This window comes from Heterodontus francisci, chromosome 48, assembly GCF_036365525.1.
Source record: "Heterodontus francisci isolate sHetFra1 chromosome 48, sHetFra1.hap1, whole genome shotgun sequence".
Taxonomy (NCBI): Eukaryota; Metazoa; Chordata; class Chondrichthyes; order Heterodontiformes; family Heterodontidae; genus Heterodontus; species Heterodontus francisci.
Window position 1 is genome coordinate 4,140,517 of NC_090418.1, and position 61,075 is coordinate 4,201,591.

Here is a 61,075-nt window from a genome sequence, read left to right on the forward strand (position 1 = left end):
GGATTTATCCACTTTTAAGCCCGCTAAAACCGCTAATACCTCCTCCCTTTCAATGCTAATATGTTCAAGTATATTACAATCCCCCTCCCTGATCTCTACACCTACATCGTCCTTCTCCATAGTGAACACAGATGAAAAGTAATCATTTAAAACCTCACCTACATCCTCCGGCTCCACACACAGATTGCCACTTTGGTCCCTAATGTGCCCTACTCTTTCCCTGGTTATCCTCTTGCCATTAATATATTTATAAACGCCTTGTGATTTTCCTTTATCTTGCCCGCCAGTGTTTTTTCATGCCCCCTCTTCGCTCTCCTAATTACTTTTTTTAAGTAAACCCCTACACTTTCTATACTCCTCTAGGGCCTCTGCTGTTTTCAGTGCTCTGAATCTGCCATAAGCCTCCTTTTTTTCCCTTATCCAATCCTCTATATCCCTTATCAGCGTTCCCTGAACTTGTTGGTCCTACCCTTCACCTTAATGGGAACATGTTGGCCCTGAACTCTCACTATTTCCTCTTTGAATGACTCCCACTGGTCTGATGTAGACTTTCCTACAAGTAGCTCCTCCCAGTCCACTTTGGCCAGATCCTGTTTTATCATATTGAAATTGGCCTTCCCCCAGTTCAGTACTTTTATTTCTGGTCCATCTTTGTCCTTTTCCATAACTATCTTAAATCTTACTGAATTATGGTCACTATCCCCGAAATGCTCCCCCCACTGACACTTCTACCACTTGTCTGGCTTCATTCCCTAGAATTGGGTCCAGTACTTTATGTCAGTCAAGCTTGAGATCCTTCTCAATCTGTTCCCCTACCTTCAAAGGTTTGTTGCGTATACACCCCCAGGTCCCTCTGTTTCTGCATCCCTTTCTAAACTGTTCAAGTGCAACACTTTGGGATGTTTTTCGAGAGGTGTAATCATAAATACAAAAACACTTCTGTGACGTCCATCCAGAAACTGAACATAGTCATTTGACTCGGAGTTGATTGTGTTGAAATATTACTGTATATGTGGTTCTAACCAGAAATTACTCAACTTCACCACTCTCTGCTAGCAGAGAGATTCCAGTAAATCACTTTTGATTTGAATGAAATTCTGGCTCAGGGTAATACAGACGTAGTCAGGACCTGAAAAAGAGCAGGCAAACCACCAAGATCGATTTACGGGAAATCTGTCGTGGGGGGAATGTGCTGTGTGCAGAATGTTGCTTGCATGTCAAAGGATTTAAGGACTTGGTTAACAGCAGGAGAGGCTACTGTCGCCCTGTGCCCACAGACCACAGGTTCTCAGGATTGGTTGGCAGTCTGTGCCCTATTAGCCTATCTTAGCCACAGCACTAAGGAGAGGTGTGGGGGGTGGGTTTCGGCTACAACTGACCTCAGCATCCCTGCTCGAGGGAGGGGAGAGTGCATACCTGGGGTTAGCCCAGGACAGGTAAGGCGAGATTCCTCAGTGCTGGTCTCTCACTCTGATGCCCCAACTATAATTGTAGCATAGTTTGAATTGCTTGCTGCATTTACACAAAGATCAGATGGTGGCTTTAACCAACAGGTCAAATTGGTTTGGTTCACAATTTGCAACAATTAGACGCCCAGGACGCTTGTTGACCCAACTTGCATTTATATAGCGCCTTTAAGGTAGTAAAACATCCCAAGGGGCTTCACAGGAGCGATTATCAAACAGAATCCTAGAGGAGGAGGGAGAGGCGGAGAGGTTTAGGGAGGAAAATCAAGGATGCAAAAGAGGCCAGCATTGGAGGAGGGCACAGATCTTGGAGGGTGGTAGGAGTTTACAGAAATAGGGAGGGGGGTGGGGTGCTGAGGGCATGGAGGGATTTGAACGAGAGGATGAGAATTTGAAGATCAAGGTGTGATTGGAGTGTGAGCTGAGGGTCAGCGAGCATAGAGATAGTGGGTAGCTGTGCTCCTTAGGGTGAAAAGGAGTGATTTGTTTCATTTGTATGTTGGATTGTATTTCATTTGTATGCCACCGGTGGCAGGAGGGTGTAATTACAGTGTGACAAGTTTACATAGGCAGTCTCCATTTTAAATGTGTATATTGGAACTTGCACTGAATAAGTTTGAAACAAAACAGGAAGTGCATGCAGATCCAAGAGAGTTAATGCAGATGAAGAATAACTTTCTATCTCATTTTGTACCATCAAAAACAGAGAAGATAGACCATGTTTTTGGTTTCCTATTTCGTTGTGTTATTCTACAGTTTGGAGTTGAATGAGTGCTACAATTAAGTTAATTTCTCATAAAGACCTCTTTGTTACAGATTTATGGTTGAAAAAAATTGCTTCTGTATAATCTTACTTTTTAATAAATAGAATTTATTGTTTAGCCTGTGCTGGTCTCCCAGGTACTTTTTTCTGCTGATTCAGAGAGATCATTCTGTCCTCATCCCAGTGCATTATCCCAATAGTAAAAAGGTTAATTTTTCACCTGTGTCTGCTATCCCAATGTTCCACTCATAAGATCAAAGCCGGAATTTCCTCGGATCCACTCTGCTGCTGTAACGTCTCCGGGACAAAAGATTTCACCATGGCATTCCAGTGACAGCGGAGTGGGAGGTGCCCCTAGAAAATCCCAGGCCCAAGTCCCAGTGCATCGCAGGTTCAAAACTGCATTGAGCCTCAGTAAACGCATTGAGGGACACCTCACAGCCTCTGAAAGCTTTCCCCTTTGTACCCGGTGAAGGCAGCACATGCAGGAGGGGTGGTGCTGGGAGGGGAGAAAAGAGATATGAAAGCAAAGTCTTTTACTTCCTGTTATAGAGTGAAGCCGGAGGCCTAGCTGTGTGTTTACAAGAAGGGGCCATCTTTCCGATGAGAAGTTAAACTGAGGCCCCTTCTACCCTCTCAGTTGGATGTAAAAGATCCCACGGTGATATATCAGAGGAGCGCGGTGGGAACGGAGTTCTCCCTGGTGTCCTGTGGGGGTGACAACAGTCACTATAGTTCAATGGTACTGCATGAAATGCTTTGGGACGTCCTGAAAGTTTTGATTGAAACACAGGTTTTTCTTAAAGCAATGCCCACATCTCTCTTCTCCCTTTCATCCCCTGCGCCTCTGTTCCAACGTGCGCTCAATCTTGACTATTGGGAGCTTCGCACCTGCGGGTTTGTAGATAGGGCTGGGGTGGCATAGGGAATCTTCCTTCACCCCGAACAGTAACTATTCACTGGAAACAAAGGGGGTGAGATGAGAAGCTCAGGCGCTTTTGAAGTCTTCTTGCATCTGGGCCTGTGAAATGCAGAAGTGAAGTGTGGTGAGTCAGTGAGTGGGATTGAGAGTTGTCAAAACACCCACAAACTTCCTCAGACACTCTTATCTGACACTGTGACTTCCAGTAACTACCAAACACTTCAGATTACTAAACACTTACTGGATGTGGCCACTGCAATATTAGATGACAGAAGGCCATCTTGTATTTCTTATTTTTAAAAAATAATTTTCAGATACAACAGGGGTTTTTTTTATGCTGTTCGTTGGATCCTCAAAACCCCACCAGTCCCCATCTCTGGTGAAGGAGATGCCTCTTGCTGCCGATCAGTTCCAGGAGCTTACACCGAGTGGCTGCACCTGTTGCTCAATCCTGCACGGTGATCTGTGCTGAGTTACTTCACCCCGCCCCCACAAATAAATACTTACATTTCTATAGCACCTTTCACAACCTCAGGATTTACCCGCCGATGAAGTGCAGTCTCTGTTTTAATGAAGGAATCCAATTTGTGCACAGCAAGCTTCCACAAACAGTAATGTGATCAGATAATGTGCTGTTAGTTGAGAGATGAATTATTAGCCAAGGACACCAGGGAGAACTCCCACTCCCCAGCTCAAGATAGCACTTTGGATCTTTTATGTCTGCCTGAAAGGGCAGATAGAGACCAGATATAGTCTCTGGCAGTGCAGCACTCCCTCAGTACTGACTCTCTGACAGTGCAGCACTCCTTCAGGACTGACCCTCCGACAGTGCAGCACTCCTTCAGGACTGACCCTCCGACAGTGCAGCACTCCTTCAGGACTGACCCTCCGACAGTGCAGCACTCCCTCAGTACTGACTCTCTGGCAGTGCAGCACTCCCTCAGTACTGGCTCTCTGACAGTGCAGCACTCCTTCAGGACTGACCCTCCGACAGTGCAGCACTCCCTCAGTACTGACCCTCCGACAGTGCAGCACTCCCTCAGTACTGACCCTCCGACAGTGCAGCACTCCCTCAGTACTGACCCTCCGACAGTGCAGCACTCCTTCAGAACTGACCCTCCGACAGTGCAGCACTCCCTCAGTACTGACCCTCCGACAGTGCAGCACTCCCTCAGTACTGACCCTCCGACAGTGCAGCACTCCCTCAGTTCTGACCCTCCGACAGTGCAGCACTCTCTCAGTACTGACCCTCCGACAGTGCAGCACTCCCTCAGTACTGACCCTCTGACAGTGCAGCACTCCTTCAGAACTGACCCTCCGACAGTGCAGCACTCCCTCAGTACTGACCCTCTGACAGTGCAGCACTCCCTCAGTACTGACACTCCGACAGTGCGGCACTCCCTCAGTACTGACCCTCCGACAGTGCAGCACTCCTTCAGAACTGACCCTCCGACAGTGCAGCACTCCCTCAGTACTGACCCTCCGACAGTGCAGCACTCCCTCAGTACTGACCCTCCGACAGTGCAGCACTCCCTCAGTACTGCCCCTCCGACAGTGCAGCACTCCCTCAGTACTGACCACCCAACACTCCCTCAGTACTGACGCTCCAACAGTGCAGCACTCCAACAGTGTGACAATCCTTAAGTACTGACACTGGGAGTATCTGTCTAGATTTTTGTGCTTAATTCTCTGGCATGTGACTTGAACCCACAACCGTTTGACTGGGAGGCGAGAGTGCTACCCACTGGAGTACAGCCAACACAATCCCAAAGTAACTGTTGAAATGCTGTGACTAGCACTGATGTCTCTGGGAAATTGCGAGGCCAGACAGGCAGCCAAAGTCCTCAGTGCTGATCAGTACTCAATGACTTCTTGCCGGAAAGTGCGCGTGTGTGCGCGTTCAGTTTACCTGACTGCAGTCATTCACAAGAAGGTGTGGTGCTGGACATACCAAGAGTCAACACACTCAGGAGGGGAGGGGAGGCGAGGGGAGGCTGCCTGGGTCACTGCTGTTTGTTATTGCTGTGTGAAGGATAGTTTTTACTGTTTTGAGCCAGGGCTGAATTGTCGCACTGTCTCTCTGGTGTCTCTGTCTCTCTCTCTCTCGCCTCTGAGTCAGAAAATTGTGGATATAAAATACCAGTTCGGCCTTAGCTGGAATACTGTGTCCAATTCTGGGCACCACACCTCAGGAAGGATGTGAAGGTATTCGAGAGGGTGCTGAAAAGATTCACGAGAATGCTTCCAGGGATGTGGAATTTCGGTTACGTGGACGGATTGGAGAAGCTGGGGATGTTCTCTTCGGAGACGGGAAGGTTGAGAGGAGATTTGCTGGAGGTGTTCAAAACCACAAGGGGTCCGGACAGAGCAGATAGAGAGGAACTGTTCCCATTGGTGGAAGGAACGAGAACCAGAGGACACCGATTTGTGATTGGCTAAAGAGGCAACAGAGACAAGGGGGAAAACCTTTTTACACAGCGAGTGGTTAGCGGAATGAGTGTGTGGTGGAGGCAGATTTAATCGAGGCTTTCAAAAGAGAACTGGATAATTATCTGAAGAGAAAACAATTTGCAGGGCTACGGGGAACAGACAGGGATGTGGGACTAGCTGAGATGTTCTTGCAGAGAGTTAGCACAGACACGGCAGGCCGAACGGCCTCCTTCTGTGCTGTGACCGTTCTATGATTCTATTAAAGCCCACTCCAAGGATTTGAGCAGATACTCCGGGCTGACACTCCCACTGCAGCACTGAGGGAGTGCTGCAATATCGGAGCTGCCATCTTTCAGATGCAACCTTAAATCGAGGCCCCGCCGTCCTCTCAGGTGGACAGAAAGGATCCCATGGCACTATTTTGTAGAAGAGTGGGGAGTCGTTCTCCCCCGGTATCCTGGCCAATATTTATTGCTGAACCTACATTACGAAAACTGATTATCGGGTTGTTATCACAGTGCTGCCTCTGGGATCTTGCTCTGCACAAACTGGCTGCTGCCTTTCCAACATTATAACAGTGACTACACTTCAAAAGTACTTTCATTGGCTATAAAGTGCTTTGAGATGTCCTGAGGTTGTCAAAAGGCAGTACAGAGATGCAAGTCCCTCTTTATAAGGCACAGCAGTGGCATATAGTGCAGCTAACAGCTTCTGGGTGCAAATCACAAGTCATTTATTCAGCTAGAACCAAACTCTGCCAAGCAATTGGCCATTGAAAAGGAGGAAGTTTCATCCAGTCACATTCAATCTGAAATTGCATTCAACCAGGAAACCCAGGTCACATGGCAAACTACACGTATCAGTCACAAAATTCACCAACCACAGATAAACTGGCTGCCAGTCAGCACATTGGCCCCATTCTCTCTCCTGAGGAGCTGACCCGAGCTGGTGCACACTTTTGTGGGTATCAGCCATTCTCCGCGACCTCATCCGCACGCCCATGCATTAGGCCTGAAACAACATCAAGAACCAGTAATACAAAAGCAGAAATACTGCGGATGCTGGAAATCTGAAATAAAGTGCTGGAAATACTCAGCCGGTCTGGCAGCATCTGCGGAGAGAGAGAAACAGAGTTAGTGTTTCAGTTCTGATGGAAGGTCACTGACCTGAAACGTTAACTCTGTTTTTCTCTCTCTGCAGATGCTGCCAGACCTGCTGCGCGTTTCCAGCATTTTCGCTTTTTACATCCAAATCAAATTGCATTTAAATATTACAAGGCACTCGAATCTCACAGGAGCAATTAACAAACAGGATTTGACACCGAATCTCATATCATTGATGTTAGGTTTGGGTAGCAAACTGGTAGGTATTATGGAGGAGGGAGAGGTGTAGAGGGTTTTTTTGGAGGGGGGGGGGAATTCCACAGCAGGAGGGAATTCCACAGCAGGAATGCACAAGAGGCCAGAATTGGAGGATCGCAGAGGAGGTTACAGAGGTAGGGAGGCGGTGAGGCCATGGAGGGATTTGAATAGCATTTTAAACTTGGGGTGTTGGTGAGCTGGGAGTCATTGTGGGTCAGCAAGCATAGGGGTGATGGGCTGATTGGGACTTGGTGTGAGTTAGGATACAGTTACAGCAGCAAAGTTCACTAGCCATCAGGACTATTTCCTAACCCAGAGATACTGCACAGTTGCAGCACCAAGTACAGTAGAATGGGCCAACATGCACTCAGAGCAGGATCAAACCCAAAGACCTTGCTGCCTGTGAGGCTGAGCGCCAGCAATTTCCCGTTACAATTCAAGAAAAGTCCCGGAATTTATTGCATCAGAGCTGCGCTGCCGCTCGGCCCGTCCCATTTCCGGGATTGCACCCGCTCGCACCGCCTTCCCACTTCCCTTTTACCGTGAAGCGCAAAATCAACCTCGAAGAAATTCTGAGAATCGGAGGCAAGGGGAGCCCGCCCACTTGGTGACGTCAGCCGCGCGGTGCACGTGACCCCGGCGACCAGCGCGGATCCAACCATTTTCGGAGCCAAAGAGGGGGAGCTAGAAAACTCTAGCGACTTTCATGAAGCATTTGCGAGGAAAGAAACGGGCAGAAGCGACAGTACTCGATCTACATATTGTATAAAATGTGGGAAGTTCAGTACAGTGAGCTGAAGCTCGGGGAAAGCGGGCTGGGAGGTTGTGGCAGGTCAGAGCCCCCCTCCCGGAACCCAGCAATGGGCGGACCCACCTCCCATTCTCAGAACTCGCGGCGGCCGCTTCTTAGAAGCGATTTTCTACGAAGTGTCGACGTGCGTTTTCCAGGAAAAGCCAGCAGGTGATTAAATCCCTTCAGTGGAGAGGGAGAGGGAGAGGGTGAGGGAGAGGGAGTGGGTGAGGGTGAGGGAGTGGGTGAGGGTGAGGGAGAGGGAGAGGGAGAGGGTGAGGGTGAGGGTGAGGGAGAGGGAGAGGGTGAGGGTGTGGGTGAGGGAGAGGGAGAGGGAGTGGGTGAGGGTGAGGGTGAGGGAGTGGGTGAGGGTGAGGGAGTGGGTGAGGGAGTGGGTGAGGGAGTGGGTGAGGGAGAGGGTGTGGGAGTGGGTGAGGGAGAGGGTGAGGGAGAGGAAGAGGAAGAGGGAGAGGGTGAGGGTGAGGGAGAGGGTGAGGGAGAGGGAGTGGGTGAGGGTGAGGGAGTGGGTGAGGGAGAGGGTGAGGGAGAGGGTGAGGGAGAGGGTGAGGGAGAGGGTGAGGAAGAGGGAGAGGGTGTGGGAGTGGGTGAGGGAGAGGGTGAGGGAGAGGGGGGACGCAGGGATGAGGGAACTCCGCTTCACCCGGATACATTGTAGCCGTTTCAGTAACAAAGTGTCAGAGATTGTATCCCCGGGGAGAGAGGGATCGTCAGACTGGAGAGAGAGAGAGAGAGAGGGATCGTCAGACTGGAGAGAGAGAGAGAGAGAGAGAGAGAGGGATCGTCAGACTGGAGAGAGAGAGAGAGAGAGAGAGGGATCGTCAGACTGGAGAGAGAGAGAGAGAGGGATCGTCAGACTGGAGAGAGAGAGAGAGAGGGATCGTCAGACTGGAGAGAGAGAGAGAGAGAGAGAGGGATCGTCAGACTGGAGAGAGAGAGAGAGAGAGAGAGGGATCGTCAGACTGGAGAGAGAGAGAGAGAGAGAGAGAGGGATCGTCAGACTGGAGAGAGAGAGAGAGAGAGAGAGGGATCGTCAGACTGGAGAGAGAGAGAGAGAGAGAGAGAGGGATCGTCAGACTGGAGAGAGAGAGAGAGAGAGAGAGAGGGATCGTCAGACTGGAGAGAGAGAGAGAGAGAGAGAGATCGTCAGACTGGAGAGAGAGAGAGAGAGAGAGAGAGGGATCGTCAGACTGGAGAGAGAGAGAGAGGGATCGTCAGACTGGAGAGAGAGAGAGAGAGAGAGAGAGAGGGATCGTCAGACTGGAGAGAGAGAGAGAGAGAGAGAGAGAGAGGGATCGTCAGACTGGAGAGAGAGAGAGAGGGATCGTCAGACGAGAGAGAGAGGGATCGTCAGACGAGAGAGAGAGGGATCGTCAGACGAGAGAGAGAGGGATCGTCAGACGAGAGAGAGAGGGATCGTCAGACTGGAGAGAGAGAGAGAGAGGGATCGTCAGACTGGAGAGAGAGAGAGAGGGATCGTCAGACGAGAGAGAGAGGGATCGTCAGACGAGAGAGAGAGGGATCGTCAGACGAGAGAGAGAGGGATCGTCAGACGAGAGAGAGAGGGATCGTCAGACGAGAGAGAGAGGGATCGTCAGACGAGAGAGAGAGGGATCGTCAGACGAGAGAGAGAGGGATCGTCAGACGAGAGAGAGAGGGATCGTCAGACGAGAGAGAGAGGGATCGTCAGACGAGAGAGAGAGGGATCGTCAGACGAGAGAGAGAGGGATCGTCAGACGAGAGAGAGAGGGATCGTCAGACGAGAGAGAGAGGGATCGTCAGACTGGAGAGAGAGAGAGAGAGGGATCGTCAGACTGGAGAGAGAGAGAGAGAGGGATCGTCAGACTGGAGAGAGAGAGAGAGAGGGATCGTCAGACTGGAGAGAGAGAGAGAGAGGGATCGTCAGACTGGAGAGAGAGAGAGGGATCGTCAGACTGGAGAGAGAGAGAGGGATCGTCAGACTGGAGAGAGAGAGAGGGATCGTCAGACTGGAGAGAGAGAGAGGGATCGTCAGACTGGAGAGAGAGAGAGGGATCGTCAGACTGGAGAGAGAGAGAGGGATCGTCAGACTGGAGAGAGAGAGAGGGATCGTCAGACTGGAGAGAGAGAGAGGGATCGTCAGACTGGAGAGAGAGAGAGGGATCGTCAGACTGGAGAGAGAGAGAGGGATCGTCAGACTGGAGAGAGAGAGAGGGATCGTCAGACTGGAGTGAGAGAGAGAGAGGGATCGTCAGACTGGAGTGAGAGAGAGAGAGGGATCGTCAGACTGGAGTGAGAGAGAGAGAGGGATCGTCAGACTGGGGTGAGAGAGAGAGAGGGATCGTCAGACTGGAGAGAGAGAGAGAGGGATAGTCAGACTGGAGAGAGGGAGAGAGGGATAGTCAGACTGGAGAGAGGGAGAGAGGGATCGTCAGACTGGAGAGAGGGAGAGAGGGATCGTCAGACTGGAGAGAGGGAGAGAGGGATCGTCAGACTGGAGAGAGGGAGAGAGGGATCGTCAGACTGGAGAGAGGGAGAGAGGGATCGTCAGACTGGAGATAGGGAGAGAGGGATCGTCAGACTGGAGAGAGAGAGAGAGAGTGAGAGAGAGGGATCGTCAGACTGGAGAGTGAGAGAGAGGGATCGTCAGACTGGAGAGAGAGAGAGAGAGGGATCGTCAGACTGGAGAGAGAGAGAGAGAGAGGGATCGTCAGACTGGAGAGAGAGAGAGAGAGGGATCGTCAGACTGGAGAGAGAGAGAGAGAGAGAGGGATCGTCAGACTGGAGAGAGAGAGAGAGAGGGATCGTCAGACTGGAGAGAGAGAGAGAGAGAGAGGGATCGTCAGACTGGAGAGAGAGAGAGGGATCGTCAGACTGGAGAGAGAGAGAGGGATCGTCAGACTGGAGAGAGGGAGGGATCGTCAGACTGGAGAGAGGGAGAGAGGGATCGTCAGACTGGAGAGAGGGATCGTCAGACTGGAGAGAGGGATCGTCAGACTGGAGAGAGGGATCGTCAGACTGGAGAGAGAGAGAGAGAGAGGGATCATCTGACTGGAGAGAGAGGGATCATCTGACTGGAGAGAGAGAGAGAGGGAGAGTGAGAGAGAGAGGGATCGTCAGACTGGAGAGAGAGAGAGAGGGATCATCTGACTGGAGAGAGAGGGAGAGAGAGAGGGATCGTCAGACTGGAGAGAGAGAGAGAGGGATCGTCAGACTGGAGAGAGAGAGAGAGGGATCATCTGACGAGAGAGAGAGAGAGAGAGAGAGGGATTGTCAGACTGGAGAGAGAGAGAGGGATTGTCAGACTGGAGAGAGAGAGAGAGGGAGTAGGGATCATCAGACTGGGGAGAGAGAGAGAGAGGGATCATCTGACGAGCGAGAGAGAGAGAGAGAGAGAGAGAGGGATCATCTGACGAGAGAGAGAGAGAGAGAGGGATCATCTGACTGGAGAGAGAGGGATCGTCAGACTGGAGAGAGAGAGGGATCGTCAGACTGGAGAGAGGGAGCGAGGGATTGTCAGGCTGGAGCGAGGGATTGTCAGACTGGAGCGAGGGATTGTCAGACTGGAGAGAGGGATTGTCAGACTGGAGAGAGAGAGGGATCGTCAGACTGGAGGGAGAGAGAGAGAGAGAGAGAGATCGTCAGACTGGAGAGAGAGAGAGAGAGAGAGGGATCGTCAGACTGGAGAGAGAGAGAGAGAGAGAGAGAGAGAGAGAGAGGGATCGTCAGACTGGAGAGAGAGAGAGAGGGATCATCAGACTGGAGAGAGAGAGAGAGGGATCATCAGACTGGAGAGAGAGAGAGAGGGATCATCAGACTGGAGAAAGAGAGAGGGGGATCATCAGACTGGAGAGAGGAAGAGAGGGATCATCAGACTGGAGAGAGAGAGAGAGGGATCATCAGACTGGAGAAAGAGAGAGAGGGATCATCAGACTGGAGAAAGAGAGAGAGGGATCATCAGACTGGAGAAAGAGAGAGAGGGATCATCAGACTGGAGAAAGAGAGAGGGGGATCATCAGACTGGAGAAAGAGAGAGAGGGATCATCAGACTGGAGAAAGAGAGAGGGGGATCATCAGACTGGAGAGAGGAAGAGAGGGATCATCAGACTGGAGAGAGAGAGAGAGAGGGATCATCAGACTGGAGAGAGAGAGAGAGAGGGATCATTAGACTGGAGAGAGAGAGAGAGAGCGAGGGGGATCGTCAGACTGGAGAGAGAGAGGGGGATCGTCAGACTGGAGAGAGAGAGAGGGATCGTCAGACTGGAGAGAGAGAGAGGGATCGTCAGACTGGAGAGAGAGAGAGAGAGGGATCATCAGACTGGAGAAAGAGAGAGGGGGATCATCAGACTGGAGAGAGGAAGAGAGGGATCATCAGACTGGAGAGAGAGAGAGGGATCATCAGACTGGAGAAAGAGAGAGAGGGATCATCAGACTGGAGAAAGAGAGAGAGGGATCATCAGACTGGAGAAAGAGAGAGAGGGATCATCAGACTGGAGAAAGAGAGAGGGGGATCATCAGACTGGAGAAAGAGAGAGAGGGATCATCAGACTGGAGAAAGAGAGAGGGGGATCATCAGACTGGAGAGAGGAAGAGAGGGATCATCAGACTGGAGAGAGAGAGAGAGAGGGATCATCAGACTGGAGAGAGAGAGAGAGAGGGATCATCAGACTGGAGAGAGAGAGAGAGAGCGAGGGGGATCGTCAGACTGGAGAGAGAGAGGGGGATCGTCAGACTGGAGAGAGAGAGAGGGATCGTCAGACTGGAGAGAGAGAGAGGGATCGTCAGACTGGAGAGAGAGAGGGATCGTCAGACTGGAGAGAGAGAGGGATCATCAGACTGGAGAGAGAGAGAGAGGGGGATCATCAGACTAGAGAGAGAGAGAGGGGGTGAGATCGTCAGACCAGAGGGTGAGAGATGAGGGTGGGGGACAGAGGGTGAGGGGTGACCATCCGTTTGCGGGTCAAGGGAGTGATGGGGGTGATCCATGTAGCTGTGGGGGTTGAGAGTGGGATCTCGGGCCTGACTCTCCTGGTGCTGTGGCCTCGGGGGGGAGGGGGTGGGGGGGAGCGGTTCTGTTTGTTGACTTGGAGAAGTTGTGAGAACTGGTCTGGGCCTGTGAAAATGACTGGAGTTTGCATTTGGTGCTGTTGAGTGGGTTGTGGGAGGGGGTTCTGTTTTGTTGTATGGGCTCTGTGTCTATTGAATTATATTTGCTAATGGTTGTGTGGGGTTGTGTTGGGATGAGCAGACGCTAGATTTATGGAACTGTCTGTCATCGGGTGGATGAGCCAAGCAGTTTTTGATGAAATGCTGTGTGAGTTGGGGTCTCCTGGTGCGTCCTGGTTTTGTGGTGGGGAGTGCTGGGTGCCTGGCCTAACCGGATTGTCCTGTGAGGAGACATTGAGTAGCCGAGCCCTATGTTCTCTGGAGTTTAGAAGAATGAGAGGTGATCTCAGTGAAACATATGGACGGGGTAGATATTGAGAAATGCTTCGCCTGGCTGGAGTGTAGAAGACGGGGTCACAGTCTGAGGACAAGGGGTTGGTCATTTCGGACTGAGATGAGGAGAAATGTCTTCACTCAGAGAGTTCTGAATCTTTGGAATTGTCTATCCCAGGGAGCTGTGGGTGCTCAGTCATTGGGTATATTCAAAATAGAGAAGGACAGATTTTTTGGGCAATAAGGGAATTGAGGTATATGGGGATAGAGCGGGAAGGTGGATTTGAGGTAGATCTGGTTGAATTTTGCAGCATGCTCGAGGGGCTGAATGGCCTCCCCCATTCCTATTTTTTTCTGATCCTATTGGTTCTGCGGGGCTGGGTAATGGGGGGGGGGGGGGGGAGCCCATGTCTGGTTGATCGGGTGAGTGTGCGTCAGTGTGTTAGCTTGGCCGTCTGTCCTTAGCACCGTGCTTCCGGTCAAACTCCCTCGCAGCCCGAGGAGGAGCTCTTTCCTCGGGGTGGGGAGGGGGGGGTGGAGGGTGGTGTTGGGTGGGTTCGCCGATCGAAGGGGAACTCGCCAGTCTGTCTCCCAGACGCAGATTGACAGAGGAGCTTCCGGAGTGAGTCAGAATATATCGAGAAACCTTCAGCCTTGCAATAAAACCTGAAACCAGTTCCGCCAAACAGCGAGGGAGAGAGTTTGGTTGGTTTCAGTTCCTGTTTTGTGAATTTCAAACCATTTTCCTTTTCACCAGAATGATGCGATGGATCATCGCTGTGGATGTTTGGCTGTATTTGCTTCCTTTCTGGAGAGGCTGTGTGTGGCGGGTGGGGGGGGGGGGCGGGGGCGGAGGGGAGGTGGGTTTGAGATGTGAGTTCAAAATTCGCTATTGATTTTTGTTTTTAAGGGGATCTTTGGTTGAGAGTGGTGTGGGGGGGGCTGGGCAGTGCAGTTCACTCAGTGGAACAATTCCGATGGGTGGATCACACCAAGACTGGAAGAGCAGAAGGGGGTCCACTTTATCCCACCGAGGTCATTGGTCCAGAAGTTGACGAAAGATTTGCAGACACCTCACTTCACAGCCAATGAAGTGCATTTTGAGGTTGTCGTGCAGGGAAGCAAGCACAGCAAGATCCCACAAAACAGCAATGAAGTGATGACCAGACAATCTCTCTTGGTTGATGTTGATTGTGGGGGTAAACATTTTCCCCAGGACATGGGGGAGAACGCCTCCCTCCCCCCCCCACCCCCCCCCAGCTCTTCTTCCTAATAGCGGCCGTGGGTTCATTTGCATCCGCCCAAGTGGGCAGACGGGGGACCCCCGCTTTAACGTCTCTCCGTTAGTACTAGCAGCAAGAGTGTCGGCCTGGGTTATGTGACAGATACAATAGCTGGAGCTCTACTGGGAAAATATAACTCAGCACGCTGCCTGTGTGTGTCCTGTCTCCACCCCACTCCCTTTCACTGGTTCTCAGTCTGGGTGGTGGTGGTTTGACTGTAAAATTAGGGGCTGTATTTTCCTGCTCTGACTGGTGTTTGTTTGTGACTCAGGCATATTTACTGAATACTCTTCAGTGTTTACCGGAATCCTGGTCTGTCTTGAGTGAGTGAGTGTGTGTGCTTTTCAGTGACAGATCCTTCTCAACAGATGCCTTTAAAGATTAATGTATGAGTAATCTTAGCTCAACAACGGTAGAATTACTGGAAAGCATGAGGACAGGATGGGCTCAGACGTTCATCGAGGGAGGCAGAGATAGACATGCAGACTGTGGGGGAAGGGGGGTCTTTGCAGTGGTTCACACTCACTTACCTCGTCTCCCTCCCTCCCTCCGTCCCTCACTCTCAAGCCGAGACAGTGCAGCCTAACAATGCGACCTATTTTTGATCTCTTGTTCTTAAAGTAACAAATGTTTAAAACAGTTTGCTTTCTCACACACCGCTGCTGATAATGTTCCCTCACAGGCAGGGAGCAGTGCTGTCCTGTTGTATTGTGCGACAGTCCTGCGATAGTCAAGGTGACTGCATACTAACTGTGTCGTGAAGGCAGGAGTTACGTAGGTTTCTAATCTGTTAATCTCCCCGCCACCCTTTTCTTCCAGTCCCTGTTCTTGTGATGTCTGCACTCGGAGGAAATCAAAACCACAAATATATTTTTTTTAAATATCTAAGTTTAGAAGTCGCTCACCATCTCTTGAATATTTCTGAATGTACGAACGAGGGAATCCTGACTACAACAGGATGTCCCAAAGCACCACACCACCAATGTTTGAAGTGTAGCCACTGTTTTAGTGTAGGAAATGCGGCAGCCAATGCACGCACAGCAAGATCCCACACACAGCAATGTGACAGTGACCAGACCGTCCATTTGCAGGACTCGGTTGAGGAATAAATATTGAGCTGAATACCAGGGAGAATTCGAACACAAACAGAAAATGCTGGAAATACTCAGCAAGTCAGGCAGCATCTGGGGAGAGAGAAGCAGAGTTAACATTCTGATCGCTCGTCAGAGCTGGGAAAAGGCAGAACTCCCCTGCTCTTCTTTGAATAGTGGCCGTGGGATCTTCTGCATTCACCTTAGAGGGCAAACATGGCATCAGTTTAGTGTCTGATCCGAAAGACTGACCCTCCGACAGTGCGGCACTCCCTCAGTACTGACCCTCTGACAGTGCAGTGCCCCTCAGTACTGACCCTCTGACAGTGCGGCACTCCCTCAGTACTGACCCTCTGACAGTGCAGTGCCCCCTCAGTACTGACCCTCTGACAGTGCAGCGTTCCCTCAGTACTGACCCTCCGACAGTGCAGCACTCCCTCAGTACTGACCCTCTGACAGTGCAGCACTCCCTCAGTACTGACCCTCTGACAGTGCAGCGCCCCCTCAGTACTGACCCTCTGACAGTGCAGCGCTCCCTCAGTACTGACCCTCTGACAGTGCGGCGCTCCCTCAGTACTGACCCTCTGACAGTGCGGCGCTCCCTCAGTACTGACCCTCTGACAGTGCAGTGCCCCCTCAGTACTGACCCTCTGACAGTGCAGTGCCCCCTCAGTACTGACTCTCTGACAGTGCAGTGCCCCCTCAGTACTGACCCTCTGACAGTGCAGCGCCCCCTCAGTACTGACCCTCTGACAGTGCAGCGTTCCCTCAGTACTGACCCTCTGACAGTGCAGCGTTCCCTCAGTACTGACCCTCTGACAGTGCAGCACTCCCTCAGTACTGACCCTCTGACAGTGCAGCACTCCCTCAGTACTGACCCTCTGACAGTGCAGCGCCCCCTCAGTACTGACCCTCTGACAGTGCAGCGTTCCCTCAGTACTGACCCTCTGACAGTGCAGCGTTCCCTCAGTACTGACCCTCTGACAGTGCAGCACTCCCTCAGTACTGACCCTCTGACAGTGCAGCACTCCCTCAGTACTAATCTTCCGGCAGTGCAGCACTCCCTCAATACTGACCCTCTGACAGTGCAGCGCCCCCTCAGTACTGACCCTCTGACAGTGCAGTGCTCCCTCAGTACTGACCCTCTGACAGTGCAGCACTCCCTCAGTACTGACCCTCTGACAGTGCAGCACTCCCTCAGTACTGACCCTCTGACAGTGCGGCACTCCCTCAGTACTGACCCTCTGACAGTGCAGCACTCCCTCAGTACTGACCCTCTGACAGTGCAGCACTCCCTCAGTACTGACCCTCTGACAGTGCGGCACTCCCTCAGTACTGACCCTCTGACAGTGCGGCACTCCCTCAGTACTGACCCTCTGACAGTGCAGCACTCCCTCAGTACTGACCCTCTGACAGTGCGGCACTCCCTCAGTACTGACCCTCTGACAGTGCGGCACTCCCTCAGTACTGACCCTCTGACAGTGCAGCACTCCCTCAGTACTGACCCTCTGACAGTGCAGCGTTCCCTCAGTACTGACCCTCTGACAGTGCAGCACTCCCTCAGTACTGACCCTCTGACAGTGCAGCACTCCCTCAGTACTGATCTTCCGGCAGTGCAGCACTCCCTCAATACTGACCCTCTGACAGTGCAGCGCCCCCTCAGTACTGACCCTCTGACAGTGCAGTGCTCCCTCAGTACTGACCCTCTGACAGTGCAGCACTCCCTCAGTACTGACCCTCTGACAGTGCAGCACTCCCTCAGTACTGACCCTCTGACAGTGCGGCACTCCCTCAGTACTGACCCTCTGACAGTGCAGCACTCCCTCAGTACTGACCCTCTGACAGTGCAGCACTCCCTCAGTACTGACCCTCTGACAGTGCGGCACTCCCTCAGTACTGACCCTCTGACAGTGCGGCACTCCCTCAGTACTGACCCTCTGACAGTGCAGCACTCCCTCAGTACTGACCCTCTGACAGTGCAGCACTCCCTCAGTACTGACCCTCTGACAGTGCAGCACTCCCTTGGTACTGACATTGAAGTGTCAGCCCAGGTTATTTTTTTAAACCTCCAGGTTGAATCTCAGGAAGTTCTTCACAAAGTTTGATGAATGAATGGAATAGACTTGCAATAAGAGAGTACTGGAGTTAAATTGGCGAGTCATTTAAAACAGCATGTTGTGTACTGGGAGAGGTGAGGGACTAGATAAAATGTGTTGAATGGCCATCCTGAGCCCGGTATGAAACCTGAGCACGAAATCTAGGTTGACATCCAGTACTGAAGGAGTGCTGCACTGTCAGAGGTGCCGTCTTTTGGATGTGGTGTTAATCCAAGGACCTGCCTTCTCGGGTGAATATAAAATATCCTGTGGCTCTATCTCATAAAAGGCCTGGGACATTCTGTCCGGTGTCCTGTCCAATATTTATCTGTCAAACAACGACACTAGTAGTCATTATTGCATTGCTGTTTGTGGGATCTTGCTGTGCGCAAATTTGGCTGCAGCGTTTCCTACAGTACGATGTCAAAAAATGTACTTCATTGGCTGTAAAGCACTTTGGGACTTCCTGAGGTTGTGATAGGTGCTATAGAAATGCAAGTTCTTATTTTCCATACTTTCTTTTGATATGCTCTTGCCCCTGGGTTCTCCCTCTATGTGTGGAGCAGTACGAGTGTCGAGAGCCTCTCTGGCTGCTGTTAGGACTGGGATGAGCCCTCAGGAAGACAAGCTACCGAGAGAGAGTACCTCTGTGAAAGTGCGGTGGTGTCGAGGGCTGTGAATTGTCTAGGCTGGTCAAAGGGAGACAGTGCAGTTTGAGACTGTATATAACACTCACTCCTGGGCTAAACAGACAGAGGCTGTGAGGACTGACCAACGGCCAGACAGTTTGAGAGGACTAACCCCCAAGTCACATCCCAAAAAAGAAACCCCAGGCAGGAAGTAAACACAACGTGGGCGGTCAGTGGGTCACCTCAGTGAGCGGGCTGGGCCGTGCGCCCTCTGGAGTTAGAGTCCCTGTAACAGCACAGCATTTCCACCTCCTTCATCACACGGACAGAGAGGTGGAAGTCGTCGGGCTATCCACGTAACGCCCGTTAAGCACGTTTCAGGGAATTCTGTCGCGGAAGCCTTTATGCTTTTCTGGCCGTTTTACATGTATTTAAAAGAAAAAGCATTTAGAAAGTTGATCTGTCTGGTGCCTGTCCGAACTGCCCCAACACACTTTACAGGCACGGAGGTAATTTTGAAGCGCAGTCACTGCTGTAATGTCGGAAATGCTGCCGTCGGCAGTGTGCGCACAGCACGATCCCACAAACAGCACTGCGATAACGACCGGGATAATCTATTTTAGTGATGTTGGTTGAGGGATAAATATTGGCCCTAGGGCCCTGGTGGAGAACCCCCCCCCCCCCAATCACACCACCGCATCCTTCGCCTGCTCCTGTGAGGCCAGACAGGCCCCTAGTTATCGTCTTATCCGAGAGTAATTATGCATCCCTGATTCCCCTCCAATCGTGGGCCTAGATTTAAACCCCTGCAGAAGTGGAGTAAATGCAGGAAACTTGCATTCTCTTTCTGTTTTGGGTGGGGGCGGATTTACTCTAATGGGTCAAGTTGGGGTTTTACTGGATGCAACTGGGGGAGGGGCTTCGTAAATGACGGAGGAAATTCTCGCACTCATTGTAAAATAGTTACACTTGAATTTCCTTTGGGAGTGGGGGAGGAGGAGGAAGGTTTGGGGAATTCAGCAGAACTTTACTCTTGTGCTGTATTTCCAGGACGTTCCTGGCTGTCATTGTCTGTACCTTTGGCCCTGCTCTCCCAGTGGCACTGACTCTCCCTGGGGCTATGGGTCCCACACTCCACCCTGCCCTGCGGGATTGAGAGAGATAAACAAATCCTTCAGAACGCTTCTGATGAAGAGTCACTGACCCGGAAGGTTAACTCTGCTTCTCTCTCCACAGATGCTGCCTGACCTGCTGAGTATTTCCAGCACTTCCTGATTTCATTTCAGGTTTCCAGCATCTGCAGTATTTTGCTTTTATTTTCATGTTTTTGTTGGACTGAGTTATTGAGAAGAACCCTTTGCTGAATTCACTGTAAAATTCTGTGGCACTGAAACTCATTATCGGTGCCGTCAGCTGGAGTGTGCCCCCTTCTCCCCCCGCGGGCCCACCACCCCTGCAGTGTTGTCCCCCTGCCCCTCTAAGTGTTCCCCCACCTCCAAGGGTAGCCAGTGAACTTGTGCTCCCCTGTTTCCTGTTATGAAGCCCAGCCCATTAATCCAACCTCAGTGACTCAGCCACTTAACAAAGGACAGTGTGGAAACTGCTGGCAAAGGGCCGACGACTAGCTGATGAGTCGTCACACTGGGGTTTGGTGTGGTTTAGTCTGGGATTCTCCAGAGTGGGGCCATTGGCCATCGTCGTGTGTGTGTGTGTGTGCGTGTGTGTGTGTGTGTGTGTGTGTGTGTGTGTGTGTGTTCAGAGATCTTGTTCCATGATTTTGATAAATAACAAGGCCCCCAGTAGAAACTGACTCATCCCACACACCACAGACAAACAAGACAGACAGACAGAACGTGCAATTCTGCACCACCTTTCCCAACTTCTCAGCACGTCACTGAGCTCACAGCCAATTTTGAAATCTACTCACTGTTGCAAATGGAGGAAACGCGGCAGCCAATTTACGCACAGCAAGATCCCACAATCGGCAGTGTGACAATTCTCAGATAATCTGTTTGTTTTTAGTGATGGTGGTCGAGGGGTCAATGTTGATCAGGACACAGGGAAAACTCTTTTAAAATAGCAGCTGTGAGATCTTTTACACCCGCCTGAGACACCCTTTAACACCGTAGTGCAGGGCTCCCTCTGCCTGCCCGTCAGCCTGGGCTTTTGTGCACAAGTCTCTGGAGTGGGATTTGAACCCACAACCTTCTGACTCGGAGGTGACGCTGCTACCCACTAAGTCATAACTGACATCGAGTCACATGATACAACAATAACTGTGTCAATGATTGATTAATCAGGACAATCGATCTCTATTAATTGAGTTGTCAGCTGTAGCTCAGTGGCTAGCACTCGCTAGGCTCAGAAGATGTTGGGTTTGATTCTCATTGTTATTTATATTAATTGCATTTTAATTGTGGCGGGTGGTGGGTGTTGATTAGGATTCACTTGGGCTCCTATAAATAGGAACAGACTGAAACTGTGGTTGTTGGGTGCGGAGGTGGATGTTTGTAATGTAAGTAAATACTGATAGGAGTGTGTAAAGATGGGCTCCAGTGCTATCCTCCACCACCTGGCTTTCTTGAATATAACGCTGACTCCAAAAATCAAGGCTGACACTCCACTGTAGGACTGAGGTAGTGCTGCACTGTCTGAGGCACCTTCTTTCAGATGGGACCCTCAGCCCAGGGCCCATCTGCCCTCTCAGGTGGAGGTAAAAGATCCGGTTACGGAGAAGAGCCAGGGTAGTTTTCCCCGCGGTCCTGGTCAATATTTATAACTCAACCAACATCGCTCAAAATCTGGTCGTCATCACATTGCTGTTTGTGGGAGCTTGCTGTGCACAAATTGGCTGCCGCGTTTCCTACATTACAACACTTCAGAAGTACTTCATTGGCTGAGGTCAGAAACGGCTCTACGGAAATGCAAGTCTTTTTAGTCTACAACAGACCCAGACAAAAGACGATGAAATCTCCCCAGCGGTGGAGAGCTTTGGGAACCATCAGTCTGGAGTCACCTGTTTATAGGAGTAGGAGGAGGCCATTCGGCCCCTCGAGCCTGCACTGCCATTCAGTTAGATGGTGGCTGTGCCTCCCAAACACGCTACACTTACCGCCTCAAAGTACTCACATCGTGTATCCCAGAATCCCATTCACTGGAGGAAATTACTCGGACTTGTGTTTGAATCAATTGCAAACAGCTTTCACTGCCTTCCCTCGGAAACCTGTGCAATAGTTTGGTCGCTCACCGAAATGCCGTTTCTGCAGATCAGTTTGGAATCTACCTCCCCCACACCTCTCCCTCGAGGGAGGCCGAGTCCTCTGGTTCTGGACGAGGTGACAAATCTCCCTTCTTATGGGCAGGGAGTTACGAATGATTGCACAGCAAGTGGGCAGATACAAACTATAATTTAAAAGGCCAACGGAATGTCGCCTCTATCTCCGGGAAGCTGCAGTACAAAGGGGTAGAAGTTACATTTACTGGTTAGACCCTATTTAGAATAACTGTGTTCAGTACTGAACGCTGCACATTCAGGGTGGGATATATTGGCCCCTGGGGGGGGTGCAGTGTAGATTCACCAGAATGATACCGGGGCGAAAGGGTTAAATTACGAGGACAGGCTTGCACAGACTCGGCTTGGATTCCCTCGAGTGTGGAAGATTAAGGAGGTGATCTAATCGAGGTGTTTAAGATTATCAAAGGATTTGATAGTCTCTCTCGATCTATCCTATTTCCTGTGGTGGGTTGAGGGGGAATTTACGGAAGCCCTTCTTCACAAAGGGGCGGGGAAATCTGGAAAATTCCTCCCCTAAAACGGTGTTGAGTCTGGAGGTCAATTGAAAATTTCTAAACTGGGATTGGTAGATTTTTGTTGGGTGTAAAGGGATTCAGGATTACGAAACCAAGGTGGGCATTTGCAGATGAGACGCAGGTCAGCCATACGTTCATTGAATGGTAGAACTGCCTAGAGGGGCTGAATGGCCTTCTGCAGTTCCTAAAGGAAATTTTACCAGGGAGTGGCTGGTTGAGTGCACGTTCTTTCCCAGCTGGCCAGGAAGGCCTCATCAGTTAGCGCAGGATGGGATCTGCCTGTCAGAGAGAGAGAGTGAGTGACCATAAATGGTGTTGTGCGGGCTCGCAGGCTGGGTATTGTCGGAGTGACGCTCTCACTCAGTCCCACACAGCTGCCTGATCTAAAAGCAAGTGGCGTCACCATATCCTGTGCTCTCCACAATAGCAGGAAGGGCCTGCGACACCATTCATTGCAAGGGGAAACCAAACAGCGATCGTTCGAACCTAAACGGAACCCCCTGCTACACTCACACACTCACACAAAACCAACCAGAGATTCAACCTGTCTGTGTCTCTCCTCGCTCCCATCCCCTAGCAGTTCTTTGCTTGTTACTCCTCTTTTGTCTTGAGTGGGGGGGGGGGTGGGGGGGAAGGGGTGCAATGGGGGCGGTTCAGGTTCCACCGGCACGACCTGTTGACCGGCTGTTCGGCTACGTGTGGCAGCACAGCCCCAGACCAAACCTGCCATCACCTGGTGTGTGTACACGTCTACCAGGGGGGAAACGTTTGCAGGGACGTGGGGGTGTGGAAGTGGGACTAATTGCTCAGCACAGGAACGATGGGCCGAATGGCCACTTTCAGTGCTGCAAGATTCTACGACCAAACGTTGTGCTGCCTCTTCCCAGATTTTTAAAATGTTCTTTCCCGAGTTTGGAGCCGGAATCCTGCTTTGATTGCAGTCAGATTCTTTTCCTGAAAAGCTAAAAATATCGCTTGTCCCTTATCAACACCTGTGTCAGGGGAGGAAATAGGATGTGATTGCACTGACTTCCTGAGTTGGTATTAAGGGACACTTCCTGGCTGGATCCAGGACTTGTCCGTGTGGATTAGCTGGAAGCTGGGAACCTCGGTCAATGACCTATCCAAGCACCATCCTCAGTCACTGCATGGAAACCACCGCAGTTTCAACCTGGCAAAGGAGCTTCTATTGGCTTCGCTACAGCCGAGTCTGGCTCGTGGGTACACTGGGGTGAGTAGTCTGTTTGTGGAGGTGGGGGGGCGTTGGTTAGTGGGTGGCGCCTGGTAATCTCACTGACTTTAGGAACAGAATCTCCCCTCCCTGTGCAGATCCAGTGGCTGAAGATGTGTCCTTTCAGCTGGAATTAGGTTTTCTGTCTTTCAATAACATTGTCTGTTGCTGTGGAGATTACATTCTCTCTTGCAGTCCTGTTTTTTTCAAATTTTCTCAGTACTTCAAAGTTGATGGTCATGAGTACTGAAAACATCTCCCCGTATCAACACGCCCAGGACAGGGACAGCACGGGGTTAGATACAGAGTAAAGCTCCCTCTACACTGTCCCCACCAAACACTCCCAGGACAGGTACAGCACGGGGTTAGATACAGAGTAAAGCTCCCTCTACACTGTCCCCACCAAACACTCCCAGGACAGGTACAGCACGGGGTTAGATACAGAGTAAAGCTCCCTTTAGTAAACTACCTCCTCGTAAATCTTTCCATTTTCGACACCAGCCTTCTTACGGTCTCTCGACTAAGGCACCAGTTGCAGCTGAATTGGGGACAGTCTTGATTCTGTCTGAGCTGGACTGAAAGTGCCTTAAGATCTCTTCAGATATTAAAGGTCATAGCCAGCAGGTTGAAACTGTCAACTGATTAATCCCAGTTGGATTTGAGTCCCGATCCCAGTGGTAAGAGGCGAGAGTATCCAGGGATCAGCTTGTTCTAAGTTCCCCCTCTCTGACCAGGAGACACAAGGCTGCAATGTGGAGCAGGAGCCTTGGCTGTTTCACCAACCTCCTCATCACCTTCTTTCCCCAAGGATGCAGATTTTACAATTTAACAATCACGAGTCTTGCTGTGTGAGCTTGTTTCATTGCTGCTCTGGGATCTAATCACATTTTTCATGCTAGGTTTTCAGTGGGAGCTTGATTGGAGTGTGTTCAGGTTACTGTTATGAAACAGCGGATGGATAAATTTAGCTGAATGCTTTTAATATTCTCAAGGTTCCTTTTGAAGGGCATAACTTCATCCTGTGTGTGATTCTCCATTGGATGGACAGTGGGTACCGCTGTCTCGCCTCTGAGTCAGAGGTTTGTGGGATTAATTCCCACACTAGAGCCCAAAATCCAGGCTGACACTCCCAGTGTAGTACCGAGGGAGCCCTGCACTTTCGGAGGGGCAGTAGTGAGGGAGTGCGGCACTGTTGGAGGGGCAGTACTGAGGGAGTGCGGCACTGTCGTAGGGGCAGTACTGGGAGTGCTGCACTGTCAGAGGGTCAGTACTGAGGGAGTGCGGCACTGTCAGAGGGGCAGTACTGAGGGAGCGCTGCACTGTCGGAGGGTCAGTACTGAGGGAGTGCTGCACTGTCAGAGGGGCAGTACTGAGGGAGTGCGGCACTGTCGTAGGGGCAGTACTGGGAGTGCTGCACTGTCGGAGGGTCAGTACTGAGGGAGCGCTGCTCTGTCAGAGGGGCAGTACTGAGGGAGCGCTGCACTGTCAGAGGGGCAGTACTGAGGGAGCGCTGCACTGTTGGAGGGTCAGTACTGAGGGAGCGCTGCACTGAGGGAGTGCTGCACTGTTGGAGATGCTGTCTCTGAATGAGATGCTAAGCTGAGGCTCCTCTAGGGCGATGTAAACGATCCTGCGGCCACTATTTGAAGAAGAGCTGGGGTGTTCTCCCCGTTGTCCTGGACTAATATTTATTCCCCAACCAACATCATTTAAGAAAACAGTTTGACTGGCCACTTGCTTTGTGAGGCGTTGCCTTTTGCAAAAGGCCTGTGACGTTCACCGATTTGAGTGACTGCAAAAGGAGACTCAAAACATACTTTGGAGCATTCTGAGGAGTGAAAGGCACTTTATCAATCTGCTTTAGACTCCCGATTTTCAGCGCTTGCTGAGGGACATGGCAGTTGTGTTGAGTGTTTGTGCGAAGCTCGCGATTTGGCGTCAGAAACGTGAACTAGTAAATGCCCACCCCCCCCAGAGGGGACAAATGGGGGTAGGGGGCGGGACATATGAATTAGGAGCAGGAGTAGGCCACTCGGCCCTTTGAGCCTGCTCCGCCATTCAATAAGATCATGGCTGAACTGATTACTCCACATTTCCATCTACCCCCGATAACCTTTCACCCCCATTGCTTATCAAGAATCTATCTACCTCTGCCTTAAAAATATTCAAAGACTCGGCTTCCACCGCCTTTTGAGGAAGAGAATTCCAAAGCCTCACGACCCTCTGAGAGAAAAAAATTCTCCTCATTTCTGTCTTAAATGGGTGACCCCTTATTTTTAAACAGTGACCCCTAGTTCTAGATTCTCCCACAAGGGGAAACATCCTTTCCACATCCACCCTGTCAAGACCCCTCAGGATCTTATATGTTTCAATCAAGTCGCCTCTTACTCTTTTAAATTCCAGCGGATACAAGCTTAGCCAGTCCAATCTTTCCTCGTAAGACAACCCACCCATTCCAGGTATTAGTCTCGTAAACCTTCTCTGAAATGCTTCCAGCGCATTTACATCCTTCCTTAAATACGGAGACCAGTACTGTACACAGTACTCCAGATGTGGTCTCACCAATGCCCTGTATAACTGAAGCATAACCTCCCTACTTTGGAATTCAATTCCCCTCCAATAAACGATAACATTCTATTAGCTTTCCTAATTACTTGCTGTACCTGCATACTAACCTTTTGTGATTCATGCACTAGGACACCCAGATCCCTCTGCATCTCAGAGCTCTGCAATCTCTCACCATTTAGATAATATGCTTCTTTTTTTATTCTTCCTGCCAAAGTGGGCAATTTCCCACTTTCCCACATTATACTCCATTTGTCAGGTCTTTGCCCAGCCACTTAATCTGTCTATATCCCTTTGTAGCCTCCTTATGTCCTCTTCACAACTTACTTTCCTACCTATCTTTGTGTCATCAGCAAAGTTAGCAACCATACCTTTGGTCCCTTCAGCTAAGTCATTGATATAAATTATAAAAAGTTGAGGCCCCAGCACTGATCCCTGTGGCACACCACTCGTTGCATCTTGCCAACCAGAAAATGACCCATTTATGCCTACTCTCTGTTTCCTGTTAGCCAGCCAATCTTCTATCCATGCCAATATGTTACCCCCTACACCATGAGCTTTTATTTTCTGCAATAACCTTTGATGTAGCGCCTTATCAAATGCCTTCTGGAAATCTAAGTACTGTACATCCACTGGTTCCCCTTTATCCACAGCACATGTAACTCCCTCAAAGAACTCCAATAAATTGGTTAGACATGATTTCCCTTTCACAAAGCCATGTTGACTCTGCCTGATTACCTTGAATTTTTCTAAATGCCCTGCTATAACGTCTTTAATCATAGCTTCTAACAATTTTCCTAAGACAAATGTTAAACTAACTGGGCTGTAGTTTCCTGCTTTCTGTCTCCCTCCCTTTTTGAATAAAGGAGTTACATTCGTTATTTTCCAATCTAACGGAACCTTTCCCTGAATCTAGGGAATTTTGGAGAATTAAATCGAACGCATCAACTATCTCAGTCGCCACTTCTTTTAACACCCTAGGATGAAGTCCATCGGACCTGGGGACTTGTCAGCCCACAGCTCCAACAATTTGTTCAGTACCACTTCCCTGGTGATTGTAATTTTCTTGAGTTCCTCCCTCCCTTCCATTTCCTGACTTACAGCTAATACTGGGATGTTACTTGCATCCTCAATATTGAAGACCGATGCAAAATATCTGTTCAATTCATCCATTTCCTTATTATCCATTATTAATTCCCCAGACTCACTTTCTATAGGACCAACGTTCACTTTGTTAACTCTTTTTTAAATATCTATAGAAACTCTTACTATCTGTCTTTATATTTCTAGCTAGCTTTCTCTCGTACTCTAATTTTACCTTCCTTATCAATCTTTTAGTCATTCTTTGCTATTTTTTATATTCTGTCCAATCTTCTGACCTGCCTCCCATCTTTATGTAATTATAGGCTTTTTCTTTAAGTTTGATACTGTCTTTAACTGTTTTAGTTAACCATGATGGCGTGTCCCACCCTTGGAATTTTTCTTTCTCGTTGAAATGTATCCTGTGTATTCTGAAATATCCCCTTAAATGTCTTCCACTGCATCTCTATTGACTCATCCCTTAACCTGATTTGCCAGTTCACTTTAGCTAGCTCTGCTTTTATGCCCTCATAATTGTCCTTATTTAAATTTAAAATACTAGTCTTGGACCCACTCTTCTCTCCCTCAAACTGAATGTAAAATTCAATCATATTATGATTGCTGCTACCTAGAGGTGCCTTAACTATGAGGTCATTAATTAATCCTATCTCGTTGCACAATACCAGATCTAGTATAGCCTGCTCTCGGTTTGGCTCCAGAATGTATTATTCCAAGAAATTATCCCGAAAACATTCTATGTACTCTTCATCTCGGCGACCTCTGCCATTTTTTCTTCCTTTATACCCCATCCTACAGTGTGGTTAATGTTAGGTGGCCTATACGCCACTCCCACAAGTGAGTTCTTGTCCTGGTCACTTGGGTCATCCCTCTCCATTGCACTAATATCATCATTAATTAACAGAGCTATCCCTCCACCTTTTCCTAGCTTCCTGTCTTTCCTAAATGCCATGTACCCTTCAATATTCAGGTCCCAATCTATGTTATCCTGCAGCCATGTCTCTGTAATGGCTATCAGATCGTACTTATTTATTTCTATTTGTGCTCTCAGTTCATCTGTTTTGTTTTGAATGCTACGTGCATTCAGATACAGAGCCTTTAGTGTTGTCCTTTTATTATTTTTGCAACCTCTAGCCTTATCTGTTGATTTACTCTTAGATTTGTCCGCCCTTTCCTTCCTGTCACAGTTGGTTTATCATTTCCCATATTAATACCTTTCTCTCTTGCCTTTCTCTCTCAACTCCTTGGTTTACCATATCTTCCCAAATTTGATACGTGCCCTCAGCGGCATACCCTGGTCTGATGCTTCCCAGGTGCGAAAGAGATTATCCATTTTCGATGAATTTCTGATTGCGGGGAAGGATTCGGCTTCTCCTGTATAATTAGGAATATTATTCCCAGAGGATGAAAAATCTACTTTGTGATACACCATCCTCATAATCTGTTTTATTCCCAACTCTAGGTGCCTTTTGGGTTTGCTGATGTCCCTGTGAGTTACTGAAGGGACCTGGATTAGCAGAGGGAACAGGTAAGAGGAAGGAGAATGAATGAATTTCTATAGAATCACAGGATGTCCCAAACCACCTTACAGATATACAAAGTACTGTTTAATGTGCAGTCACTATGCACCAATGCAGCTCAGACAGCACCTTCCAAACCTGCGACCTCGACCACTTAGTAGGACAAGGGCAACAGATGCATGGGAACACCACCACCTGCAAGTTCCCCTCCAAATCACACACCATCCTGACTTGGAACTATATCGCCGTTCCTTCACTGTCGCTGGGTCAAAATCCTGGAACTCCCTTCCTAACAACACTGTGGGTCTACCTACCCCACATGGACTGCAGTGGTTCAAGAAGGCAGCTCACCATCACCTTCTCAAGGGCAATTAGGGATGGGCAATAAATACTGGCCTGGCCAGTGACGCCCACATCCCGAGAATGAATTTTTTAAAAAAGTCACAGTTGTAATTTAGGAAATGCGACAGATAATTTGCACACTGCAAGATCCCACACGTGGCAAATCATAAGATCTCGGTTAATGCTCTCAGTGTGCAATACTGAGGGAGTGCTGCACTGTCGGAGGGTCAGTACTGAGGGAGTGCCGCACTGTCGGAGGGTCAGTACTGAGGGAGTGCCGCACTGTCGGAGGGTCAGTACTGAGGGAGTGCCGCACTGTCGGAGGGTCAGTACTGAGGGAGTGCCGCACTGTCGGAGGGTCAGTACTGAGGGAGTGCCGCACTGTCGGAGGGTCAGTACTGAGGGAGTGCCGCACTGTCGGAGGGTCAGTACTGAGGGAGTGCCGCACTGTCGGAGGGTCAGTACAGAGGGAGTGCCGCACTGTCGGAGGGTCAGTACTGAGGGAGTGCCGCACTGTCGGAGGGTCAGTACTGAGGGAGTGCCGCACTGTCGGAGGGTCAGTACTGAGGGAGTGCCGCACTGTCGGAGGGTCAGTACTGAGGGAGTGCCGCACTGTCGGAGGGTCAGTACTGAGGGAGTGCCGCACTGTCGGAGGGTCAGTACTGAGGGAGTGCCGCACTGTCGGAGGGTCAGTACTGAGGGAGTGCCGCACTGTCGGAGGGTCAGTACTGAGGGAGTGCCGCACTGTCGGAGGGTCAGTACTGAGGGAGTGCCGCACTGTCGGAGGGTCAGTGCTGAGGGAGTGCCGCACTGTCGGAGGGTCAGTGCTGAGGGAGTGCCGCACTGTCGGAGGGTCAGTGCTGAGGGAGTGCCGCACTGTCGGAGGGTCAGTACTGAGGGAGTGCCGCACTGTCGGAGGGTCAGTACTGAGGGAGTGCTGCACTGTCGGAGGGTCAGTACTGAGGGAGTGCCTCACTGTCGGAGGGTCAGTGCTGAGAGAGTGCTGCATTGTCAGAGGGTCAGTACTGAGTTTAGTGCTGCATTGTCGGAGATGTCTTCTTCCGGATGAGACTTTAAACCGAGGCCCCATCTGCCGCCTCAGGTTCGCATAACAGCCGGAGACACCGTCTTCCTTATTTTTCCTTCAACCAACACCTGAAACAGATTATGTGGTTATGATCATGTTGCTGTTTGTGGAATCTTGCTGTGCGCAAGCTGGCTGCTGCATTTCCTACATTACACTTGAAAAAGTACTTCATCGGGACATGTTGAGTTTGTGAAAGGCGCTATAGAAATGCACGTCTTTCTTCCCACTCCCCATGTTCCGTATCCTCTTCCTTGTAACCGGCAGGGAGAATATTCTCAGTGTGTTTTGCAGCTGGTCTCGTCCTTCTTCCTGCCACAGGATCTGTGGAGTGAGTTCCACAGTTCGCAATGATCCCGGTGATTCCTTCATTGTGTTCTTTCCTTTCTGGTAGACCAGGATTGTGTCCGGAGTCTGGATTTCCAGTTAGGATTTTTAAACAAAACGCACGCTGGTCCAGTAACATTCTCCAAGTTGAGCTGTTTGACACTTGAGGCTTCCACATAAAACGTTTCACTTCCATATAAAGTTAAATGTCAGTAGAGAATGTACCAGAATTGCAGTGCAGGGAATTCCTGAAAGTTTCCACACGTTCGGAATGCATTTTGCAAATGAGAAACTGACTGTATGAGGACCACGTTAACAGTAACCCAGTTACACTTTAATTCAGTCACTTAATTGAAATGATCTGAACCCATCAGTTTATTCAAGCACAGGACATGAATTATCAGGAGTAGAATGTGGGAATATCCCCCCCCCCCCCCTCCCCGCCGAGTGGCTGGGTGAGTAATTGCTCCTGTCGTACTGAGCTGTTAGAGGCCAGTCGGAGGAGGCCCATTCAACCCCTCAAGCCTGTTCCGCCATTCAGTTAGACCGCGGCCGATATCTTTTTGCATCCAGCCGTGGAGGGCTGTGATGAAGTTGCTTACGCTGCAGTTAGAGCACAGCGCACAGTTCTGCGCTCCGCACCTCACACAGGATATACTGGCCTTGGAGTGGGTTGCAGCACAAGTTCACCAGAACGGTACAGGGGCTAAAAGGGTTAAATTCCGAGGACAGGTTGCACAGACTAGGCTTGTATTCTCTCAGGTATAGATGATCAAGGGTGATCTGAACGAGGGAGAATCTTTGCAGCACTCGGCTCGTCAAAAAAGCTGTCCAGTTTAGGCCCACACCCCATCTCTTTCCCCATAACCCTGCAAATTAACCCTCTCCAAGGAGTTGATCGGGTCGATAGAGAGAAACTATTTCCTCTGGTGGGGGGAGTCCAGAACAAGGGGGCAGAACCTTCGAATTAGAGCCAGGCCGTTCAGGGGTGATGTCAGGAACCACTTCTCCACACAAAGGGGAGTGGAAATCTGGAACTCTCTCCCCCCAAAAAAAGCTGTTGATGCTGGGGGCCAGTTGGAAATTTCAACACGGCGAGTGTTGGATCTTTGCTGGGTACGGTGGGGTTAAGGGTTACGGAACCAAGGTGGGTAAATGGGGTTAAGATACAGATCAGTCATGATCTCACTGAATGGCGGGACAGGCTCGAGGGGCTGAATGGCCTCCTCCCACTCCTGTGTTGCTACTGAATCTTTTGGGTCTTTCCTGGCCCTTTCCCTCGGGATCTTTCCATCCCCACTGAAGCTCGTTTGGGAGGGCGGGCCGGCGCTTTACCGTGTGATTGTTGTTTGTTGCTGTTTCTTTAACCCACCCCCCCCCCCACCCACCTCACTGTCCTCCTCGTTGACTTTGCTTAGGTGAAGATGGGGTCTAAGCTGGAGAGTTACATCAAGGAGTTCACGCGGCACTCCACTGACATGATGCTCAACCTGAACGAGCTGAGGAAACGAGAAATCCTCACCGACGTCAAGGTCCTTGTGGACGGGGAGGAGTTCAAAGCGCACAAAGCTGTGCTCATCGCTTGCAGGTACGAGCTCGTGGTCAGACTGTGAAACAGACTCCCCAGGACAACACTGGAAGCAGATTGCCCTGATTCATTCAAATGCAATCGAAAACTCTTACACTGAATGATATTTTGGAATACGTTATTTGACAAGTTTAAGAATGACTCGCACCAAGTCCTGTTCACCGCACTGACCTATAGTGGCTCCCAGTCCAGTAACTCCTCGGTTTTGGAATGCTCATCCTCGTTTTCAGATCTCTCCTCGGCATTGTCCCTCCCTATCTCTATATCCTCCAAACGCTCTGCACTCCTCCAGATCTGGCCCCACGTGCATCCTCCAGTACCTTCACCCCACTATCAGCAGCCAGGCCTTCAGGTGTCTACACAAACTCGGGAACTCTCTCCTTAAATCTTTCTGCGTCTCTGCCTCTCTCTCTCTGTCTCCTCCTTTACGATTCCACATAACCAGAATCAAGGTTTTAAATCACCCCTCCTAATATCTCCTGCTATGGATCGGTGTCAATTTTTGTCTTCTAACACTCCTGTGAAGCACTTTGGGATGTTTTCCTGTGTCAAAGGCGCTATATAAATGAAAGTTGTTGTTGAAATAGGTGAATAACTTCTCTTCTCCAGTGGCAGGAGGGTCACTAACCGGAGGACACTGGTTTAAGAAAACTGGCAAAAAAAAAACCAGAGGGAGGGATGAGAATTTTGTTTTCTGCGGTGGGTTGTTGTGATCTGGAACTGGCGCTGCCCGAAAGGGAATTGGATAAAATAATTTGCGGGGGGTGGGGGGGAGGGTCTGGGAAAAGAACAGTGGGTAGTGGGACTAATCGGAGAGCCAGCACAGACACGGTGGGCCGAATGGCCTCAATCTGTGCTGTCTGAATCCGAGCGGAAAACAATTTTGTGCACTGGCTGACTTTGAGAAATGTACCCGGTGATAAACCCTTGCTTTCTCCCTCAGTGGATTTTTCTACTCTATCTTTTCCGACCAAACGAAGAGGCATGTAAGCCAGCTGAAGCTGCCGTGTGGGATTAGTGCAGGTGGATTCCGTCTTCTGCTGGAATTCATGTACACATCCTGTCTTCCGCTCGACACAGGCTCCGTCGCAGAGATACTGACGGCCGCGAGTTACCTACAGATGGACCATGTGGCCGAGACCTGCCGCAGTTTCGCCCATTTCAGGTAAGGTTGGGTGGGGGGGAAACTCTTTCGAACACATTGATTCATTTCCCTCCGTGCTGAGCGTTGGCAGCTGTTGGAGAACTTTCTGGGATCAGCGGTGTCCGAGTTGTGTTCAACTCCTTCCCTCCACCCACCCCCCGATTCCCGCAGTGAGCAGGGGGCAAACTGCCAGCCTGGGGAGACCACCCTGGGACCGCACCTTCCTTCCATCAGACTGCGAGTGGACGCAAACCAGGGGAGGAGCAATTTACCCAGGTTTTGGGGAAATGCCCCATTGGCTGTCACCCTCCTCCCTGACTGCGCAGGAAAGGGGGCCAAAAATCAGCCAGAGCCCCCCACTCCAGAGCACTGGCTAGCAGTTCCCCTGGGAACGATCATGTGATCAGGAACAGACATCACTCATACCCCCTTCGATTGATTACCCAGCTAACACTGGAGTCAGGCACCAGAGGTCAGTCAGCACACTTTGGAAGCTGAAACCCATTAAAAGTCTATCTTCACGGGATGGATGGGGTAGCAGGAAGGAATATCAGGGAGACCCCGAAAGTCTTCTGTTAATACCTTGCGACTGATGCCGTGTCCCTTACGATCATCCCTCCTTTCCAGTTTGTCAGCCATGACTCAATGGGTCAGACGCTCTCGCCATCGGGTCAGATGGTTGTGGGGTCGAGCTCCACGCGAGAGACTTGAGCCCATAATCCAGGCTGGCACGGCAAGTGCAGTACCGAGGGAGCGCCGCGCTGTCGGAGGGTCAGCACTGATGGAGGGTCAGCACTGAGGGAGCGCCGCGCTGTCGGAGGGTCAGCACTGAGGGAGCGCCGCGCTGTCGGAGGGTCAGCACTGAGGGAGCGCCGCGCTGTCGGAGGGTCAGCACTGAGGGAGCGCCGCGCTGTCGGAGGGTCAGCACTGAGGGAGCGCCGCGCTGTCGGAGGGTCAGCACTGAGGGAGCGCCGCGCTGTCGGAGGGTCAGCACTGAGGGAGCGCCGCGCTGTCGGAGGGTCAGCACTGAGGGAGCGCCGCGCTGTCGGAGGGTCAGCACTGAGGGAGCGCCGCGCTGTCGGAGGGTCAGCACTGAGGGAGCGCCGCGCTGTCGGAGGGTCAGCACTGAGGGAGCGCCGCGCTGTCGGAGGGTCAGCACTGAGGGAGCGCCGCGCTGTCGGAGGGTCAGCACTGAGGGAGCGCCGCGCTGTCGGAGGGTCAGCACTGAGGGAGCGCCGCGCTGTCGGAGGGTCAGCACTGAGGGAGTGCTGCGCTGTCGGAAGTTCCGTTTTTCAGATGAGACATTAAACTGAGGACCCATTGGCCCTCTCAGGTGGATGTAAAAGATCTCATGGCCACTATTGGAAGAAGAGCAGGGGGGAGTTCTCCCCGGTGTTCCTGGGGAGCAGGGGGGGGGGGGAGTTCTCCCTGGTGTTCCTGGGGAGCAGTGGGGGGGGGGAGTTCTCCCCTGTGTCCCGGGGAGCAGGGGGGGGGGGGGAGTTCTCCCCTGTGTCCCGGGGAGCAGGGGGGGGGGGGAGTTCTCCCCTGTGTCCCGGGGAGCAGGGGGGGTGGGGGGGGAGTTCTCCCCTGTGTCCCGGGGAGTAGAGGGGGGGAGTTCTCCCCGGTGCCTATTTATCCTCAGCCAACATCAGTAAAATAGATTGGTCATGATCACATTGCTGTTTGTGGGATCTTGCTGTGCGCAATTTGACTTCCGCGTTCCCCACATTATTACAGTGGCTAATTGAGAAGTCTGTCACTGGCTGTGAAGATGTTGTGAATGGCATGTTGTACAAATATTTCTCTCTTTTCTTTCAGTGTTCCGCATGTCCACACCTTCCTGAAGTCTCTGGACTACACACCTGGCAGGCCGCTGGCTTGTTCCCTGAACTCCGACAGTGGTGCTCTCCCCTTCATCCCATCCAGGGCCTTTGTCCCAAACCGGGCTCCGCACCTGCTGACGAGCATGGCAACTGGCGGCTGCAGCTACTTCCGGGAATCTGCCTTCCGATTCCCTGACGGATGCATCGCTCCGCACAAGGCTGCGGGCGAGGCCCAGCAGGAAGGCCCTGCAGCGGTGGGGGCCCCGTGGAGCGACGGCAGGACCGCCTGGTGGGAAGGCCTTGGCGCCTGCGTGGGGAACAGGCCCGTCACCCGCTCGGAGCCCTGGATGTCAAAGGGCGGGAAGCCACCCGAGGAGAGGGCCGAACCCGACAGGCCCGTGGCCTGTGGCCAGAAGAGCAGCAAACCCCCCGTCCTGGCCCCCGACAGCCCCATGCGCTCCGACTGCTGCCCCAATTCCCCCACCGAGTCCCAGAGCGCCGTGCTGGACTGCAGCCGTCCCGCCAAGAAGGCCCCGGCCCCCGGACCCGCCCCCAACCCCAAAGCCTGCAACTGGAAGAAGTACAAGTTCATCGTCCTCAACTCCCTGAGCCAGTCCGTGAAGGAGCAGGGGATCTCAGGCTCCTGCTCCCCTCCCACCCTGTCCTGCTCCCCCGATCCCCTCTACACCCGGAGCGGCAGCAGCAGCAGTGGGGACGAGAGCTCAACCAACATGGAGGAAGAAACAGAGGACGAGGACCCAACTCGGAACAAGGCGGCCAGTCGGTAAGGGAAGAGGAACGGCTGGAGGCCATTCAGCCCCTTGAGCCTGTCCTGTCTTTGTGTGGAGAAGTGCTTCCTGACATCCTAGTCTGTTGTGGGTCGGGCTGTTTCAGCACACTGCCTGTCATTGGCCTCATTGTGCCTGAACTAAGGAGGTGTGATGGAGATCATTGGACAGGACTCTCACTCTTGTTCACTCCCCCATTGGCCCCTGCACAGTTGCGGAAATGCATGCAGCATGGGACGAGGACAGGGATCAGGCCCGTGATGGCTGCTGCAGTTGAATGACTGGGTGAGTGTGGCTGTGCCCGAGAAAGAGTCAGCACCCTTGGAGAAAGGAGGTTCGACAGACAGGAGACAGGGCAGGGGGGAGGGTGCAAAGCTGCAGTTGCCCCACATATCTTGGCGAGGGGCGGGAGTGTTGCCATTGTGGGGGTTCATGCATTGAATAAACAAAGTGAGTATTGACACCATTGTGTCAGCCAATGGGTTAGAGAGGCAGGGCAGGACTTGGAGCAAACAACAAACAGAGTCTATTTAAACAGAGTTTACCTGGCAATGTGCAGTGAGTGGAGGATAGTTATATAATGCAAATTACTGCCCATGATTAGCCTCAGTTACTTGCAGTAGCGCTCTCTCCAACCCGATTAACGGGGGACCCCATGTCGCCTTAAATAACATCCCTCGTTTCTGCTTTGATCCTGCTCAGGTCTTCGGCAGATTCCCGGAATGCACGCGGTTACTCCGTCTGCTCAGTGTGCGAGCTGCAGTTTGAGCACAACTCCGATCTCTGCCACCATATCCAGGTCTCCCATCCCGGGGAAGAAATCCCGGAATACCTTTCGGAATTCTCGGACAGTGGGTCAGGTAAGCATGAAACGAGCGGAGCAGGAATCCCCAGTTGTGGCTCACCCGCCCGGATCCCCTCGGCCGTGGCTCACCCGCCCGGATCCCCTCGGCCGTGGCTCACCCGCCCGGATCCCCTCGGCCGTGGCTCACCCGCCCGGATCCCCTCGGCCGTGGCTCACCCGCCCGGATCCCCTCGGCCGTGGCTCACCCGCCCGGATCCCCTCGGCCGTGGCTCACCCGCCCGGATCCCCTCGGCCGTGGCTCACCCGCCCGGATCCCCTCGGCCGTGGCTCACCCGCCCGGATCCCCTCGGCCGTGGCTCACCCGCCCGGATCCCCTCGGCCGTGGCTCACCCGCCCGGATCCCCTCGGCCGTGGCTCACCCGCCCGGATCCCCTCGGCCGTGGCTCACCCGCCCGGATCCCCTCGGCCGTGGCTCACCCGCCCGGATCCCCTCGGCCGTGGCTCACCCGCCCGGATCCCCTCGGCCGTGGCTCACCCGCCCGGATCCCCTCGGCCGTGGCCCAGTGGGTCGCACGTTGGCCTCTGAGTCAGAAGGTTGTGGGTTCAAGACCGACTCCAGAGACTTGAGCACAAAATCCAGGCCGACACTCCCAGTGCAGTACTGAGGGAGTGCTGCACTGTCTGAGGTGCCGTCTTTCACATGAGCTGTTAAACCGAGGCCCCCGTGCTGCCTGTCGGGTGGTGTAAAAGATCACGTGGCACTATTTCAAAGAAGAACCAGGGAGTTCTCTCCAGTGTCCCTCGAGATATTAGAATGTGAGAAATCGGGGCAGGAGGAGGCCATTCGGCCCGTCAAGCCTGCTGCACCATTCAGTAAGATCATGGCCGATCTACCTCAATTCCACTTTCCTGACCGATCCACACATTATTTGATTCCTTTTGTGTCCAAACATCTGTTGATTCCAGTCTTGAATGTTCACAATGACTGAGCATCTGCATCTCTCTGGGGTAGAGAATTCCAAAGGTTCACCATCCTCTGAGTGAAGGAATTTCTCCTCATCTCAGACCGAAATGGCTGAGCCCTTATCCTGAGATTGTGACCCCGTGTTCTGGACTGTCCGGCCAGTGGGAGGAACCAGCTTCTCAGCGTCTACCCTGTCGAGCCCTCAAAGAATTTTATATGCTTCAATCCTAAATGCCAGAGGATATGGGCCCATCGAATGGCCAGTAAGATGTCCATTAAACAGACTGTTTTCTTGCAGAGAACAGCCTCTTCTCCTGCAGCACCTGTGAGCTGAAGTTATCCGATGAGGAATCGCTGCAGCGACACTTTCTGCAGGTTCATAGTGACGACAAACCGTACAAGTGCAACATGTGTCAGGCTGCGTTTCGCTACAAGGGGAACCTGGCCAGTCACAAGACCGTTCACACAGGTGAGGCCAGTCCCGGAGGCTGGCGGGTAGGGGTGTGTGCCCGTGTGTGAGTGTGCCCATGTGTGTCTGTGTGTCTGTCTGTGTCTGTGTGTGTGTCTGTGTCTGTGTGTGTGTCTGTGTCTGTGTGTGTGTCTGTGTATATGTGTGTGTCTGTGTATATGTGTGTGTCTGTGTGTCTGTGTGTGTGTCTGTGTGTGTGTCTGTCTGTGTGTCTGTGTGTGTGTCTCTGTGTGTCTGTGTGTGTGTATATGTCTGTGTGCTCCGGAGAGGTGATGGGGGAACAGTTGGGGCATTGGGTAGGTGCATCTCAGACAGTGACACTATAGGCATGGAAAACCCCACCTTATGGGGAATTCTGGGACTGACCAGTGAATCCTGAACACTGTCCAGACATTGAGGCAGGGAGGTGAGCCTTGTGTCCTTGTATTGTCTAGCTAAGGAGCCCATTGGGCAGAACGGGAGTCCACCAGATCACCATGACTGGCACATTTGCTGCTGCAGCACCCAGTGATTGGCTTTGGCAGACCCACATCATTGATTTCGGGGACAGTTCCTTTGAATTCCAGGGCTCGGAGAGGGCAGACTATTCTTAGGAAACTCGGGGATAAGCCTGGGGGATTCACGAACCCAATCTCGGGCCTCGTCTATGTGAGCTGATGGCTTGTACGGACTCGGATTGTGGGGGGGTGGGGGTTGGTGGGTAGGTGGTGTGAGACAGGAGGTCATGTGATGGAATCTGCCCAAAACAGCACTGGCAACCCCATGTGAACTTGGCCAGTTTCTGAGCGTACGGTTTGGATTATGGATGGAGCCAGTGGGTGTGGGCATGTGGCCAGGACAAAGTGGTGTTGCTCCACTTGCAACAGTGAGTGACAAAAGCAGAAAAATTGTATCCAAAGGCTGAAGGTGGAGGGTGTCTTGTCTCTTTCAGGGGAAAAGCCCTATCGTTGCAATGTCTGCGGGGCGCAGTTCAACCGACCGGCCAACCTGAAGACGCACACCCGAATCCACTCGGGAGAGAAACCGTACAAATGTGAGACATGTGGAGCCAAGTTCGTGCAGGTGAGTGGATGTCGTTTGCTCAGGGTCCAAGGGCAGCCCCGAGTCACTTCAAGGGCAAAGATCACTGACCCCCCCCCGCCCAACAGCTTGGTGTCCTTCCCACACTCTCAGCTTGAAGTCCGGTCGAGGTCCATCTCTTGTGTCTCCCATTCTACCGTATGCTAACAGGCAGACCTGTGCTTGCTGACCTACATTGGCTGCCAGTCCATTAATGCCTGAATTTCATCCTCACGTTGAAAGGCCTCCACAGCCTCGCCCCTCCCTATCCCTGTAACTTCCTCCAAGCCCTACGACCCTCCGAGATCTCTCCATTCCTCCAATTCTGGCCTCTTGCACATCCCCAGTTTTCCATTGCTGCACCATTGCCTTCACCCTACGCTCTGGAATTCACTCCACAAATCACTCCACCCTCTCTCTCCTTTTAAGCCGCTTCTTAAAACTGAGCAATTGGTCAGCTGTCCTAATATCTCCTTATGTAGCTCAGTGCCAAATTTGGTTTTGATAATCACTCCTGTTTTTTTTTTAAAATTCTTTTCCATGGGATGTGGGACGTCACTGGCTCGGCCAGCATTTATTGCCCATCCCTAATTGCCCTTGAACTGAGTGGTTTGCTCGGCCATTGCAGAGGGCATGTAAGAGTGAACCACATTGCAGTGGGCCTGGAGTCACATGTAGGCCAGACCGGGTAAGGACAGCAGATTTCCTTCCTTAAAGAACATTAGTGAACCAGATGGGTTTTTATGACAATTGATGATAGTTTCATGGCACCCAGTAGCTTTCAATCCCAGAATTTTATTGATTAATTGAATTTATTAATTAACTGAATTTAAATGACACCAGCTGCTGTGGTGGGATTTGAACCCATGTCCCCAAGGCATTAACTTGAGCCTCGGGATTACTAGTTCGGTGACATTACCACTAGGCCACCATCTCCCATGAACCACCTTGGGACGTTCTACTACATTGAAGGTAGGTTGTTCATTTCTTTTGCGGGTTTTTTTTTCAGGTCGCTCACCTTCGAGCTCATGTCCTGATACACACTGGAGAGAAGCCGTATCCCTGTGAAACGTGCGGGACGCGTTTCCGACACCTTCAAACGCTGAAGAGTCATATTCGGATCCACACTGGAGAGAAGCCATATCATGTAAGGATACAACTACCATCCCCCCCACCCCCACAGGGTAAAGTCAAACCAACCCTTCAGAATGTTTGATGGGACAGTGTAGAGGGAGCTTTACTCTGTATCTAACCCCTGTTTTTTTTTTTTTTTTTTGTATCTAACCCCCGTTTTTTTTTCCACAAGGTGACCTTTATACCCCAGGCCCCTTTTATATTTTTCACATCGAGGGGGCCTTTATCCCTCAGGCCCCCTTTATGTACATATTTACAGTTTTAAAATAACTTTATTAAAACAGATAAATAAACAAAAAAAACTCAAATTAAAATGCCATTCTCGGCGTCGACGATGCACTCCAGTCCCTGCGGTGCCCACCGGTCGCGGAAGGCCTCAAGCGTACCGGCGGACACCGCATGCTCCTTTTCCAGGGACACCCTGGCGCGAACGTAACCGCGGAAGAGGGGCAGGCAATCGGGGAGGACGGACCCCCCGACGGCCCGCAACCTGGACCTGTGAATTGCCACCTTGGCCAGGCCCAGGAGCAGACCGACGAGGAGATCCTCCTCCCGGCCCGAGCCCCTCCGCACCGGGTGCCCAAAGATCAGGAGCGTGGGACTGAAGTGCAGCCAGAATTTGAGGAGCAGCCCCTTCAGATACTCAAATAGGGGCTGCAACCTCGCACACTCCATATAAATGTGGAACACGGACTCGTCCAGGCCGCAGAAAGTACAGCTGGCCTGGGAGTCCGTGAACCTATTTAAAAGCCTATTGCACGGGACTGCTCTGTGCAGCACCCTCCACCCCAGGTCCCCGATGTAAAGGGGGAAGACTCCCGCGTAGAGAGACCTCCATCGGGGTTTCCCCTCGCCGCCAGATGGCAACGCGGACCGCCAGGGCGTGTCCGGCCGGCTGACGAGGGCGAGGAAGTGGAGAGTGTGCAGGAACAGCCCGTACAGGAAACCCCTCCGCGCCGATTGGAATGGCACGGAGGGCATTTCCGAGAGGCGGCTCGGGTTGTGCGGGACCGGCTCCCGAGGAGGGTTTCGGGGCCTGGGTCCGATGAGCAGTTCCGGCCGAGCGGGGGTCAGCTCGGTCGGAATCGCTCCGCACTCCCGAGCCCCCTCGCCACCCGCAGTGAGGGGCGTCCCGGGGGTTTCGGCTACTCCTCCGCCCGCCGGACCGTCCCCGGAGTCGGCCGCCCGGACAGCCGAGGCGCTCTCCTCCGCCGGCGGGGGAGCGCCCTGACTGGAGGCGACCATGTTCCAGACTCGGAAAAGATCCCGGTAAAAGACAGGCAACTCCCTCAGAGAGGCGCGGCTAACGGACTCCACCGGGAGCTGCGTGTCGTCTTGAAGGCAGTGACACTGGCGGAAAAAATACGTCGCCAGCGCACACCATCTGGGAGGACGCTCGACGTACAGGTATCTCTGCAGGGTCCGAAGGCGGAGAGTCGCAGCCTGGGTGCGGACGCACACCAGCGACTGACCGCCCTCCTCGATCGGGAGACTCGGGACCGCAGCAGAGACCCAGTGTTTCCTCTTGCCCCAGAAGAAATCGACGAGTTTCTTCTGGATCTTGGTGGCAAATACAGGGGGCGGGGCCAAAGTGACCAACCGGTACCACAGCATGGAGGCCACCAGTTGGTTTATGACCAACGCTCGGCCCCTGTAGGAAAGCACTCGGAGCAGTCCTGTCCAGCGCCCCAGCCGAGCGGTGACTTTCGCCTCCAACTCCTGCCAGTTTGCCGGCCAGGCTTCCTCAGCGGGGCTAAGGTGGACTCCCAGATAGAGGAGGTGCGTGGTGCTCCACGCAAAAGGTGTCATCTCCTCCGGCAGGGAGTCCACCCGCCACTGACCAACCAGGAGTCCGGAACATTTCTCCCAATTGATCCTCGCGGAGGACGCGGCAGAAAAGGTCTGCTGGCAGTCGCGCATCCTCCGCAAGTCAACGGGATCTGTGATTGCGAGGAGCACGTCGTCAGCATAAGCCGAGAGGACGACCCGCATGGCCGGCTCGCACAGAGCCAATCCCGTCAACCTCCTGCGAAGCAGGCACAGGAAGGGCTCCACGCAGATGGTATACAATTGGCCGGACATGGGGCACCCCTGACGCACTCCTCTCCCAAATCGAAGGGGCGCCGTCAAGGACCCGTTAACTTTGACTAGACACTCTGCGGCGGCGTATAAAAGTCGGACCCGGGCCACGAAATGCGGCCCGAGTCCGAAAGCGCGCAGAGTCCCGAAAAGGTAATCGTGATCCACCCTGTCGAACGCCTTCTCCTGATCGAGGGAGAGAAAGGCGACCGACTGACCAGTCCTCTGGGAAAGATGGATCAGGTCCCGGACCAGGTGGATGTTGTCCTGGATGGACCGGCCCGGGACCGTGTAGGACTGGTCGGGGTGGATCATGTGGGCCAGCATAGAGCCCAGGCGGGTAGACATAGCCCGGGCAAAGATCTTATAATCCGTGCTGAGGAGGGAGACCGGACGCCAGTTTTTAAGCAGGCGGAGATCGCCCCTCTTCGGCAGCAGGACGATGACCGCCCTGCGCCACGAGAGGGGCATCTCCCCGGTCGCCAGGCTTTCCCCCAGGACCCGCGCGTAATCGTCCCCCAGGACGTCCCAGAACGCCCTGAGGAACTCCACGGTCAACCCATCCAGCCCTGGGGATTTGCCCCTCGAGAGCTGGTGGAGGGCGCCAGTCAGCTCCGCCAACGTGAGCGGAGCCTCCAATCCTTCGGCGCCCTCCGGGCTGACCTGCGGCAGGTCCTCCCACAAAACTCTGCGCGCATCCTCGCTGGACGGATCCGGAGAGAACAACGCACTGTAATAAGTCCGGACCAGGAGGCCCATTCCCTCCGGATCCGTGATGGAGGATCCGTCGTCGGCCAGCAGCTCGACGAGCTGCTTACGGACCCCCCGCCATTTTTCCAGCGAGTAGAAGAAGGGAGAGGCGCGGTCCAAATCTTCCAGGATCTGGATCCGCGACCTCACGTACGCGCCTCGGGACGCTATGAGCTGCAGGTCCCTCAGCGCGCCCTTCTTCTCTTTGTACGCCTGCCACAGAGCCGGGTCCGCGACGGCATGACCGAGGCGGGACTCCAAGTCGAGCACCTCCCTCTCAAGGCGCCCGATCTCGGCTTCCCGCCTCTTGGTCGACCCCCTCGCGTACTCCTGACAGAAGACGCGGATGTGAGTCTTGCCCACATCCCACCATAGCCTCAAGGAGGGGAAGCCCCCCTGCTTCCTTCTCCAGTCGGCCCAGAATCGACAGAACGAGTCCCGAAATCGCACGTCCTCCAGCAGCCGGTTGTTAAAGTGCCAGTACGCGGACCCCGCCCGCGTGCGGAGCGGAGTGAACTCCGCCCACACCAGTCGGTGGTCCGAGCACGGCACCAGCTGCATGGAGGCCGCCGAAACGCGGGAGACGTACGCCTGCGAAATGTAGAGGCGGTCGATTCGCGACCCCCCTCCTCCAGACCTCCACGTGAAGGCGCTGGAGTCGGGATGGAGATTCCGCCAGACGTCCACCAAGTTAAGGAGGCTGATCAGTCCCCTCAACTTCTCCACCGACGCTTGGCCGCGCTGGGGACCGGAGCGATCCCCCACCTCGAGGGTGCAGTTAAAATCCCCCCCGAGGATGATGCACTCGCCGCTATCGATGGAGCTCAAGAGAGCGGACACTTCTTCAAAGAAGCGCGCTTGCAACGCGCCGGGCCTGGGCGCGTACACGTTCACAAAGTGGAGCGGCACGCTACCCAGGCGAACGGCGAGGTGGAGCAAGCGGCCCGGCACTAGCTCCTTGACCCCCAAGATCTCCGGCTGAAAAGTCGGGGCCAACAAGATAGCCACCCCACTAGAAATAGGGGTGAGGTGACTCATGTAGACCCCACCCTGCCACTCCAGGAGCCAGGTGGCTTCGTCTCCCGGAACGGTGTGGGTTTCCTGCAGAAAGCTCACCGCGTATCTCCCTTCCCTAAGGACTGAGAGATTGTGAAATCTGCGGTGAGCCCCTCTGCTGCCGTTGATGTTGAGGCTGGCTATGGTTATCTTCATGTCAAAGGTAATTAAAACCCGTCACCAACACCTCACTGTGAGGAGGGAGTGGAAGTGCACCTGGCCCTCCACTCCCCCAGCAACCCATTGAGGAACACATTAAAACGGCGCCTCTCAACCAGTTTCACGTCCGCGCGCTTGCCCGCTATCTTAAGGGCGGCACGGACGGACTGGATGATCAGCGCCAGATTCGACCAACGGTCGAGGGCCAGCTGAACTTTATTGCGGCAACCTCTGCAAGCCGCGAGGAAATCCCGGAGTTCCGCCGTGGGGATGAGAGGAGATTCGGTGGGAGGCACGAGGGACTCCACCACCTCACTGGCGATGGAATCAAGATCATCCTCCGTGCCCCGCACCGAATCCCCATCCTCCTCCGGGTCGTCACCGCCAGCGGCCGACACATCCACCACACACTGTGGGGCGGACGTCCCGGCCGCGCCAGCTGGTCCCGCCTCCGTCACGATCCCACCCCCAGGATCGATGGCGGAGGAGTCCTCTCTGGGTTCGATTGTGAAACTGGAGCCTGTAGGCACCAGCGGTTCAGGACCCCCCTCCACCTCCGTCCCCAGGCCAATGAGTGGTCCAGGGGAGACAGAAGTTCCGGACTCCGGGAAACCAGCCGGAGCCGAGACTGGAGACGGCGAGAGGAGGCCATCTCCCGCTCCGCCAGCACCCACAGGCCCAGCAGATGGGGCAGCATTCTCAGTTATAACTGGGTCGGGTGTCCCCTGGTTGGTGGTGGACTCCGGCTGGGAGGCCCGACCCTCTGGGGCCTCGCCCTCCCCTTCATTCAGGGCACCCGACCCAGTAGCAGTGGCGGAATGGGCGGTTTCCCCAGGCTCCCCCACCACAAGCAGGGCCCCACTTACTCCTTTAGGAGGGGCCTCACGTACCGGGGCCATCCCCTCCCCTTCATCCTGAGGAATAGAGTGCTCCTGCCCGGACTTTGCAGCCTTGGTGGTGGCGGTAGGGGGAACCTGAGGACCAGAAGCAGGAGGCAGCTCCCCTCCAACAGATGGGCCCTGCACCTCAGGGCCCTGTGTTATTTCTGTGGAGGGGTGCCTTCTCCTCTTTTTCGCACTTGGGCGCGGAGACTCAGAGACCTCCATGTCATCAGAGGCCTCCGCCTCCGCACCCTTTTTTCTTTTCTTAGTCACCCTGGGCCTGAGCCCAGCCCTGGGACAGGTGGATTCCATGGGAATGGGCTTTGGGCTGAGCTCAGGCTCGGGTTGAGTCAAAGTGTCCAGGGGACGCGCCTCACGATGTTTCTTTTTTCCCCGCGTCTTCCTTCCGCTCGGACGGACGCTCCCCTCCCCGCCAGAGGCTGTGAAAACCACAGCCTCCGGAACTGACAGATCTGTTGGATCTGCGGGGGGAGTGGGAGGAGGTGCTGTGGAACCACTCTGGGCCGCCGAGGTGGAGCTGGCAGCCGGGAGGTTGGGGCAGTTCTTACGAACATGCCCCACCCCCTTGCAGACGTGGCACCGCGCTCCATCCGAGGTCCAGAAGACGCGGTAGGCCGTCCCCTGAAACTCTATACTGAAGTGGCCCTCCAAGACCTCCTCCCGCGCCAGCTGCATGAATAGCTGGCGGCGGAAGGAGTAGACATGTCGGAGGCTGTGCTCCCGAAGACCGAGCGGGACTGGGGTGATCCCTGACCTCACCTCCCCCAGATGGTGTAGGTGGGGGAGGAGGAGCTCATCAGGAATGAAGGGTGGGACGTTCGACAAGGTTACCCGATGTGCAGTGGCCCCCAGAGGGTCCACTGGCAGGTAAATCCCACCCACTGTGAGCCCCGTACTTAGGGCGAGGGACACAGCCCGCTCGGTCTTCAGGAAGAACACAGCCTTCCCATACATCTTTGAGGCTGCAACAATGGCCGAGGGGCCGACAACCACGGCCATTGCCTTAACACAAGCCTCAATAGTCATATTAGGATGGGTGTAACTCTTCACCCCATTCTTTGATGTTAAGATTTTAAATGGTGACGGGGCCACAGGAGCAGCTGCCGCCACCGGAGAGGACTGAGAAGTCATGGGGTAGAAGAGTTACAAGCACTTTGTTGAGAGCGAAAAAAAAAGAAAAGAGCAAATACAATAAATCAAAAATGTAACACTTAAAGGATGTAGCACAGGGGAAGAGGCTGAGGGAGAGGAAGGCCAAGAGGAATCAGTCTTTGTTAGTATTGCACAAGTCTTGTAGCTGGTCTACCAGTTGGGAGGGTGGGGTGATGTCTTCACCTGGGTCAGCTGTAAGCTGCCCAGGCACACGCCTCCTTTGATGTTCAGATAATAAGTCTCTTCACCTGGGCAGCTCCAGCTGTCCCAGGCTTAGTAGTTGGGGTGGGGAGGGAGCTCCCTATCCAAAGATGTTAAACACAGGAGCTCCCTATTGAACAATACAGCCCCACCCAAGGTCTTCAGGTCTCTTCTTTCCCCACCCCCAACAATCAATGAAAAAGACTTTCAGTACCAAGCAAACTCACAAAAAAGAGCTTCCAGTTCTCTGCCTTCCTTCCTTTGTTGAAATTTGGAAAAAACTTTTGTTTCAGTTTGAGTCTCTCCCTCTTGCAGCAGTCACACAGCCTGCAGCCTCCAACCTCTGCACACAGCAACAGTCAGCTGCACCTCGTTGATGCACTCAGGCTCCCAAATCAGAGAGCAGCCAATCCCAGTGCTGTACCTGTCCTGGGAGTGTTTGATGGGACAATGTAGAGGGAGCTTTACTCTGTATCTAACCCTGTGCTGTACCTGCTTCAGGAGTGTTTGATGGGACAGTGAAGAGGGAGCTTTACTCTGTATCTAACCCCATTTTTTTTTTTGTAGAGGGGGTTTTGCTCTGTCTGTAACCCATGCTATACCTGCGCTGGGAGTGTTTGATGGGGAACAGTGTAGAGGGAGCTTTACTCCGAATCTAACTCCGTGCTGTACCTGTCCTGGGAGTGTTTGATGGGGACAGTGTAGAGGGAGCTTTACTCTGTATCTAACCCCTGTACTGTACCTGTCCTGGGAGTGTTTGATGGGGACAGTGTAGAGGGAGCTTTACTCTGTATCTAACCCCGTACTGTACCTGTCCTGGGTGTGTTTGATAGGGACAGTGTAGAGGGAGCTTTACTCTGTATCTAACCCCGTACTGTACCTGTCCTGGGAGTGTTTGATGGGGACAGTGTAGAGGGAGCTTTACTCTGTATCTAACCCCGTACTGTACCTGTCCTGGGAGTGTTTGATGGGGACAGTGTAGAGGGAGCTTTACTCTGTATCTAGCCCCGTGCTGTATCTGTGCTGGGAGTGTTTGATGGGACAGTGTAGAGGGAGATTTACTCTGTATCTAACCCCGTGCTGTATCTGTCCTGGGAGTGTTTGATGGGGACAGTGTAGAGGGAGATTTACTCTGTATCATACCCCGTGCTGTATCTGTGCTGGGAGTGTTTGATGGGGACAGTGTAGAGGGAGCTTTACTCTGTATCTAACCCCGTACTGTACCTGTCCTGGGAGTGTTTGATGGGGACAGTGTAGAGGGAGCTTTACTCTGTATCTAACCCCGTACTGTACCTGTCCTGGGAGTGTTTGATGGGGACAGTGTAGAGGGAGCTTTACTCTGTATCTAACCCCGTACTGTACCTGTCCTGGGAGTGTTTGATGGGGACAGTGTAGAGGGAGCTTTACTCTGTATCTAGCCCCGTGCTGTATCTGTGCTGGGAGTGTTTGATGGGACAGTGTAGAGGGAGATTTACTCTGTATCTAACCCCGTGCTGTATCTGTCCTGGGAGTGTTTGATGGGGACAGTGTAGAGGGAGATTTACTCTGTATCATACCCCGTGCTGTATCTGTGCTGGGAGTGTTTGATGGGGACAGTGTAGAGGGAGTTTTACTCTGTATCTAACCCCTGTACTGTACCTGTGTGGTTGTATAATCTACTGTGTGCTTTTATTTTCAGTGTGAAAAGTGCGACTTGCATTTCAGACACAAGAGCCAGCTGCGTCTGCACCTGCGACAGAAACATGGGGCCATCACCAACACCAAGATACGTTACAAGATTGTCCCTGAGCTGTATGTGAATGGGCTGCAGACCTGCTAGAGGCTGTGGCGGGGGGGGGAGGAGAGGGAGACTCTGAGTGACCCTGGCCTGCACTGTAATTCACAACAACAAAAAGAGACTATGTGTTTTCTGACTTGACAGCATTTGTCATTCAGACAGTTCCTGAGCTGACATCATGTTCTTCCTCCAGAGGGAGTGAAATCTCACTATCCCAGCTCCGGAATCCAGCTCGCTGGCACACGAGAGGGCTCTCAGCTTCCACCCTCTTAGGAGGTGTCCTCATTGGGTCTGGAGTGCTTGGGTAGGGGTTTGGGGAGCTGGGGAGGGGGTTCGGAGGTTTGTGGGGACTGGGAGGGGACTCGGAGGTTTGTGGGAACTGGGTGGGGGCTCGGAGGTTTGTGGGAACTGGGTGGGGGCTCGGAGGTTTGTGGGGAGTGGGTTCGGAGGTTTGTGGGGAGGGGGTTCGGAGGTTTGGGGAACTGGGTGGGGGCTCGGAGGTTTGTGGGAACTGGGTGGGGGCTCGGAGGTTTGTGGGAACTGGGTGGGGGCTCGGAGGTTTGTGGGAACTGGGGAGGGGGCTCGGAGGTTTGTGGGAACTGGGTGGGGGCTCGGTGGTTTGGAGAACTGGGGAGGGGGCTCGGTGGTTTGTGGGAACTGGGTGGGGGCTCGGTGGTTTGGAGAACTGGGGAGGGGGCTCGGTGGTTTGGGGAACTGGGTGGGGGCTCGGAGATTTGTGGGAACTGGGTGGGGGCTCGGAGGTTTGTGGGAACTGGGAGGGGGCTCGGAGGTTTGTGGGAACTGGGGAGGGGGCTCGGTGGTTTGTGGGAACTGGGTGGGGGCTCGGAGGTTTGTGGGAACTGGGGAGGGGGCTCGGAGGTTTGTGGGAACTGGGTGGGGGCTCGGTGGTTTGGAGAACTGGGGAGGGGGCTCGGTGGTTTGTGGGAACTGGGAGGGGGCTCGGAGGTTTGTGGGGAGGGGGTTCGGAGGTTTGTGGGAACTGGGTGGGGGCTCGGAGGTTTGTGGGAACTGGGTGGGGGCTCGGAGATTTGTGGGAACTGGGTGGGGGCTCGGAGGTTTGTGGGAACTGGGAGGGGGCTCGGAGGTTTGTGGGAACTGGGGAGGGGGCTCGGTGGTTTGTGGGAACTGGGTGGGGGCTCGGAGGTTTGTGGGAACTGGGGAGGGGGCTCGGAGGTTTGTGGGAACTGGGTGGGGGCTCGGAGGTTTGTGGGAACTGGGGAGGGGGCTCGGAGGTTTGTGGGAACTGGGTGGGGGCTCGGTGGTTTGGAGAACTGGGGAGGGGGCTCGGTGGTTTGTGGGAACTGGGTGGGGGCTCGGAGGTTTGTGGGAACTGGGGAGGGGGCTCGGAGGTTTGTGGGAACTGGGTGGGGGCTCGGAGGTTTGTGGGAACTGGGTGGGGGCTCGGTGGTTTGGAGAACTGGGGAGGGGGCTCGGTGGTTTGTGGGAACTGGGAGGGGGCTCGGAGGTTTGTGGGAACTGGGGAGGGGGCTCGGAGGTTTGTGGGAACTGGGTGGGGGCTCGGAGGTTTGTGGGAACTGGGGAGGGGGCTCGGAGGTTTGTGGGAACTGGGTGGGGGCTCGGTGGTTTGTGGGAACTGGGAGGGGGCTCGGAGGTTTGTGGGGAGGGGGTTCGGAGGTTTGTGGGAACTGGGTGGGGGCTCGGAGGTTTGTGGGAACTGGGTGGGGGCTCGGAGGTTTGTGGGGAGGGGGTTCGGAGGTTTGTGGGAACTGGGGAGGGGGCTGGGGGCTTGGGGATGGCAGTAGGTGAAGTCCACACAGTCCGTGTGAGCTCTGTGTGGGATCCTCACTGAGTATTTGTGGTGATTTTTATCCAAAGGCCTCCAGGCAATGTGACTGCGGGAAGGTTACAGAAGCCGATGGGTTCTGGGGCTGTTGATTGGCCCCATTGTGTAGCCCGTCCGCCTGTGAGGAGCAGGGGAGGCAACACTTGGGGGCAGTGGGCTCCCTGCAGAAATTCTCAGCTGGATTCTGCGATTGTAATTGTTTATTCTCAGCTGGCTGTTGCTTATTGCTCCGTCTTTAATGCTATTGATTAAAAGAAGTGAATGAGCCCCATGTACAGGAACAGGAGGAGGCCATTCAGCCCCTTGAGCCTGCTCTACCATTCCGTCAGATCATGGTTGATCTTCACCTCAGCTCCTTACTGAGGGAGTGCCTCACTGCCAGAGATGCCATCTTTCACGTGAGATGTTGAATCGAGGCCCGGTCTCGGGTGGGTGCAAAACCTCCTGTGGCCACGATTTGACGAAGAGCAGGGGATTTCCCGCTGGTGTCTGGGCTCAATATTTATCTCTCGACCAATATCGCTTTTTTAAAAAAAAATGAATTATCCGGTTGTTATCACACTGATGTTTGTGGGATCTTGCTGTGCACAAAGTGACTGCTGCGTTTCCTGCATTACAACAGTGACTACACAGCAAAGGTACTTCATTGGCTGTAAAGCACTTTGGGACGTCCTAAGGGTGTGAAAGGCACAATAGAAATGCAAGTTCTCTCTTACCTATTGAGAATCGGGAGCAGCCGAAGAAATTTGGCAGTTGGGGGAGAATTTGTGCTGTTTTTTTTTTTTTCTTCAATCTACCCGAGGTTTGCTGGACAAATCTGCCGGGAGAAAAATGTCTTTCAGATTGAAAATAGGTGGGGAGCTTTCCTGGTCAGCTCGCCGCCCGGCACGCTCCAGTTTACTCAGCGACCGGCTGAGATTCCAGCCCACGCTGGGGAGGTGACCGTATCTGCAGGAGGTGGTTCGTTCCCTGTCTCGTTCCCCCCGGGGGGGGTGGGGGTGGGTGGAGTGAGGACATCGTGAGCTCTCTCTGGGTGACAGGAGCTCGTGCAAACAATCTGTCGCCCTAATCCTAACCTGGAACCGAGTCAGGTTCCACCCGGCTCTGCCCAGAATCATATTTTGTTTCGATGCTTCAAGGCAAAGCAAGCCCCACATTTATGCTACCGTTCCTCATAATTTAAACCTTTGTTGTAAGTGCAGGTGACAGGATATCTCAGCAGAGGATAGCTGGTCTCCCCCTGCATACACAGGAGTTTCTCAGCTCTGTTCTCCCCCTCTCTCTCTCTCTCTCTCTCTCTCTCTCCTCTCCTCTCACTCCATCTTGTGCTGTCCCTCACACACACGCTGGATCTCGCTCATGTACAAGGTGCTTTGTGAATAACATTGGGCGAGGGATTTATTTTTTTTTATGTTTTAAGTTTTTTTTTTGATGGGAGAGAGGAATTTCTTTGAATGAAAAACGCATTTTATCTTTAACTTGCTTCAAAAGCGATTTGCTGGAGTATTTTGCTGAGCAAAAATCGAAAGACTTTCTAAAATAAAAATAAATATGTAAACTTTTTTTTTTCGAAAGGGAAGAGAGAATGATGTTGACAATTATTTTCTCTGCTGTTAATCACCAAGGCAGACATTTAATAAATAAACTTTGACGTTTGAGACGTGTGATTGATTTGCAGAATTCGACTTTCATCACTGACTTTTAACCTTCACCTTTCAGAGAATTGTTGAGTAATACAGCAAAGGAGGGGGCCATTCAGCCCTGTACCTGTGCTGTCCCCTTCCTGATGGTGCTGACTCTGGTTCGAACCCAGCCACAGCCTGTGTGCCACTGGAGAGAGCAGAGTTAGCAGACTGCAGACCGGATGTTGTGGGAATCCAGGCCGATGCGCCACTTGCTAACACGAGGGGTGAGGGTGCTGAGGCAAACTGAGGTCAGTTTGCTCAGTGCTGGAGTGAGAGCTGAGGCTGTTGTGAATTGCACTCTGAGCCAGAAACTCGTGTGATCGAATCCCACGCCAGAGATTTAAGAACAAAATCCAGTAACCGAGGGTGCGCTGCACTGTCGGAGGGTCAGTACTGAGGGAGCGCCGCACTGTCGGAGGGTCAGTACTGAGGGAGCGCCGCACTGTCGGAGGGTCAGTACTGAGGGAGCGCCGCACTGTCGGAGGGTCAGTACTGAGGGAGCGCCGCACTGTCGGAGGGTCAGTACTGAGGGAGCGCCGCACTGTCGGAGGGTCAGTACTGAGGGAGCGCCGCACTGTCGGAGGGTCAGTACTGAGGGAGCGCCGCACTGTCGGAGGGTCAGTACTGAGGGAGCGCCGCACTGTCGGAGGGTCAGTACTGAGGGAGCGCCGCACTGTCGGAGGGTCAGTACTGAGGGAGCGCCGCACTGTCGGAGGGTCAGTACTGAGGGAGCGCCGCACTGTCGGAGGGTCAGTACTGAGGGAGCGCCGCACTGTCGGAGGGTCAGTGCTGAGGGAGCGCCGCACTGTCGGAGGGTCAGTGCTGAGGGAGCGCCGCACTGTCGGAGGGTCAGTGCTGAGGGAGCGCCGCACTGTCGGAGGGTCAGTGCTGAGGGAGCGCCGCACTGTCGGAGGGTCAGTGCTGAGGGAGCGCCGCACTGTCGGAGGGTCAGTGCTGAGGGAGCGCCGCACTGTCGGAGGGTCAGTGCTGAGGGAGCGCCGCACTGTCGGAGGGTCAGTACTGAGGGAGCGCCGCACTGTCGGAGGGTCAGTACTGAGGGAGCGCCGCACTGTCGGAGGGTCAGTACTGAGGGAGCGCCGCACTGTCGGAGGGTCAGTACTGAGGGAGCGCCGCACTGTCGGAGGGTCAGTACTGAGGGAGCGCCGCACTGTCGGAGGGTCAGTACTGAGGGAGCGCCGCACTGTCGGAGGGTCAGTACTGAGGGAGCGCCGCACTGTCGGAGGGTCAGTACTGAGGGAGCGCCGCACTGTCGGAGGGTCAGTACTGAGGGAGCGCCGCACTGTCGGAGGGTCAGTACTGAGGGAGCGCCGCACTGTCGGAGGGTCAGTACTGAGGGAGCGCCGCACTGTCGGAGGGTCAGTACTGAGGGAGCGCCGCACTGTCGGAGGGTCAGTACTGAGGGAGTGCTGCACTATCAGGTGGATGTAAAATATTCCATGGATACTAACGCTGGGACTTCTTTCTCCACGATGTCCTGGGAGGTTGTTTATCCCTCAACCAATGCGATGTAACAAAATGGTCACATGCTTTGTGCAAAATGCTGCACTTCACCGAGTACTTTGGGACACAATGAGGATATGAAAGGTTTTGTATCAATGGGAGCACTTTCCCTCTCTCAGCATCTCACCCTCCAGGTGCTGCTGTCAGAATTGCCAGAGATACACAGAGTGGGTGGATGAGAGAGACACAGACTGTGGTTAGTGTCTCCAGTCTAACACTAAGAAAATCACTCGTGTTTTGTAAGTTTATTCCATGCTCCCTCTGTAGATTAGCCACACTCCGGGTGGTACTGAGGCAAATACAGAGATGCCTGATCACTGCCATGGCTGGGGATGATGTCCTACAACTAGCTTAACAGCCAGGATGACTGCTTGTGATAACTGGAGAGGGTGGCTGTGTTGTGTGGGTGTTGTGGCTGGCTGTGTGTGTGTGGTGTGACTGGCTGTGTGTGTGTGTGTGTGTGTTTTGACTGGCTGTGTGTGTGTGTTTTGACTGGCTGTGTGTGTGTGTTTTGACTGGCTGTGTGTGTGTGGGTGTTATGACTGGCTGTGTGTGTGTGGGTGTTGTGACTGGCTGTGTGTGTGTGGGTGTTGTGACTGGATGTGTGTGGGTGTTGTGACTGGCTGTGTGTGTGTGGGGGGGGGGTGTTGTGACTGGCTGTGTGTGTGTGGGGGGGTGTTGTGACTGGCTGTGTGTGTGTTGTGACTGGCTGTGTGTGTGTGTGTGTGTGTGTTGTGACTGGCTGTGTGTGTGTGTGTGTGTGTTGTGACTGGATGTGTGTGTGTGTGTGTGTGGGTGTTGTGACTGGATATGTGTGTGTGTGTGTTGTGACTGGCTGTGGGTGTTGTGACTGGATGTGGGTGTTGTGACTGGATGTGTGTGGGTGTTGTGACTGGCTGTGTGTGTGTGTGTGTTCTGACTGGATATGTGTGTGTGTGTGTTCTGACTGGATATGTGTGTGTGTTGTGACTGGCTGTGGGTGTTGTGACTGGATGTGTGTGGGTGTTGTGACTGGATGTGTGTGGGTGTTGTGACTGGCTGTGTGTGTGTGTGGGGGGGTGTTGTGATTGGCTGTGTGTGTGTGTGGGGGGGTGTTGTGACTGGCTGTGTGTGTGTGTGTGTTGTGACTGGCTGTGTGTGTGTGTGTGTTGTGACTGGATGTGTGTGTGTGTGTGTGGGTGTTGTGACTGGATGTGTATGTGTGTGTGTGTGTTGTGACTGTGTGTGTGTGTGTGTGTGTGTGTGTTGTGACTGGCTGTGGGTGTTGTGACTGGATGTGTGTGGGTGTTGTGACTGGCTGTGTGTGTGTGTGGGGGGGGTGTTGTGACTGGCTGTGTGTGTGTGTGGGGGGGTGTTGTGACTGGCTGTGTGTGTGTGTGTGTGTTGTGACTGGCTGTGTGTGTGTGTGTGTGTGGGTGTTCTGACTGGATATGTGTGTGTGTGTGTTGTGACTGTGTGTGTGTGTGTGTGTGTGTGTGTGTGTTGTGACTGGCTGTGGGTGTTGTGACTGGATGTGTGTGGGTGTTGTGACTGGCTGTGTGTGTGTGTGTGGGGGGGTGTTGTGACTGGCTGTGTGTGTGTGTGGGGGGGTGTTGTGACTGGCTGTGTGTGTGTGTGTGTGTGGGGGGGTGTTGTGACTGGCTGTGTGTGTGTTAATTGGTTTCAGGAGACTCCAGCTGTAACCTTGTGCTGGTGACACTGTGATTTATCAGTCAGCTCGGTTCCTGGAACTTGCTCTCTGCTGCTGCCGGTCCAGGGCTGGTTAATTTCCTCAGTGTATTGTTGTTCTCCTGACCTTCCTGTTTAACTGAGCAGGATGCAGGTGTGCAGCTGGACTGCCAGCTCTGATCAGGCATCAATATTGTCCTTGCAATCTGCCCTGTGTCACCCCCAGCCCGGCCTCACTCACCCCCAGCCCGGCCTCACTCGCCATCTGTACTGTGGTTCCCGTGGAGGGTCAGGGGGCAATCTTCCTGTTTCAGATTGGAAAGACAGCTTGTGTTAAAGGTGAGTACTGGAGAAAGCAGTCCAATGGGAGTCTTTAGATGAAACATCTGAGCCATCGGAATGGAGGTTAGGATCACGAGGAGGTCACCTCTCTATCTACCCTCTCAATTCCTTTCAAAATCCTAAAAAAAAAACCAAAATCAAATCACCTTCGATATTCCAGGGAATACAAGCCTAGTTTATGTCATTTCTCCTCACAATCTAATCCTTGGAGCCCGGGTAAAATCCTGATCAAACTGCACTGCTGTCCTTTCTGACATGTGGTCCCCAGAAAGGGGGATTTGTAAAGCTGCAGCAAGACCTCCTCCCCTTAATATCCCAGCCCTCTGGATAAAAAAGCTAGCATTCCATTAGCTTTTCCGATTTTTTTTCTTTGGACCTGACCACTACGTTTTAGTGATCTGTGTAAGTGGACACAGAAATCTCTTTGTCCCTCTACTATACCCAGCTTTTCATCATTTAAATTGTACTCTGATCTGTTCGTTTTGGGCCCAAAATAGATGGTATCACACTGACCTGCATTGTAAACCAGCTGCCACGGTTTTGCCCACTCACCTGATCTCGAAATACCTCTTTGTAACTTTATGCTTCCATCTACTCTGCGCACCAAGTCACCAATATTCGTGTCATCAGCAAACAGTGATATCTTTCTCTCTCTTGTGTTATCTGGATCATTAATAATATGGTGAATAGTTGAGGCCCCAGTACAGATCCTTGGGGACACCACAAGTCACATCCTCTCAATACGACTACATGCTTATAATCAGGAATCTCAGCCTATGTTGGGCTTTCTCTAACCTGCTGGAATTTCTTGAAGTTCTCAATCCTTAATAATAAGAGTTCAATAACTTAGACAAACAGGTCTATAATTTCTGGTTTCTCTCTCTCACCTTTTTTTAAATAATGGAGTTAGGTAAGAGACAATTCCTGAATCGAGAGCTTTGCAAATTAATAGCTTAAAGCAAAAACAAGAAATGCTGGATTCACTCAGCAGGTCTGGCAGCATCTGTGGAAAGAGAAGCAGAGTTAACGTTTCGGGTCAGTGACCCTTCTTCGGGCACCCTCACTTTGCTCACCTACTTCCTGTAAACACTCCCAGGACAGGTACATCACGGGGTTAGATACAGAGTAAAGCTCCCTCGACACTGTCACCATCAAACACTCCCTGGACAGGTACAGCACAGGGATTGGCTGGTCAATTTGGAGCACTTCCTGCCAGCAATCAGGGGGAGCAGCTGCACCTGTGCTGCAGCAACTGCAGAGTGGAGAGTGGAGACTGCAGCAACTGGAGAGAGAGATTGGAGAAAGGTGAATACAGAGTGGAGGGAAACCATCAAGGAAGGCTGCAATTTTTCTGGAAAGGTGGGTGTCAGGGCACCTGAAAGACTCTGAAGTTTAAACTGTTTGGGGGAGGGAGAAGAGGCCTGAAGACTCAGGGGTGGGGCAGCCAAATCCAGTAGGGGCCCCTGTATTTGTATCGGTGTTTGCACACAGGGAGCTCCCTCCCCACCCCAACTGCCTGCTCGGGACAGCTGGAGTTGCCCGGGTGAAGACTGTCTTGTTAAAATCAGAAGAGGAGAGTACCGGGCGGCTCCAGCCGTCCCGGGCGAAGAAGCCTCCCCCAACTGGAAGACAACAAACAGTTTTGGACTAATTGTTATAAAGGTGCTCCAACTGGCAGTTGGATCAAACATCCTTTTCAGCCTTTCTCTCCCTTCCTCCACTCAGTCGCCTCAGTCACCTATCCTCCCCATTTCCTTTACCATCCTACCCCATCCTCCTCTACTCCCACTCCACCTTGTTTAAAGTTTGCTTTTTTTTTAAAATTGTGTAAATTTGTTTTGTTTCTTGGGGGTGGACGTAGCTCTTAGACCCCATGGCAAGCCCCTCTTCGCCGGTGGCGGGGCCTTCCCGTTCATATGCTGCTGCGGCTGCTGCAGCTGCACCTGTTGCCCCGTCACCTTTTGCTTTATTAACAACGAAGCATGGGGTCAAGAGCTACGTCCACCCGAACATGACTATAGAGGCATGCGTGAAAGCAATGGCCGAGGTTGTCGGCCCTTCGGCCATTGTTGCAGCCTCTAAAATGTACGGGAAGGCAGTGTTTTTCCTGAAGACCGAGCGGGCGGTGTCCCTGGCTCTGAGCAAGGGGCTCACCGTGGGCGGGACCTTTCTGCCAGTGGACCCCCTGGAGGCCACTGCGCAAAGGCTCATTTTATCCAATGTCCCACCCTTCATCCCTGGTGAGCTCCTCCTTCCCCACCTGTACCATCTGGGGGAGGTAAAGACGGGGCTCACCCCAGTCCCGCTCGGTCTTCGGGAGAACAGCCTCCGACACGTCTACTCCTTCCGCCGCCAGTTATTCATGCAGCTGGCGTGGGAGGAGGTGACAGAGGGCCACTTCAATGTAGAATTCCAGGGGACGGCCTACCGCGTCTTCTGGACCTTGGACGGGGTGCGGTGCCATGTCTGTAAGGGGGTGGGGCATGTTCGTAAGAACTGCCCCAACCTCCCGGCTGCCAACTCCAACTCAGCGGCCCAGGGTGGCGACGCTGCACCTCCTCCCACCCCCACTACACCACCACCAGATACCATTCAGTCGGTACCGGAGGCTGTGGTTTTCACGGCCTCCGGCAGGGAGGGGGGTGACCGTCCAAGTGGAAGGAAGGCGCGGAGGAGAAATAAACATCGAGAGGCGCGTCCCCTGGATATCATGACACTACCCGAGCCTGAGCTCAGCCCAAGGCCCGATCTCGGGAAGTCAACTTGCCCCAGGGCTGGGCTCAGGCCCAGGGTGAATAAAAAAAAGGAGAGTGTGGAGGTGGAGGCCTCTGATGATATGGAGGTCTCTGAGCCTCCGCACACAACTGGGAAAAAGAGGAGAAGGCACCCCTCCACAGAGGTAACGAGGGGCCCTGAGGCGCAGGGCCCATCTGTTGGAGGGGAGCTGTCTCCTGTTTCGGGTCCCCAGGTTTCCCCTACCGCCACCACCAAGGCTGCAAAGTCCGGGCAGGTGCTCCCAATTCCTCAGGATGGAGGGAAGGGGATGGCCCCGGTACATGAGGCCCCTCCTGAAGGAGTAAGTGGGGCCCTGCTGGTGGTGGGGGAGCCTGGGGAAGCCGCCCATTCTGCCACTGCTACTGGGTCGGGTGTCCTGAATGAAGGGGAGGGCGAGGCCCCAGAGGGTCGGGCCTCCCAGCCGGAGTCCACCACCAACCAGGAGACACCCGACCCAGTTATAACTGAGAATGCTGCCCCACCTGCTGGGCCTGTGGGTGCTGGCGGAGCGGGAGATAGCCTCCTCCCTCCGCCTCCAATCTCGGCTCCGGCTGGTTTCCCGGAGTCCGGAACTTCTGTCTCCCCTGGACCACTCATTGCCCTGGGGACGGAGGTGGAGGGGGGTCCTGAGCCGCTGGTGCCTACAGGCTCCAGTTTCACAATAGAACCCAGAGAGGACTCCTCCGCCATCGATCCTGGGGGTGGGATCGTGACGGAGGCGGGACCAGCTGGCGCGGCCGGGACGTCCGCCCCACAGTGTGTGGTGGATGTGTTGGCCGCTGGCGGTGACGACCCGGAGGAGGATGGGGATTCGGTGCGGGGCACGGAGGATGATCTTGATTCCATCGCCAGTGAGGTGGTGGAGTCCCTCGTGCCTCCCACCGAATCTCCTCTCATCCCCACGGCGGAACTCCGGGATTTCCTCGCGGCTTGCAGGGGTTGCCGCAATAAAGTTCAGCTGGCCCTCGACCGTTGGTCGAATCTGGCGCTGATCATCCAGTCCGTCCGTGCCGCCCTTAAGATAGCGGGCAAGCGTGCGGACGTGAAACTGGTTGAGAGGCGCCGTTTTAATGTGTTCCTCAATGGGTTGCTGGGGGAGTGGAGGGCCAGGTGCACTTCCACTCCCTCCTCACAGTGAGCTGTTGGTGACGGGTTTTAAGTACCTTTGACATGAAGATAACCATAGCCAGCCTCAACATCAACGGCAGCAGAGGGGCTCACCGCAGATTTCACAATCTCTCAGTCCTTAGGGAAGGGAGATACGCGGTGAGCTTTCTGCAGGAAACCCACACCGTTCCGGGAGACGAAGCCACCTGGCTCCTGGAGTGGCAGGGTGGGGTCTACATGAGTCACCTCACCCCTATTTCTAGTGGGGTGGCTATCTTGTTGGCCCCGACTTTTCAGCCGGAGATATTGGGGGTCAAGGAGCTAGTGCCGGGCCGCTTGCTCCACCTCGCCGTTCGCCTGGGTAGCGTGCCGCTCCACTTTGTGAACGTGTACGCGCCCAGGCCCGGCGCTTTGCAAGCGCGCTTCTTTGAAGAAGTGTCCGCTCTCTTGAGCTCCATCGATAGCGGCGAGTGCATCATCCTCGGGGGGGATTTTAACTGCACCCTCGAGGTGCGGGATCGCTCCGGTCCCCAGCGCGGCCAAGCGTCGGTGGAGAAGTTGAGGGGACTGATCAGCTCCCTTAACTTGGTGGACGTCTGGCGGAATCTCCATCCCGACTCCAGCGCCTTCACGTGGAGGTCTGGAGGAGGGGGGTCGCGAATCGACCGCCTCTACATTTCGCAGGCGTACGTCTCCCGCGTTTCGGCGGCCTCCATGCGGCTGGTGCCGTGCTCGGACCACCGCCTGGTGTGGGCGGAGTTCACTCCGCTCCGCACGCGGGCGGGGTCCGCGTACTGGCACTTTAACAACCGGCTGCTGGAGGACGTGCGATTTCGGGACTCGTTCTGTCGATTCTGGGCCGACTGGAGAAGGAAGCAGGGGGGCTTCCCCTCCTTGAGGCTATGGTGGGATGTGGGCAAGACTCACATCCGCGTCTTCTGTCAGGAGTACGCGAAGGGGTCGACCAAAAGGCGGGAAGCCGAGATCGGGCGCCTTGAGAGGGAGGTGCTCGACTTGGAATCCCGCCTCGGTCATGCCGTCGCGGACCCGGCCCTGTGGCAGGCGTACAAAGAGAAGAAGGGCGCGCTGAGGAACCTGCAGCTCATAGGGTCCCGAGGCGCGTACGTGAGGTCGCGGATCCAGATCCTGCAAGATTTGGACCGCGCCTCACCCTTCTTCTACTCGCTGGAAAAATGGCGGGGGGTCCGTAAGCAGCTCGTTGAGCTGCTGGCCGACGACGGATCCTCCATCACGGATCCGGAGGGAATGGGCCTCCTGGTCCGGACGTATTACAGTGCGTTGTTCTCTCCGGATCCGTCCAGTGAGGATGCGCGCAGAGTTTTGTGGGAGGACCTGCCGCAGGTCAGCCCGGAGGGCGCCGAAGGATTGGAGGCTCCGCTCACGTTGGCGGAGCTGACTGGCGCCCTCCACCAGCTCTCAAGGGGCAAATCCCCAGGGCTGGATGGGTTGACCGTGGAGTTCCTCAGGGCGTTCTGGGATGTCCTGGGGGACGATTACGCGGGGGTCCTGGGGGAAAGCCTGGCGACCGGGGAGATGCCCCTCTCGTGGCGCAGGGCAGTCATCGTCTTGCTGCCGAAGAGGGGCGATCTCCGCCTGCTTAAAAACTGGCGTCCGGTCTCCCTCCTCAGCACGGATTATAAGATCTTTGCCCGGGCTATGTCTACCCGCCTGGGCTCCGTGCTGGCCCACATGATCCACCCCGACCAGTCCTGCACAGTCCCGGGCCGGTCCATCCAGGACAACATCCACCTGGTCCGGGACCTGATCCATCTTTCCCAGAGGACTGGTCAGTCGGTCGCCTTTCTCTCCCTCGATCAGGAGAAGGCGTTCGACAGGGTGGATCACGATTACCTTTTCAGGACTCTGCGCGCTTTCGGACTCGGGCCGCATTTCGTGGCCCGGGTCCGACTTTTATACGCCGCCGCAGAGTGTCTAGTCAAAGTTAACGGATCAATTGGGAGAAATGTTCCGGACTCCTGGTTGGTCAGTGGCGGGTGGACTCCCTGCCGGAGGAGATGACACCTTTTGCGTGGAGCA

The 61,075-nt window shown here is 53.4% G+C and overlaps 1 protein-coding gene across 4 annotated transcripts; it reads left to right on the forward strand.

The window, feature by feature from the left end:
- The first annotated feature begins 7,802 nt into the window (after nucleotides 1-7,802).
- Nucleotides 7,803-48,427, forward strand: LOC137357521 (B-cell CLL/lymphoma 6 member B protein-like). Of its 4 annotated transcripts, none has more exons than XM_068023886.1 (10): nucleotides 7,803-7,903; nucleotides 28,434-28,499; nucleotides 31,663-31,832; nucleotides 32,776-32,997; nucleotides 34,795-35,583; nucleotides 36,290-36,447; nucleotides 37,655-37,825; nucleotides 38,757-38,887; nucleotides 39,894-40,031; nucleotides 47,996-48,427. In XM_068023886.1, exons 3-10 carry the CDS (start codon nucleotides 31,669-31,671, stop codon nucleotides 48,134-48,136), a joined length of 1,914 nt encoding a protein of 637 aa, XP_067879987.1. In that variant the 5' UTR covers nucleotides 7,803-7,903; nucleotides 28,434-28,499; nucleotides 31,663-31,668; the 3' UTR covers nucleotides 48,137-48,427. The 4 variants fall into 4 exon arrangements, with proteins under 4 accessions (XP_067879987.1, XP_067879990.1, XP_067879989.1 ...); XM_068023889.1 differs by lacking the exon at nucleotides 7,803-7,903 and adding an exon at nucleotides 13,770-13,790; XM_068023888.1 differs by lacking the exon at nucleotides 7,803-7,903 and adding an exon at nucleotides 13,811-13,873.
- Nucleotides 48,428-61,075: the final 12,648 nt, after the last annotated feature.

Coding starts and splice junctions, on each gene's coding strand:
- LOC137357521 (XM_068023886.1), top strand. CDS start 31,669: ATGGGGTCTAAGCTGGAGAGTTACATCAAGGAGTTCACGCGGCACTCC. Junction 31,833..32,775: donor GCTGTGCTCATCGCTTGCAG/GTACGAGCTCGT, acceptor TTTCTCCCTCAG/TGGATTTTTCTACTCTATCT. Junction 40,032..47,995: donor CTGGAGAGAAGCCATATCAT/GTAAGGATACAA, acceptor TTTTATTTTCAG/TGTGAAAAGTGCGACTTGCA.